Source organism: Oncorhynchus masou, chromosome 3, assembly GCF_036934945.1.
Source record: "Oncorhynchus masou masou isolate Uvic2021 chromosome 3, UVic_Omas_1.1, whole genome shotgun sequence".
NCBI lineage: Eukaryota > Metazoa > Chordata > Actinopteri > Salmoniformes > Salmonidae > Oncorhynchus > Oncorhynchus masou.
In genome coordinates, this window is record NC_088214.1 from 34765037 (window position 1) to 34825984 (window position 60948).

General features: G+C 43.3%; 3 protein-coding genes across 8 annotated transcripts in view; 2 read left to right on the forward strand and 1 right to left on the reverse strand.

The window, feature by feature from the left end:
- The window catches only part of LOC135515084 (protein phosphatase 1 regulatory subunit 7), a 15520-nt gene extending 13481 nt beyond the window's left edge, over positions 1–2039 (reverse strand). Inside the window, exons 1-2 of the mRNA XM_064938919.1 lie at positions 1950–2039; positions 1070–1165 (exon numbers count right to left, since the gene is read on the reverse strand). Of these exons, the coding sequence (XP_064794991.1) occupies positions 1070–1165; positions 1950–1989 (136 nt within the window). The 5' untranslated portion in view covers positions 1990–2039. The remainder of the gene's footprint in view (positions 1–1069; positions 1166–1949) is intronic.
- Positions 2040–23987: 21948 nt separating this feature from the next.
- Positions 23988–35403, forward strand: LOC135515093 (uncharacterized). 2 transcript variants are annotated; one of them, XM_064938931.1, is made up of 6 exons: positions 23988–24320; positions 24459–24653; positions 28502–28654; positions 28945–29037; positions 30882–30908; positions 33669–35403. In XM_064938931.1, the coding sequence occupies exons 1-6, from the start codon at positions 24263–24265 to the stop codon at positions 33743–33745; spliced, it is 603 nt and encodes a 200-aa protein (XP_064795003.1). In that variant the 5' UTR covers positions 23988–24262; the 3' UTR covers positions 33746–35403. The 2 variants fall into 2 exon arrangements, with proteins under 2 accessions (XP_064795003.1, XP_064795001.1); XM_064938929.1 differs by having other exon boundaries at positions 23989–24320; positions 28379–28654.
- A 1339-nt stretch (positions 35404–36742) lies between these two features.
- LOC135515110 (5'-3' exoribonuclease 1-like) lies at positions 36743–59252 on the forward strand. 5 transcript variants are annotated; one of them, XM_064938936.1, is made up of 41 exons: positions 36743–37161; positions 37930–38162; positions 38293–38390; positions 38544–38653; positions 38785–38895; positions 39463–39548; positions 39648–39735; positions 39926–40094; positions 40206–40273; positions 40450–40587; positions 40680–40837; positions 41035–41124; positions 41234–41390; positions 41861–41980; positions 42072–42241; positions 42339–42456; positions 43531–43623; positions 43732–43835; positions 44047–44178; positions 44347–44509; positions 44679–44792; positions 45106–45204; positions 45314–45429; positions 45537–45683; positions 45793–45882; positions 46320–46455; positions 46702–46758; positions 46908–47040; positions 50359–50428; positions 50626–50818; positions 51010–51099; positions 52243–52332; positions 52437–52544; positions 53324–53404; positions 53506–53634; positions 53805–53919; positions 56644–56813; positions 56910–57032; positions 57150–57255; positions 57424–57584; positions 57788–59252. In XM_064938936.1, exons 1-41 carry the CDS (start codon positions 37087–37089, stop codon positions 58073–58075), a joined length of 5097 nt encoding a protein of 1698 aa, XP_064795008.1. In that variant the 5' UTR covers positions 36743–37086; the 3' UTR covers positions 58076–59252. The 5 variants fall into 5 exon arrangements, with proteins under 5 accessions (XP_064795008.1, XP_064795017.1, XP_064795012.1 ...); XM_064938945.1 differs by having other exon boundaries at positions 56910–57023; XM_064938940.1 differs by having other exon boundaries at positions 53509–53634.
- The last annotated feature ends 1696 nt before the right edge of the window (positions 59253–60948 follow it).

Genomic DNA, 60948 nt, shown 5'->3' on the forward strand with positions numbered 1-60948 from the left:
GGTTAACTTAGTGTTCTTGGGCACAGGCACTATGGTGGTCTGCTTGAAACATGTTGGTATTACAAACTCAGACAAAGAGAAGTTGAACTTGTCAGTGAAGACACTTGCCAGTTGGTCAGCGCATGCTTGGAGTACACGTCCTGGTAATCCGCCTGGCCCTGCGGCCTTGTGAATGTTGATCTGTTTAAAGGTCTTACTCACATCGGCTGCGGAGAGCGTCCGGAACAGATGGGGCTCTTATGCATGTTTCAGTGTTATTTGCCTCGAAGCGAGCATAGAAGTTAATCTTGGGCAGGTCGCAGTTGTTCTCAACTGGCCTACCTAGTTAAATAAAGGTGAAATAAAAAAAATGACTTCTCATTTACAACTGTGACCTGGCTAAGATAAAGCAAAGCGACACACAACAGAGTTACACATGGAATAAACAAACGTACAGTCAATAACACAATGGGTTAGAGTCCCGCTCCTTGAAAGCGGCAGCTCTAGTCTTTAGGTCAGTGCTGATGCTGTAATCCATGGCTTCTGGTTGGGCTATGTACGTACGGCCACTGTGGGGACGATGTCGTCGATGCACTTATTGATGAAGCCAATGACTGATATGGTGTACTCCTCAATGCCATTGGAGGAATCCCAGAACATATATTCCAGTCTGTGATAGCAAAACAGTCCTGTAGCTTAGCATCTGCTTCATCTGACCACTTTTTTTATTGATCTAGTCACTGGTGCTTCCTGCTTTCAGTCAGATTCAAATCAAAATATTTGTTCAGTTTGTGCCAACTGAGCATGACTTGACACTTTACTTGTGTATAACCTTACCCAGTATACTTGCATAACATAATATTTAATTTGTAGAATGCATTTCCCACATTAAATTCACATAAGGTAGCAAACAAAAACAGCATTGATTCATCAACAAGTAGAAAAAGTCACAATACATCAATACATTACCTACTAATGCAAAAGAGACTTTATGCAAATGAAGTGATCAAACTTTAATAGCGAGGTTCTCAGTTAAGTTTTAAATTAGGACATTGAAGCTGCCTCCTTGACATATACAGGTAGGCCCCACCTGTGGCAGGAGGCTGGTTCAGGTCTACTTCCCCGTTGATGCTCTTCTTCCTGGTCTCATCATCTCCTGACTCCTCTGACTCTCCCTTCCGGTCCACTGCACACAGAACAGATGGGAAGGAACAGCCTGGGTCAGTCCAATGTAGTTTGAACATTATCACAGTTGTAGCCATGGATGAGTCATGAAAACTAAAGCACCCATGTAGCAGGCTCACATGATCGGACCCGCTTTTCTATGGATGGCTGTCTGCAAACTACAGCTAGCTGATCAGTAGAAGTAGAAACGTATTTATACTTAGCTAAACTTTGTTTTGAAGTTAGATATATATACAGTAGCTAGTATGGTTATTTCCGTATGCGTCTGTCTGACAGCTTGAATTAGATGTTGGAAGAATCCGACAATATTGAAAGCAACATTTCCACGCTAGCTGACCGGCCAGCAAAGGCCGACCAACCAGCTAGCTAGAGTAGCTTGATAGACCAATCACCATGAGATGTTCCCATTTCAACTACACTCAGTTGCTAGGCTAACTTGCTTTAAGTGGATGAGTCGGTCATTATTTGTTATATAGCTAATGTTAGCTAACTACAAAAAACATAAGAGGATGACATTTACCTAGGTACAGAAAAACCATGTTAGCTAGTACTAGTAGCTAGATAAATGCTAGCGAACGTAAACAACTTATTGAATGACATAGCTAGCTACTGACACTGGTGGCTAACAACATTAGCTCGATAGCATGTCCACGGAGGGAAGGGCAAAGTAGCACAAAATAACATCCCCTGCAGCATGGGGGGGTTAAATAATAAATAGTTAAATATATATTTAACCACCCTCATGAAAAACTATTTTTGATGCAATATTTTAAATTGTCACTCACCTTCCATCTCTTGAGGCTCTCCAACAGACAGGGTAGCCATATTTGTTTCCGACAACTCTCCCTTTTTAATTGACAATCTCCTCAGCCAATCAGGAGGCTGCATGTTTGATGCGGGCTCTGCCTTCAAAAGGGGTGCGTCACTGACCACAATATACCATTTATCCGTTTGTTAGCGATATTCAAGATCACATTTGAATCCCGAAAATATAGACAAAACATGAATGTTTAAACTGGAAAATATAAGAACTGCGACACTATCACAAAGAGCAGTTTTATTGCACTTTTTGACCACAGGATGGTGCCAATCACACATATTCCTGCACAACAGCACGCCACAATCACACCTGCACAAGAGGACATACATAGCCCTTCAACAAGGGCAGATAAATAAAATAAGAATAGAGTGTTTAAGGGAAGGTCATCCATAACCAGAAACATACTATAGGTGGATGGTGTATATTTTTAAAACAATGAGTTGATGTACTTAATCTATTTCCCGAGTAGGTGTCATGACTTTCCTTTCATTAATCGGATGAATGTTATTTATTTAATCAACTATGTTTAATTGTTACCAGATTAAAATAATCATGGAACAATTAACTCATTAGGAATTTGGGACACCACGAGAGCGATTGTTTAAAGAGTTACCCAAATTAAATCACGCCCATCAAAGAGTCAAAACAGTTAATCCGAACCTTGTATCATATCATCATTCTGAACAATCATAATCTCTTGCATCTGCAAAAAAACCACAGCCTTACATTTGATTCAGCACTACACATATTGGTTTAGTTATTTATTAACTAGCTAACTAAATGATAACACAGGATAAAGATGCACACTTAATACATTAGAAACAGGTCCCTAGCGGACTGACACAATATGGTGGCTTTTTATAAAAGACATGGAGAGGGGGAGAGAGAGAAAGGGACTGAGACATAATACTTTGGTACATTTATAAACTACTCTCACAGTAATCATATGCTTTGCACATGAACCGCCTCCCTTTTGGAGTAAGCCAAGCCTTCTTGGAAAGGGTTTGGTTGGGCCTTTCCACGGCAGGCTTGTAATGCTCTGATCCCCCCACCCCCTTCTTTGAAGATAGGCTAGCCAGCCTGTTGGTTCCCATTGAGTGATGAGAGTAGTAGAATACGGTGAAATCGAGAAGAGTTGTATAAGGATGGATGGTTTGAAGAGTAGTAGAATGGTCCCACTTCAATTCGCTTTTCTAGAAACTTTACTCAGGACAGCTAATCAGCCGAACCAGTGATATTGTCTCTACCTCGTGTTGAGATTTCAGCGTTCAAACCCCTTTGGACGTGACCTGTAGCAACACACCTCTTTGTTCAGAATGTTAACTTCTTTACCAATCCTTTTATGCACTCTGGTCGAAAGGGACTGTTCCGTCAGGCTGACACACTCTGACCTCACTCGGGGCGTGACTACTTACTGTGCAAAGTTTTTGAAAACAAATGATCTCTTATGGCTACAAAAATCACATCCCTAACAAAAACACATTCGTTTTTTCATATTTCATGCACAACGTAAATGATGGAGGCTTCGTACATGTAGTGTATCTACTTTAAGTTACAGTATTTCCTCTATAATATTTTTAATGACATCCCAAAATAACCAACAATAGTTTTCCATAGCTCGCCTCTAACCATTCCCCACATTTGCTGTGAGAAATATTGTTCCAGTATTCACTTTAGAACGTCTCTGGAGACAGAGCGCATTCCTTTGTGAATTTGGAGAGGGAGACCCGAGATCTCCTCTGTTTTAATTTACAACAGGGTGTGCGGCTGGTTTTCCATATGAAGTAAAGTACACGGAGTGAGACCGAGACACTGCTGTTCTTGTTATCTTGACACAGATCTTTACTGCCCAAACAATATTCCCCTCCACTGCGTACCAGGCTTTATAGGCACTCTTCAGACACACTGCTGGCGAATGGGACTACTTTACTCCAAACTCAGTGTAGTGCTGTCAGAACCACACAGTGGCAAAACTCTCTGAAGCATGTGTGGGATCAATCTTTAATATCTTCCCTGTGTATTACATGGATACCATAATATATTTTCCGCTTAGATCATGCTCTGTGGACACTTCTTTGTACGAGCGGCTAGCTACTTCGTGTCATGTCTTTACTATCATTAATTTGAAGACATAGTTATCAAAGATTCTCTGTAATTAGTATTACGCGATCAACTGATTAATCATGTAAATGCAATTAACTAGGAAGTCGGGGCACCAAAGAAAAATATTTAGATTCCTAAGTAATAATTTCCTAATATAACCTTTCAGATATTTTCACATCTGATCCATAGTCTTCTGATTAACTAATTATTTACCTCACGTTAGTCTCGTTCCAAACGTCGTAAATGGTTGGTTCTGCACGAACTCAGTCTTCACTATGAGTCATCCATGCATCAACTGTCTTAAATAATTTATTACTAACTAAGGAATTCACAGAAATGCATAATCAAACAGTAAATATGGTTACAAGAAATGATAGGAGAATATGCCCTAGTGGGTTAAACTGGCATCGCAGCTTGTTAGACAAAAGGGGAAATGGAGGTCGACTAAGAAGTCACTACAGAGTGATAATTATAACAATTGAAATGCTAATCCTTTGCACATGAATGCTCACTCATTCGGGAACAATTGCAATCAATATATACTGCTCAAAAAAATAAAGGGAACACTAAAAATAACATCCTAGATCTGAATGAATGAAATATTCTTATTAAATACTTTTTTCTTTACATAGTTGAACGTGCTGACAACAAAAATCACACAAAAATCATCGATGGAAATCAAATTTATCAACCCATGGAGGTCTGGATTTGGAGTCACACTCAAAATTAAAGTGGAAAACCACACTACAGGCTGATCCAACTTTGATGTAATGTCCTTAAAACAAGTCAAAATGAGGCTCAGTAGTGTGTGTGGCCTCCATGTGCCTGTATGACCTCCCTACAACGCCTGGGCATGCTCCCAATGAGGTGGCGGATGGTCTCCTGAGGGACCTCCTCCCAGACCTGGACTAAAGCATCCGCCAACTCCTGGACAGCCTGTGGTGCAACGTGGCATTGGTGGATGGGAGCGAGACATGATGTCCCAGATGTGCTCAATTGGATTCAGGTCTGGGTAACGGGCGGGCCAGTCCATTGCATCAATGCCATCCTCTTGCAGGAACTGATGACACACTCCAGCCACATGAGGTCTAGCATTGTCTTGCATTAGGAGGAACCCAGGGCCAACCGCACCAGCATGTGGTCTCACAAGGGGTCTGAGGATCTCATCTCGGTACCTCATGGCCGTCAGTCTACCTCTCCCCAAAGAAATGCCACCCAACACCATGACTGACCCACCGCCAAACCGGTCATGCTGGAGGATGTTGCAGGCAGCAGAACATTCTCCACGGCGTCTCCAGACTCGGTCACGTCTGTCACGTATTCAGTGTGAACCTGCTTTCATCTGTGAAGAGCACAGGGCGCCAGTGGCGAATTTGCCAATCTTGGTGTTCTCTGGCAAATGCCAAGCGTCCTGCACGGTGTTGGGCTGTAAGCACAACCCCCACCTGTGGACGTCGGGCCCTCATACCACCCTCATGGAGTCCGTTTCTGACCGTTTGAGCAGACACATGCACATTTGTGGCCTGCTGGAGGTCATTTTGTAGGGCTCTGGCAGTGCTTCTCCTGCTCCTCCTTGCACAAAGGCGGAGGTAGCGGTCCTGCTGCTGGGTTGTTGCCCTCCTATGGCCTCCTCCACGTCTCCTGATGTACTGGCCTGTCTTCTGGTAGCGCCTCCATGCTCTGGACACTACGCTGACAGACACAGCAAACCTTCTTGCCACAGCTCGCATTGATGTGCCATCCTGGATGAGCTGCACTACCTGAGCCACTTGTGTGGGTTGTAGACTCCGTCTCATGCTACCACTAGAGTGAAAGAACCGCCAGCATTCAAAAGTGACCAAAACATCAGCCAGGAAGCATAGGAACTGAGAAGTGGTCTGTGGTCACCACTGCAGAACCACTCCTTTATTTGGGGTGTCTTACAAATTGCCTATAATTTCCACCTGTTGTCTATTCCATTTGCACAACAGCATGTGATATTTATTGTCATTCAGTGTTGCTTCCTAAGTGGACAGTTTGATCCACAGAAGTGTGATTGACTTGGAGTTACATTGTGTTGTTTAAGTGTTCCCTTTATTTATTTGAGCAGTCCTCCTAATGGAGAAAAGCATGGTCTGCAACCTTTAGCCATCTCGTAATTGAGGTAAGCTCGGTCTGCTGATCGAAATCCCGAGTGGGGGTTTTATTTGGAAGGGCCGAAAAAGGGCTGTCCCAGGAGGCCTTACCCTAACTGGGCTCAGTGGTGGTCCTCTGATTTAGTTCAAATCAAAAGGGAATTGTATTTTTCTTTATTAAACAGTCCAAAGTCATATTACACAATTATACATACAGTATCATACTCACTCATTCATCTTATACAATAATTAGATGTAAACCTCATATCTGAGGCTATTATATAAACAGCGTTATGGTAATGTGGCCACACCATCTCCCATGAGCTTCCCCAAGTTGTGACAAACGGACCAGTTCGTAGCTGGATTCTTCACCGATATTTTATACTTTCTCCGGAACATGAAATTTGTTCGTACCTCAAGTTCTGTGAGGTGGAAGGATTTCCTTTGTCCCCTATGAAAATTTACTCTCTCTATACTGTGTGTCCATGAGGAGATCCTCAGGAATTTACGACGTCTCTCTGACCACAGCAACCTAGTTGAAGGAGGCAGGGAGAGGGGGATGGGGCTTGCTATACCCAAAGAGGCCAACGTCAATACATACCCCCCCCTGGTGGTTTGGTTCTGGTTTGTCCTGCAAGTTACAAATCAACATAAATTCATGAACACGTGATGTCCTGTTTGTATATCATCGTTGCAGTTCCCTCTGGAGGTTGAACTTGGTAGGCTTCTCTGAATGCGGAGCAGTCCACCACAAGGATGGCAGTTGATGTCCGGTTGGTGATTGATGTTGCGGTCCCTTCTAGTGATGTACCTTGGTAGGTTCCCTGGAAGCTGCAAAGTAACCCAGGGAGGGCCAGGGATGTCCTGGTTGGTGATCGCCGTTGCGTCCCCCTCTGTTGGTTTACCTTGGTAGGCTCCCTGACAGCGGGGCATGCCGCCACAAGGATGGACCGTGGGTGTCCGGATTTGGCGTCGCCGTTCCGGACCCGTCATCTGGTCATCGTCCAGACTGGAAGATCTGGGCAGTAACTTAGGCAGATGTTAACAACGCACACACACACACACACACGAAATATATATAATTACATTCATTTCCCAATGAGCAGTGCTGTGGCACTAAGTGATGGTTGTATGGGGAATTTGTTTATGGCTCCTTCTCTTCCTAAGTGTCAAAAGGAACTGAACCGAAAAGGAATGAAAGCATAAACAAAAGATATACAAAATATAGTTCTCACACAAAAATATAGTTCTCACACAAAAATAATCTAATTGGACTGTATTCTATATACGTCCAATGTTCTGGCAAAATGACTATCATGGCATTGTCTCCAATGCCATATCTGTGGTTTTCCTACTTGGTGTGCTGCTTAGGCACTATCCTAAATTGATAACGATATGATAAGTTTACAGCTGTAAGGCACTAGTTTTGGGCAGTCTACAGGGATGACCTATGGACTTCCGGGAAGAAACTGGTGAGTGCTGTAGAGTCAATGGCCTAGAAGTAAATGTTCAACTTTACTAAGGCTGGTATTTAGCTTGGACCCTTAAGTGATCCTAGCACAAATCTTAATTGGATATTCTGTTGTGCATGTGCGTTTATGCTTACACAAGCACCCATGTCAAGGAAAGAAAACCAAGTATCCTGGCAGATTACAAATAGTTCAGAATGAGTCTGACGTAGTCAGGTAATTTTCAGGTCAATGCCTGGAGGTCACTCAGAATTGGTGTCGAGGGAGTCTGTAGTAGTTTTTTACTACAAGTCACTGGTCTTCCACTATTGTAGTGGTGATAGCTATGAAATAGACTTCATACCCATGTTATCCACGGAGGAGCTAACCTCACGACGGAAGTACTCAAAGTATTAGACCAGTCGTACGTGGTGTGATCGTGGTTAATGATTCTAATAATTTTCCTCCTGAATGGAGAATTCTATTTATTTGTGACATGTCTGTTAACCATTGGAAGAGTGCACTTGAGATTCCCTTCCACGTGTTGCACTCTGAGCAACTCCTATGTCGCTATTGTCAAGGGTAATATGATTGGTTAGGTCTCTAACCTTCTTACTGATTGTAGCTAGACTGACTGTCGCTGGTATTGGTACTGGTGCTCAAAGGGACCAGTTATCCTACAGATTTATTCTGAAATATTATACTACTGGAACACATGATTGGAGCATTTTACTAGTTGTATTGTAGTTGAACCTACACATGGCAAGGAATGATTATTGTTGCCATTTGTTTTGGAGGTGGACAAGTCCACTGGACTTCCTTTACGACCAGTGTGGTACACCTCAGTACGATCTTAGATGTGTTCTAAGAATCTCCGTCGAGGGGCCTGTCTGCTCCTCACTGTTCTCATAGGGGAGTTAATTAGATTTATTTTATGCTCTGGCGGCCTCGTACGGTGTCATCCGTAGTCTCGACCCCCCCACCGGCCTCAATGAGGCTCATCATGGGTCTGGGCTACTATTCCCCCCCCCCCCCCCCACCAGTGGGTGGTGTTGGTGTCCGAGATGCAAACGAAAGGTCGGATCCTAAGTACGAGTTGTCAGCGTCCGCGTTATGAGAATGGCTGTAACCTTTCAACCAAATCTCCTGGTGTTTGTGCTTCAAAACGCTCAGTGGCTGTCGAGGCATGTCATTCACCACCACAGCCGCGTGTAACCCTCTTCAGTACCTGCGAACTGAGACGAGGATATCGGTCTGTGATATCGCAAAGCGTTTCACCAGTGGGAATCATCGGGTCAGTTGCTGGACTGACGCCATTAGTATCATTGTAAGGGGTGACAGTCCCCAACAAAGCGGAAGGTGTATCATCGGAATCAGAGTATACCCTGCGGATCAATATTTTTCTTGCCGAGACGGCCGCAGTGCTTGCGGAAGTGTCCGAAGGGCAAGAGGAGTTCATCTCAACTACCGTATTGCACGACTGCAAGGAGGGAAGTTGCTTATTCAGAGACAGCTGGCTCGAAATCATGAACAGAATAGTCAATCAGGTTGGCTGATTGAATGTGTCGAGATATCGTAATATCTCCTTGGATCAGATTCTGCCCCAAGAGGTTTTAAAAACATATTTTTCCCAAGGGGTGCTTTCGACAGATACCCCGCATGAATGACTGCGTTGCAGCTAGCGTTAGGGGAAGACCGTGTGGTCAGTGGAGAAGGCACAGTGGCCTGTGACCATACCTGGTTGGTTATCCAATACATCAATGGGAGTAACCGATCCATCAAGTTTGCTCCAAGTAGCAGGGTTACAGTTTCGAGGCTGGTAACATTCACAGGGTGAACGAGCGATACGATCTTGAAGTGTAGTTTCAGCATGACTCAATGTGAGAGACGAGGTAGACTGAGTGACCTCTCGAAGTGTAGTGTCGCGTCGATCCACTTTTAACCAACATTTAGTTGGCTTCAGAGCCCTTTTGAGATCAAATGTTTGAGAGATGAGTGATATTGTCGCACCTGAATCAATTAGCGCATGACAAGTTAAGCAGTCCTCCAGGACTGTTTCCAGGTATGGCCGTTAAGATTCGTGGTTAGTGGACATATTCCCCACAAAGTGGAGTGGTCGTTCGCAACAACGTGATATGCCATTTCTGTTCAAGGTGGAAGCAGATTGACTTGTCCGATTTTGAGTGGGCTTGACTTTAACGAAGCGTTTGACCTTTTTCTTCGCAACCTTTGTATCAGAGTCTATAGACAAAGACTGGGGGCTTGTTTCTTGATCAAGCGGGCCCTGTAGGGTCTTGAATGAGAGCTGGAGAAATTTGAACTTTAACGTCCTTGCTATGGGTGTTAATTCCTGCGGACCTGGTGTCCGGTAATTCCTCATCTAGTCCTTGTGACTTATCTTTTACCCTTTTCTCAAATTGTTCTCGCTTTAGTTCTTCCTGTAGTGGAACCTCTGGAGAACATTGGTCTACGTTTTGATCGTCCTTCAACCCTTTGTTACCCTTTGTTACCCTTGTGCTCTGACACTGTGTGGGTTGGGTGCAGGAACGTAGCAAACAGGTCGATTGTAGCGGTAGTCATGTTGATGGCGACGTACTTTACAGTTATTTCGACCGTGGAGGTTATTGGAATCATGGTTTCGTGGTAGAAACTGTTGTTGTGCGTCATCTCTCAATGCTCCAATACCTGATAATGCACCCTCTAACTGGAGTGAGTGCTCCTGGTCAAACTTCAAAACCGAGTGGTCAGGGCTCTTAGCGTTGTGAACTTTTGATGCCTCAAAAGCTGTGCTTGCAAGCTCTCTGAGTTGTAAGATAGGCAAGCCAACGTGGGCGGCAGGGCCCAAATAGGTAATGAAGGTAGGATACATGTTCGACAGGAACATTTGTTTAAAAGCTAACAGGTCTTCCATGCCCGTTTCAGTGAGTAGGCCAAAGTAAGCTGAACGAAGCATATGATAGTAAGCTTGTGGGTGTTCGTTCCGAGCTTGTTTGACGGTGTTAGCCAGTGAGCTATTGTGTTTGCGAGTCGCAGAACCACTGAATTCTAATTTCAAAACTGTGGCAAGTTTAGCGTAGTCATTTAGCACGTGTTGCTGTTGTAGACGAATGAACCTGGTCACGTGTCTATTTGATGTTCGCTTTCAAAAGGTAAACCCTGTCAGAACCCGTAGCCTTCGGGTAGCCATCCAACGCGCCCTCTATGTCGGCTAGGAACGTCTCAGTATCGTTTGGCTGACCTGGAACGGGGTCAAAGGTGGGGAAATTCTTAATGAGTTTGTCAAGGTATTCCGCGGAAAGGGTTGGCTTCATCCTGTGGAGAGATTGGGGCCGAAAGGCCAAGAGGAGAAGCGAAGCCTTGTGGTTGTTGGCCAAGAGGCGCAATATTACTCAGTGCCGAATGGCCAAGAGGAGAAGACTGAGGGACACATGAGGGAGGCAAGGTCTGAAACCCATTGTCTTTACTCCTGTGAGTACAGGACTCCGGTTGCTTGGATTGGTAGAGCGTGACCATTCTGGACTTCCTCCAGATGGTACCTAAGGGTACTGTAACTGCTTTCATATATAAAAAGTAGGCCTATGCTCTAACTGGTCGAAAATTATGGAATACGATTTAACTTTGGCAGTAGTGTGTAGGCTACTACAGTGCGATTTAAAAAAATGTAAGTGGCATTGTACAGTAAACAGGCCTCTGTTCTTGCGCTTGAGGCAAAGAAATGACCCATGGACATAAGAGCAATTTAATTTGTTTTCAAACCACACACGGTTAACCAAGGATACCTTGCTGAGAAATTGAAAAGTTGAAACAATGGTATAGGATTGATTTCAACTGGAGTCTCCAGTGATCTCACCATATAAGGGGGAAGATGGTAGCTACAACCTGGACTCAGGGGTAGACATAACATAGTAAATGTAAATAATCGGTCTCCCTCCATTTAGTTTGATATATTACATTTTGTATGGAATGTTATGAATTACAATTGGTATAATATTTTACAAATTGCAATTCGTACAATATGTTACAAATATTGCATCGTATATGTTACAAATTCCAATTTGTTGTGGCTAACGTTTGCAAAGTGGCTATGTGGCTACCCATTAGTTAGGGGTTAAGGTTAGTGTTAACAGTTAAGTTTGAAGTTAGGAGAAGTGTTAGTTAACATGCTAAGTAGTTGAAAAGTTGCAACACTGAACAAAAATATAAACGCAACATGCAACAAAATAGAGAGAGAGGGAGATGGAGAAAAAGGGAAGTAAATAGTTTGTTTGAATGTACGAGTGTGAAGAGAGAGAGAATTAGGGGGGGGCAGAGAGGGGGAAAGTACATAAGGTTTGTACTTAAGTTTGGAGTAGTAGAGAATGCCCAGGATCAAGACATCAACATGAAGCATTATATCAGGAACTTAATCTTGAGACAGCTGGACGAACCAGACAGTACAGAGTCCAACACTGACTGAGAGCCCCAGAACCCACAAGATGAGGAATCTACTGATATTAATCATCCGGTCCTTTTTGACAGGTAATACGCTTGTTATAACACTATAGCAATGTAATTACACCCAGTAAGTATTCTTTAAAATACTTCTACACTAGAGTCTGGAATACCAGTGTGGTTGGATAATATGATGATGCCACCACTGTTTTCTAATGTCATCTCAGGTTGTGTGAGCTGCCTTGAAGTGGAAGGAGGCTCAGGGGGAACTGCCATCTTCACCTGTAAATACCCAGACAAATATCAAAGCAACAATAAATATTTCTGCAAGGAGTCAACTCAAAGTTGTGAGGAGATAAATAAAAAGTGGGATGAAGAACAAGGATAGATTCTCTCTGTGTGACACTGACGGGGAACTCTTTACAATGATCATCAGGAAACTGGAAAAAAGCGATGAAGGGAACTACAAATGTGAAATGGTCACATCAGATCCATCAAGTGGCCATGTTACTAACGTGGAGCTGAAAGTAAAGGAAGGTGAAGACTTATTTTCATTTAGCAAAAAATGAATAGAACTTAAAGGGCAATTCCACTACTTTTCAACCTCATAGTCATTATCTTCAGCACCATACCAGTGTTTAGATATGGGAAAACGGAGCATTTCTATGAGCTGTGGTTAGAAAGATAACAAGAAAGGTCTTAAATGCTTCTCTGTGACATCACAGGGTAAGATTTAAACTTTTGGGAAAAAAAGGAGTGGCTGTGGATCCAACTTTCCCCAGACCTTTTTTTCCTGAATTAAAGATTGACGCTTCTGCATGTGCAGATCACGTTCTGCGCATGTTTATGCTCTACTTATCTATATTATATTCTCTACTCATAAAGAACAGGTTACTCTGGTGAATGGTGTTAGAATAAAGTAGGATCAAAAGCTGAATCCATGTCTGCAAGATTACATAATGATAGCATTCTACAAAATAGATTTGCATATATTAGTTACTGTAAGACAAAAACACCACAGCATTTTTCTCCTACATTTGGCCAAAACTCAAACGCGCGCACCACTACGCAAAACACACAGGTAGGCTATGCTACAGTTTGTTAACACCATCTGCTCTACAATTTGTGCACTGTACATCCTTCAAAACAACACTGTAGAGTACTTCAAACACTGCATAACTCAAGATCTAAACGTGTGCAAAGTAGAGGTAAAAAGGCTAACGCACAGAACTTGAGCCTCACATTCGCAGAAGCTTCGAGACCTTTAGTCCAGGAAAAAAGGTCACAGAGAAGTTGGATCTGCAGCCCCAGACCTTTCAAGACCTGCAAGAGTTTCTAGCCAGAGGGAGGGTATTTCCTTTCTCCCCACGTCACTGTTAATCTCACAGAAAATCCCTGTTTATAAAATGCTACCCCTTTGATGATGTCACCGGAATGATGTCAAACAAACATGGTTGATTATTTGTGTCTGATAACAGACGGTCGAGAGTCTTCACTGACTTTCACCAACGTGACTGTTGAGGATACAGATGTATACAGGTGTGGTGGGAAAGCTAATGTCTACACCACCCTGATCACTGAAGTAGAACTCACAGTTAATGGTGAGTGTAAGCATCGTTATTCATATCTACTCCCAAGAACAGTTTTTCCCAAAATTATTTTATTTTTAGACAAAAGAGAAATAGTAATACCATCCAGTTTATGTAGCAAGGCCTTCTAGTATCTTGTTCACAGAGAATGCAAGGATTCAAGGAAAGACCAATTGGGAAAGAGCACTTCCTTTTGTCACTTCCTGTGTTATGTTTCTAAGTGGTGAGCTAGCTGTGAGATCTGGGCATGCTTGGGCATGCTTAGTCATGAGATAGTGGCCTGTGAAGGATTTGGTGATTTTGACAGTCCACTTTACAATTAGCATGTAGTCTTTGCTCTATGATGCCAACGACTTACTATCAAAGCACACACTTCCAGCTACTTAGCCTACTGGTCATTTCAATTAATGAACTGTCTTACAATAGTACACTTAGAAAAAAGGGTTGCAAAAGGGTTCTTCGGCTGTCCCCATAGGATAACCCATTTTTGGCTCCAGGCAGAACCCTCTATGGAAACGGTTCTACATGGAACCCAGAAGGGTTCTACCTGGAACCAAAAAGGGTTCTTCAAAGGGTTCTCCTATGGGGACAACCGAAGAACCTTTATTGGTTCTAGATAGCACCTACACACTTCTGTATGTGCTCACTGCTCAATGATTGTCTATATTGTAATTGTTTTTAATAAACCTGCCCAGGGACTGCGGTTGAAATTTAGCCGGCTGGCTAAAACCAGCACTTTTACTGAAACGTTGATTAATGTGCACTGTCCCTGTAAAAATAAAATAAACTCAAATAAACACTGTCAAGTTTGTGCACACTACAAATATGAAAAAGAAATCAAGTACTATTTGCATATGAGGATGTTATGTATTGCACCTATAATATTCCTCTATTGTATGTGGGCCCACTGTTATGTTACCCAGGCAAACAGCAAGTTTGAAGCGGTATTTTTTTAGAGAGGGGTAAAGATAAAGATGTTGTTCGGGCGCCAGGCAGGTATTAACCATGCCAAAAGGAAAAGAGTAGAATAGAGAGAGTACCACTACCAGACTCACACACATCAGCAGAAGAGACTGCCCAGAGTGTAGCCTGTTTACCAGATAGCCAGTGTAGAGAAAAGAGAATACACACCCTATAAAACCCACATCACAGCACAGGGGTAACCCCACCAAGAATACCTCATTTTATAATAATAAATGGAGCAATTGAACAGCAACTTCATACAAGAAAGAACCCTGTCATCAACAGAGGATTTGCAATAATATGTATTATCTTCCAGGGGAGGAGAGCAGAGGGTATGAATGTGGGGGGTGTTCATAGACACAAAGGCCTTAAAAATGTCCACAATCTTCTCGGCCAACATGTCATCAGTACACCCCACCTCAATACAGTACAAATAACAATACACAACTTACAAGCAACCTCACTTTTAACTTAAATGTCCACCCAAATACTTCTGGCAGGGTAATAATAGTCCAGCTCTAATGAACTTCAATGGGAAGTTCATTTGAAAAATAGAAAGTCTGGTTTCAGGGTAAAGCACTGGAACAATAACGGGAAGAGAAAGAGAGCAAGAGAACACGAGAGATCTTAGCTGTGGTCTTCAGGCGTGCCGGTGTACTGTCTGGCCGTTCGATGGTTTGTTGGTTTGTATGTCAAAGATTCGCAACAATGTTGCTACTAATCCATGCGATCCATAACCGATGCGATCCCAAACAATAACAACCACGACCTAGAACTTTCACACCGATGATTGAGTTAAATACTTTATAAACTACACACGCTGAAAATAAACCAAACTTTTGCAGCATAGCACACACAATCAAATTGTCGCGCCAACCAAGAGCTCCTCCCCAAAGAACTGTCTTTATTTCTTCCTTCCTGACGGCTGATGCGCTCTTAAAGTGGCAGCGCACGGTGAAAGCTCCGTGCAGGATTTCGCCACAAGTTTAGCTAAAAAAAAAGAAAACAGACAAAAAAACATCTAATTTAATTGGGAATTTGACTGTATATGTGAATATGTCTATATATAGTGTATACAAAGGATTTGTGTTTTTTTGGTGTAGTCTCTTGACAATATATGACTCTCTTATCTTATTTTAAAATAAATGTACTATTATCTTAGGTTGTTCTTGTCTACAACTGTTCTGTACTCTGTCATTTATTTTTCTATGTTTTGTATGAACACCAGGAAGAGCAGGGCAATGGGGATCCTTATAAACGAAATATTTGTGAGGCTATAATTGTGGCAAGTAGTGAAAACATTTCCCTTTTTGTGTCTGTAACCATTAGCACCACCCAAGACCACCACGGTGACAACCATGTCTCCTGCATCTTCATCCAGGTCACCACCATCACCACTAAATGGTAAATCAAACCCTGATATGAAAATTGGGTTATTTTCGTTTGTCTTTTTTTTAGGGGGTAGATCAGATTTAATATTGCAGATAGATTGTGGTGTCTATCAATGTAATTGCCTGCATAATTTCCAATCCCCCATATATATTTATTTTGGGCATTCGGAAAGTATTCAGACCCCTTGACTTTTCCCACATTTTGTTACATTACAGCCTTACTCTAAAATGGATTAAATTGTTTTTTCATTTCTCAATCTTCACCCCATGATGACAAAACAAAAACAGGTTTTTAATATTTTTGCAAATGTATTAAAAATAAATATCACATTTACATACACTACCGTTCAAAAGGTTTAGAACACCTACTCATTCAGTGTCTTTATTTTGACTATTTTCTACACTGTAGAATAATAGTGAAGAAATCAAAACTGTGAAATAGCACATATGGAATCATGCAGTAACCAAAACAGTGTAAAACAAATCAAAATATATTTTATATTTGAGATTCTTCAAATAGCCACCCTTTTCCTTGATGACAGCTTTGCACACTCTTGGGATTCTCTCGACCAGCTTCATGAGGTCGTCACCTGGAATGCATTTAAATTAACAGGTGTGCCTTCTTAAAAGTTAGTTAATGCATTTGAGCCAATCAGTTGTGTTGTGACAAGGTAGGGGTATACAGAAGATAGCCCTATTTGGTAACAGATCAAGTCCATATTATGGCAAGAACAGCTTAAATAAGCAAAGATAAACAACAGTCTATCATTACTTTAAGACATGAAGATCAATCAATATGGAAAAGTGTTTAGTGCAGTCGCAAAAACCATAAAGCACTATGATGTAACTGGCTCTCATGAAGACCAACACAGGAATGGAAGACCAGAGTTACCTCTGCTGCAGAGGATAAGTTCATTACCAGCCTCAGAAATTGCAGCTCAAATAAATGCTTCAATGAGTTCAAGTAACAGACACATCTCAACATCAACTGTTTAGAGGAGACTGTGTGAAACAGGCCTTCAAGGTCAAATTGCTGCAAAGAAACCACTACTAAAAGATACCAATAATAAGAAGAGACTTGCTTGGGCCAAGACACACGAGCAATGGACATTAGACCGGTGGTAATATGTCCTTTGATCTGGAGTGTCACACACAAATCTGTTTCACCTGTCTTTGTGCTTGTCTCCACCACTCACCAGGTGTCTCCCATCTCCCCTCATTATCCCCTGTGTATTTACAGTTGAATTTAGAAGTTTACATACACCCTAGCCAAATACATTTAAACTCAGTTTTTCACAAATCCTGACATTTAATCCTAGTAAAAATGTCCTGTCTAGGTCAGTTGGGATCATCACTTTATTTTAAGAATGTGAAATGTCAGAATAATAGTAGAGAGAATTAGTTATTTCAGCTTTTATTTCTTTCATCACATTCCCAGTGGGTCAGAATTTTACATGCACTCAATTAGTATTTGGTAGCATTGCCTTTAAAATTGTTTAACTTGGGTCAAACATTTCGGGTAGTCTTCCACAGGCTTCCCACAATAAGTTGGATGAATTTCGGCCCATTCCTCCGGACAGAGCTGATGTAACTGGGTCAGGTTTATTGACCTCCTTGCTCGCACACACCTTTTCAGTTATGCCTACAAATTTTCTATGAGATTGAGGTCAGGGCTTTGTGATGGCCACTCCAATACCTTGACTTTCTTTTCCTTAAGCCATTTTGCCACAGCTTTGGAAGCATGCTTGGGGTCAATGTACATTTGGAAGACCCATTTGCGACCAAGCTTTAACTTCCTGACTGATGTCTTGAGATGTTGCTTCAATATATCCACATAATTTTCCTGCCTCATGATGCCATCTATTTTGTGAAGTGCACCAGTCCCTCCTGCAGCAAAGCACCCCCACAACATGATGCTGCCAGCCCCGTGCTTCACGGTTGGGATGGTGTTCTTTGGCTTGCAAGCATCCCCCTTTTTCCTCCAAACATAACTATGGTCATTATGGCCAAACAGTTCTATTTTTGTTGCATCAGACCAGAGAACATTTCTCCAAAAAGTTCAGTCTTTTTCCCCATGTGCAGTTATAAACCTTTTTTCAGGTTAACCTTTTTAGGTTATGTCGATATAGGACTTGTTTTACTGTGAATATAGATACTTTTGTACCTGTTTCCTCCAGCATCTTCACAAGGTCTGGGGTCTGTTCTGGGGTGGATTTGCACTTTTCACACCAAAGTTTGTTAATCTCTAGGAGACAGAAAGCATGTTCTTCCTGAGATAAGGGTATTTTTTATGTTTAATACATTTGCAATCCTGTTTTTGCTTTGCTATTATGGGGTATTTTGTGTAGTTGGTTGAGGGGGTAAACCTATTTAATCAATTTTAGAATAAGGCTGTAACATAGCAAAATGTAGAAAAGGTTGACGCCAGGACAGCGGACAGCGGAGTCAATCACCACCTTCCGGAGACACCTGAAACCCCACCTCTTCAAGGAATACCTAGGATAGGATAAGTAATCCTTCTCACCCCCCCCCTCCCCCTTAATGATTTAGATGCACTATTGTAAAGTGGCTGTTCCACTGGATGTCAGAAGGTGAATTCACCAATTTGTAAGTCGCTCTGGATAAGAGCGTCTGCTAAATGACTTAAATGTAATGTAAATGTCAAGGGGTCTGAATACTTTCCGAATGCACTGTATAACTGTTTGGTTTGGTTCTGTCCTCTATAGTGCTGTCCGGTTATAACATGATGTTGTGTCCCATCCCTGTACTCTAGATAGTCACCACCACACACACAGCCACAGCTGTTTCCTTTGAAGATGTTTATATGATTTTTCAGTGGTGTAAAGTACTTAAGTAAAAATGCTTTAAAGTACTACTTAAGTAGTTTTTTTGGGTATCTGTACTTTACTTTACGATTTATATTTTTGACAACTTTGACTTTTTCTTCACTACATTCCTAAAGAAAATAATGTACTTTTTACTCCATACATTTTCCCTGACAACCACAAGTACTCGGATACCCTTCCATTCCAGACATTACACACAAACACACACAAAGAGCAGACCACATCCAATCAGCTCCTCTGGTCTGCTTCAAGTCCTTCCAGTGTAACTCTCCATATGAGTGATGTGTGCTTTGTGTACCACTGGAGCTGCCTCCTCAACACACAGGATGAGCACAGATGCAGGGAATAATGGAAAGGTCAGTGTGTGTGTGTGTGTGTGTGAGTGAGTGTATGTGTGTTTACGTAAGTGTGTGTCAAACAATTCGTTCCTCCCCTTCACAACGTCCTCCTCTTTTTTCCTCTTCCTCTCCCTACTCCTCTTTCTCTCCCACTCCCTCTGTCGTCGTCCCCCCTCTCCTCTCCCTCCTCCTCTTCATCCTAGTCTCTCCTCCTCCCCCTCCTCTCCAGGGTGGTCATGGTATTGTTGACTCTGAAGATATAAAGGAGCGCTGCCTTCAGCCAGACTCAGGTCAGGCGACCACCATCTACGCCTCTGACTCTCTTCACTACGCCAGTGTCAACTTCCAGAAGAACCCCGTCTGTCCCACCGAAGCCACCGCCGCCTTCGCTAAAGAGGACACTTCTTTTGCTGACTACGCCACTGTGAACTTTGGTCAAAGCCCCGCCTAATCTATAGTCAATCATCCAAACAGTGCTTCGGAGGCTGTACTTCACAGTCAACAAAACTTGAGACACATGAGTCACTGGCGACCATTCACAAAGGATATAGGCCTACACACACTGGCAACGAATCACAAGGGGCGTGTTTTAAACTCTGTGCCACTCGATGTCTTTCAAATAAGAGGACATTTTGTAAATAATGACAAAATAATGACAAAATGTCCTCTTATTTGAAAGACATTGAGTGATAGAAAAGGACACTATCCCCTCAAGGGTTACAATGTGCGTTTACACTTCTCTAAGTAGCTTTTCCACACTGGAGAAAAGACAGAGTCATTCTGTGCATCAGAGGGGTAAAGACTAGGGCACTATGCAGTCATGTAGGGAAGTCCTACAGCTGCATCATCTGCTTCATGTCCTTACAGTCAGATGTGTTGCTGACTTCTCTTCCATATGTCTTTTCACCCCTTTATGTTTGGGACACTTAATTAGCATTTTAAGTCAGTAAACTCAGTAACTGTCTCATCTGGCTCCGGAGTTGCGCAGTGGTCTAAGACACTGGATCTCATTGCAAGAGTCGTCACTGCAGTACCAGGTTTGAATCCAGGCTGCATCACATCCGGCTGTGACGGGGAGTCCCATAAGGCAGCGCGCAATTGGCCTAGCGCCATCCGTGTTTGGCCGGGGTAGGCCGTTATTGTAAATAAGAATTTGTTCTAAACTAATTTGCCTAGTTAAATAAAGGTTCAATTTAAAACATATATACACTGCTCAAAAAAATTAAGGGAACACTAAAATAACACATCCTCGATCTGAATGAATGAAATATTCTTATTAAATACTTTTTTTCTTTACATAGTTGAATGTGCTGACAACAAAATCACAACAAAATGATCAATGGAAATCAAATTTATCAACCCATGGAGGTCTGGATTTGGAGTCACACTCAAAAGTAAAGTGGAAAACCACACTACAGGCTGATCCAACTTTGATGTAATGTCCTTAAAACAAGTCAAAATGAGGCTCAGTAGTGTGTGTGGCCTCCATGTGCCTGTATGACCACCCTACAACGCCTGGGCATGCTCCCAATGAGGTGGCGGATGGTCTCCTGAGGGACCTCTTCCCAGACCTGGACTAAAGCATCCGCCAACTCCTGGACAGCCTGTGGTGCAACGTGGCATTGGTGGATGGGAGCGAGACATGATGTCCCAGATGTGCTCAATTGGATTCAGGTCTGGGAACGGGCGGGCCAGTCCATTGCATCAATGCCATCCTCTTGCAGGAACTGATGACACACTCCAGCCACATGAGGTCTAGCATTGTCTTGCATTAGGAGGAACCCAGGGCCAACCGCACCAGCATGGGGTCTCACAAGGGGTCTGAGGATCTCATCTCGGTACCTCAAGGCCGTCAGTCTACCTCTCCCCAAAGAAATGCCACCCAACACCATGACTGACCCACGACCCCAAACTGGTCATGCTGGAGGATGTTGCAGGCAGCAGAACATTCTCCACGGCGTCTCCAGACTCGGTCACGTCTGTCACGTATTCAGTGTGAACCTGCTTTCATCTGTGAAGAGCACAGGGCGCCAGTGGCGAATTTGCCAATCTTGGTGTTCTCTGGCAAATGCCAAGCGTCCTGCACGGTGTTGGGCTGTAAGCACAACCCCCACCTGTGGACGTCGGGCCCTCATACCACCCTCATGGAGTCCGTTTCTGACCGTTTGAGCAGACACATGCACATTTGTGGCCTGCTGGAGGTCATTTTGCAGGGGTCTGGCAGTGCTCGTCCTGCTCCTCCTTGCACAAAGGCGGAGGTAGCGGTCCTGCTGCTGGGTTGTTGCCCTCCTATGGCCTCCTCCACGTCTCCTGATGTACTGGCCTGTCTCCTGGTAGCGCCTCCATGCTCTGGACACTACGCTGACAGACACAGCAAACCTTCTTGCCACAGCTCGCATTGATGTGCCATCCTGGATGAGCTGCACTACCTGAGCCACTTGTGTGGGTTGTAGACTCCGTCTCATGCTACCACTAGAGTGAAAGAACCGCCAGCATTCAAAAGTGACCAAAACATCAGCCAGGAAGCATAGGAACTGAGAAGTGGTCTGTGGTCACCACTGCAGAACCACTCCTTTATTTGGGGTGTCTTACAAATTGCCTATAATTTCCACCTGTTGTCTATTCCATTTGCACAACAGCATGTGATATTTATTGTCATTCAGTGTTGCTTCCTAAGTGGACGGTTTGATCCACAGAAGTGTGATTGACTTGGAGTTACATTGTGTTGTTTAAGTGTTCCCTTTATTTATTTGAGCAGTGTATATATAAAATAAAAAATAATGTGTGTCCTCCTTTTTCATTCTTGTTGACCCAATGTGCTCGAGTTCTGTTTGTACCCATAGAGTCATGCTGTTTGGAAACATCCACCTCTGGAACAGACAAAGGTACATCATGTACAGTATATGGACTTAGCATTCATACTCCTGTCCTGACAAATGCCTATCTGGTAACAATATCTGACTAATATCTGGAACAACCACAAGAACATCCACACACACAAACTGTAGATACTGTGGTGGTTTCATAGTGACTGTGACGTCCTCTATCTTCCTTGTTGTGTTCATCTGAGTCAGACACAGATAGACTGAACTCTACACATCTCCTCTCTTCTCTAATGTTGTTTGCACTCATAGAGTCTCTTCTCTAATGTTGTTAGTACTCATAGAGTCTCTTCTCTAATGTTGTTTGCACTCATAGAGTCTCTGCTCTAGTGTTGCTGTACTCATAGTCTCTTCTCTAATGTTGTTTGCACTCATAGAGTCTCTGCTCTAGTGTTGCTGTACTCATAGAGTCTCTGCTCTAGTGTTGCTGTACTCATAGAGTCTCTGCTCTAGTGTTGCTGTACTCATAGAGTCTCTGCTCTAGTGTTGCTGTACTCATAGAGTCTCTGCTCTAGTGTTGCTGTACTCATAGAGTCTCTGCTCTAGTGTTGCTGTACTCATAGAGTCTCTGCTCTAGTGTTGCTGTACTCATAGAGTCCGGATGTTTGAAAACATCCACCTCTGTAACAGAGAAAGATACATATATGGACATAGCATTCATAGTCCTTTGCTGTCGTATGTCTAATATCTGGTAACAATGACAAGAACATCCGGAAACAAACTATTCTGTACTGTTAGTAGCCTAAGAGGAGCTATAGTTACTTAATAAATATGCACATTTCTCATCATTGAAATTAGAGACATTTGTTAGAAAATGTTCCACTATTCCACTTTTAGACACCAACTGGATGTCAAAATCTACTTTCTATAACCTACAGTATCTAGAATATCTCAAAACTAACTGAAAACAAGAGGAAAACAATTCAGGGTAATTTATAACTGTAAACTGATCGTCCCTATGCCCTCACTCCTATGAGGTATCCGTCCTTTTAATCTGATGAGATTGTGTAATGTAACACCTACACTGCCCTACAAAGCAAAAGAGCAGTAACTGCTCACAAAGTGAAACTGAGAAAAATGACTTCAAAGTTCTTTTATTGTCCAGACAAATGAAATGTAGGCAGATCATGGGAGATATGTTTATCTGTTGTTTTACTATGAGGTAATTTTTTATTCATATTGGCCCTGACCTCTGACATGACCTTTGTCCCTAGACGGCAGTTACTGCCTTCTTGCTTGGTACACCCACTGGAATACGTTTCCATGACGATTGTTTTTGACACAAACTGGTGTTAATATGTTTATTTGTATGCGACTGTCAGTGTCATATAGTTTGACACTTGTATCAGCGAAGAACAATAACTAATACCAAGGTCAACCGTAGACACTGCAGCACAAAGCTCAGGGGTGGCAGGTAGCCTAGTGGTTAGAGCGTTGGTCTAGTAACTGAAAGGTTGCAAGTTCAAACCCCTGAGCTGAGAAGGTACAAGTTTGTCATTCTGTCCCTGAACAGGCAGTTAACACACTGTTCCTAGGCTGTTATTGAAAATAAGAATTTCTTCTTACTGACTTGCCTAGTTAAATAAAGGTAAAATAAAAAGCAGTAACTATGTGATGGCAGTTACTGCCTTTTCCTTTGGTTTCACCTTAACTTTTTGCAGTTACTGCAAACATGACCCCCCCCATTTTCTCCATACCACAACACAATGGAGGCGGGATATTTGTCCAAATGATAAAGCATTTATTTAATGTATGAAAAAAAGTAAATAATTTTTGGGGGGACCAAATGCTGTTCCTGCTCTTTTACTTGGCAAGGCAGTATACAGGTTGTTGCAGTTGCACGCCTTGAAGCTCCTCCCCTAACGGAACCAGCTACCACCAGCCAATCACATCAAAAACACTACAGAAAATCTTAGTAGGCTAGCTACGCATTTAAAAGACAACATAAGGACGGACTACTTATAGCCACAAATCCAGAGGCTACGCACTTAGCTATGGACGTTTGATTGATAAGCGCTCTACCCTTCATCATTGTACCTGTTTGATATTGGAAAGGAGAACACGAGCGAGTCCTTTCTATTGATATATAATCTATTATAATTGGTTTACGTCTTGGAGGTTATTTTAGACTACAGTATATCATTTCCAAAGCCAGTCCTCGCATAGGGCAAAGATGCTACTTTCACTTATATTCATTCTGTTTTTCAATTTAAGTTGGGGTCTTCCAATTGGTATGTTTTTCCATTGCTTACTTTTTTCATTCCCATGTACAATTTGTTCATTTTACGCACAACATTCTACACCATTGTGTTATGAATCTTAGGCTACTAATAACAAACAATTAGATTTGTTGATGTGTTTTGTTGCAGACACGGTCATTCTGTTCCAGCGGTCGGGAGTGGTCGGCGAGATGGAGACCGTCGAGCAGGTCTTGGTCAACGGAGCACCTCTCTCCAGCGGTGGGAAATACGTCAGTGGCATTCTCAGTGCTGTATTGATGGGCAACTACGAGTCTTTTCAGCAGGCGTTCGAGATCGAAGAAAATGTCACCAACACCATGACAAGTAGGCCTAATGCATGCCTGAACCTACTGCAACACACTAATAAGTACACAAACACACAGTTGCCACCGTAAAATGTGTTCTATATTGGATATTCGGTGGATATTCTTGATTAAAAAAAAAATATCAACAAATATCAACAAACAAAAGAGGAATAGTCACATGCAAACAAGCATACATACAAACTATTTACATTGCCAGGAATCCTAAACAAACAAATCATATTCATTAATAATACCACAAGTTTTAATTGCCTTTTTTTGTTTTTCATTTTAGTTCAAGTTAATTTATAAAGTGAAACAAGTTAGGTTTTGAATTAGACCATTTGCATTTGTGAATATGAAATGTACCTAGTATTATTAGCAGTTATATTCAATATACTACATCTTTATCTATGTCAGAATTTCTGAAATAAGTCATTATATCAAAAACATTAAATAGTACAACCGGTCCCTTTTTTTTCTTAACAAAATTCTGTATGTCAATTCCAAAAAGTTGACTATAAATACAGGCAAAAAACAAATGCAAAATGGTCTCCTTCTCCATTCCACAGAAATCGCATTTATAGTCAATATTCAGCTTGAATCTTTCCAAAACATGTTTCACAGGATAAATACTATGTAACATTATAAATGAAACATCCTTTACTTTGTTACAATATTTGTTAGCAATTTTCCGTGCTTTCCCCCATTTGTATATCACCATAGATATCTGACCAAAATAATCTTGCTGAGGGAATTGTAGTATCACAAACAATATTCCTAATCTGTTAATTACTACATTTATCTTTGATGTTAATATTGCCAATGAATATATTTTCATGTAAATCTATGTTACTTACATCAACCTGAGAGGAATTTAAAAGAGATACAACCCCCAATTTTACAGAGCTAGTACAACCACTATATAAAGTTTGGACTGCTTTAAAAAAAAGTCACCAAACCCCCCAAAACGTATTGCTTTGAACATAAACTCATGTTCTACAGTGTCAAAAGCTTGATAAAAATCAACAAACATAAGAAAACAATCGTCAATGATGAGTTCATTATAGTCAATCATATCTAAGATCAACCTGATGTTATTACTTATGTGTCGACCATGCATAAAACCACATTGTTCTTCATCAATTATATGATGCAAGCCTTGTTTCAACCTCTTAGCAAATACAAGGGCAAATAATTTCTCATTATTCAACAGGCTAATGGGTCTCCCGTTGTCTATATAAAGACTATCCTTATTAGTTTTGGGAATCAAAGTAATTCCACCTTGCTTTAACGAAGCCGGTAACTCCCCTTTTTCTGTTGATTCTTGAAACAGCAAGAATGAAAGGAATCAATTTATCATTGAATGCTTTAAACTATTTTTTTTTTTTTATAAAAAGCTGATTGAACCATCATTTCCAGGGGACCTATTGTCCTTAAGACTGTATTTTGTATTAAAAGCCTTATCTCAATTTCAGATGACTCATCACAAAAATCCCTGAAGTCATTATCTATCATCTTAGCAATGTTTGGTATATTGTCTAAGAAAAGATCCATATTGGAAGTTGCTGGTGCTGATGTATACAGATTCTGATAAAACTGGGCAACATAAGTGATTTCTTTTGGATTTTCATTGGGAGTATTATTAATCATTCATTTACATATGGAAGTCTTTTCGCCTGCCCTTTTTTCTAAATTAAAGAAATATTTTGTAACTTTCTCTCCCTATTCCATCCATTTTTGTCTTTATCTTATAAACGCTCCCCAGGCCTTCTCCCCGTAGATACAGTCTAACTGCATTTGCAATGATGATATCTCCAGTACTTCATGATTAGGTAGTTAAGTTTTTTTAGTATAATCCATTATTCCCTTCATGATATCATTCATTCTCTCTTGGCAGGAGCAATTTCTTTCCCCATTGAAATAGCCAAATGCCTTAAATCAAATTTCATTAGCTCCCGGTAACTTCCAAATGTATTCATAACACAGGCACAATTCTAGTATTTATCAATAATTCCTGCTACTTCCTTCTTAAATACTTAATTCTCTAGTAAAGTCTTGTTCATTTCCCAGTAACTTTTACTGTTTTGTTGTTGACAAACCATGCATATTTATCTTTATTGAGATCCCTTTGTGGTCTGTTAAAATCGATGGTTCAATCGAGACTATCAACCTTTACAGCCATATCTTCAAATATCAGCCAGAAATCAATACAGGATTGTATAGATAAATCTTTGGTACTTCATGTAAACATAATCTTATTTGGGTTTCTTATGTCTCCAAATATCTGGAACACCTAACCTTAGACATTATATATTCCTTATCTCACAAACAGAATTGCTATCCTTCGGAGGCCATCTATCTAGATTATCATGTAATACTGTATTAAAATCTCCACCCCAATGGAAATGTAGTAAGTAAATAAAATAAATAAATACAAAATAAAATAGTTACTTGACTTGTTATTGGAAGCATAAGTATTTACAACAATGAATTGAATGTGGTTGACATCTACCAATAGTATAATCCATCTCCCTGTATTATCTGCCTTATGACTCAATATATGACCCTTAAAGTTGCCTTTTAAAATATACGCAGGTTGTTCTTCATTAAATAGTAATTTTCCTTTGCACTTTTCCATGTTATATCCCTCGTTGTCCTGGAGATGAATCTCATGAACACTGGTCGTGGTGGCTGGTTGTTTTCCCCATCTCTCAGCCTACCGAGGCGGTGCACTACATCCAGAGAACCTGCAACAACATTTCGCTCCTCCTCTGGGACTATTGCCCCTGCAAATGTCCTTCACTCTTGCTTTTGATGTTATCGTCAGATTTTTCTGCTATTCCATAAATTCGAAGATTCCATCTCCGACAATACCGGTCATTCTCGGGAGTTTCTTCTCCTGCTTTGCAACCTGAATTTTCAATGTTGCGTTCTGCTGCTTCCGAGTTTTTACTTCCTCAGCATTGAAATCAATCGCTTTCTTCAGGTTAACGATACTGATACTGTTCTTTTTCACCGAATCCATGATGTCATCTGCGCTCTCTTTGATTTCTAGCTGTGTGGACGATGTTGTCCTGTAGCTTGCTCATTGATGGTTCACTTCTCAGCTTCTTTGGACGTTGCTCCTTGGTTGGGGTATTCGGGTATGAATCACATTCGCCACCTATTTTTACACTGCAAGCATATGAGTGAGTTTCAACAATGCCTCTTTTCTCCCTGGCAGTTTCAACATCCATTATCTCAGCAACAGTTTGGTCATGTCCTGATTCCACGCTACTAGCTATGAAGACGTTTGCAGGCTAACTAAACTACACACGCTGAAACTTGAAAGGAAGAAATATCTCAATTAAAAATAAATACATCAACAGTGGATTTTTGCCCGTCCTCCCCTGACTCAGAATATATAATTGTTATAGTCACGTAAGAGCGATTTGAAATCCTAAATCTATTAAGTGTGGATTGTTCTCCATCCACCCCTGATTTAAGAAAATACCATCTTCATAGTCATGGCTTGCTTGGTTCAATAGCTATTGACGAGGTTACTAAATATTCACTGAATATCCAGTATAAAACCAAATTGACCTCTGTACAGGTGCCTTGCTCAAGGGCACAATAGCAGTTACTTGAGAAAGGGCAGGACAAATCTACCTCCTTGACTGACAAGGAATACAATCAGATATATATTCTGTATAAAGGGTACATTCATCCTTAACCATTCCTTTCCCTTTTTCCTTCAATGACCAGAAAATCCTACTTACCAGTACCTGCGTGTGCGTGAATGCAAACTGAATGGATTTCGAGTGGTGCATTCGACCGACCAGCTACTTGTCAACGGGAATGACTTCTTGACTTTGGACCAATCCACAGACACCTGGACAGCTGAGGTACCACAGGCCCTCTCACTCAAACAGCTTTGGGACTGGGACACTGAGTTCACGAGGAGGGAGAAGATGCAACTCCATGAGAGCTGTACCGAACTGATGAAGGAGCTCAGACATTCCGAGCCCACCACCAATAGAGGTAAGTGTACGGGAGGAGGCCTACTTGGTGCCACTGCTTTAGTGTACACTGAAAGAGCATTGTCTAGATTAGAAGGCAAGTGTGTATGCATGCGTGCATCTGTTTTATGTACAGCGTGTGTGTATGTCAAGCTTGTGTCGGGTTTAATAAAAGGTGTAACAACACTGTCAGACTACACGCCACAAGATCCACAGAATGTTCCCATTCTTTGGTCACTTGTTTTAACTAGTTATGAAGTACAGTAGGTCATGCAGGTGAATCCAGTGAATTCCTGTTGTATGTTTCAACAGGGACGTCCCTGCTGACTGTCCTGGCTCCACTGTTTGCATGCCTGGCCTTTGTTGTCGTGGTTATTGCAAGCGTCCTCATCTCTAAACAACAAGGTGAGTGACATTATAAAGCATATTTTATATGCACCAGTACTGTATGTCGAATACATTTTCCCCCTCTTGGATATTAAACTTCATCCTATTCTAAACTCAGCAAAAAAAAGAAACGTCCCTTTTTCAGGACCCTGTCTTTTAAAGATAATTAGTAAACATCCAAATAACTTCACAGATCTTCATTGTAAACGGTTTAAACACTGTTGCCCATGCTTGTTCAATGAACCGTAAACAATTAATGAACATGCACCTGTGGAATGGTCGTTAAGACACTAACAGCTTACAGACGGTAGGCAAGTAAGGTCACAGTTATGAAAACTTAGGACACTATAGAGGCCTTTCTAGTTACTCTGAAAAACACCAAAAGAAAGATGCCCAGGGCCCCTGCTCATCTGCGTGAACGTGCTTTAGGCATGCTGCAAGGAGGCATGAGGACTTCAGATGTGACCAGGGCAATAAATTGCAATGTCTGTACTGTGAGACGCTTAAGACAGCGCTACAGGGAGACAAAACGGACAGCTGATCGTCTTCGCAGTGGCAGACCATGTGTAACAACACCTGCACAGGATCGGTACATCCGAACATCACACCTGCGGGACAGGTACAGGATGGCAACAATAACTGCCCGAGTTACACCAGGAATGCACAATCCCTCCATCAGTGTTCAGACTGTCTGCAATAGGCTGAGAGAGGCTGGACTGGGGGCTTGTAGGCCTGTTGTAAGGCAGATCTTCACCAGACATAACCGGCAACAATGTTGCCTATGGGCACAAACCTACCGTAGCTGGACCAGACAGGACTAGCAAAAAGTGCTCTTCACTGACGAGTCACAGTTTTGTCTCACCAGGGGTGATGGTCGGATTCGCGTTTATCGTCGAAGGAATGAGCGTTACACTGAGGCCTGTACTCTGGAGCGGGATCGATTTGGTGGAGGGTCCGTCTTGGTCTGGGGCGGTGTGTCACAGCGCAAGCGGACTGAGCTTGTTGTCATTGCAGGCAATCTCAACGCTGTGCGTTACAGGGAAGACATCCTCTCTCATGTGGTACCCTTCCTGCAGGCTCATCCTGACATGACCCTCCAGCATGACAATGCCACCAGCCATACTGCTCGTTCTGTGCATGATTTCCTGCAAGACAGGAATGTCAGTGTTCTGCCATGGCCAGCAAAGAGCCCGGATCTCAATCCCATTGAGCACGTCTGGGACCTGTTGGATTGACAGGTGAGGGCTAGGGCCATTCCCCCCAGAAATGTTAGGGACCGTGCAGGTGCCTTGGTGGAAGAGTGGGGTAACATCTCACAGCAAGAACTGGCAAATCTGGTGCAGTCCATGAGGAGGAGATGCACGGCAGTACTTAATGCAGCTGGTGGCCACACCAGATACTGACTGTTACTTTTGATTTGGACCCTCCCGCTTTGTTCAGGGACATGTTATTCCATTTATGTTAGTCACATGTCTGTGGAACTTGTTCAGTTTATGTCTCAGTAAATATTTGTATGACCATATGTTAAGTTTGCTGAAAATAAACGCAGTTGACAGTGAGGGGGCGTTTCTTTTTTTGCTGAGTTTAAATCATACTGGTTGTTCTCTTGCTGCCCAGTCTGGGATATTTACTGAATGGCTTTCATGATCTCTATTTAAATGACACATTTAGATCAGTGTCAGCTATGTAGAACGTTTACTGCATGCAATGACATCTTTAGAAGCTCTATATACAATTATATATTTTCCTTTTGTGTCTTGATTCCTAACGTTATTGTGTAATTCTGAACGTTATATTCCCAATGACCATATGTAGCTAGTCTACAACAGAGCCAATAGAATGTTTTGTTTCTCTTTCTTCAGATCCCAATGTTTCCAGACACCCTGGAGGTAAAATATTTTCACTTCCATCTCATTGTCCACCATAGGTTTCTTGGTTAACAGGAGTATAGAACATTCAATATTAACAGATGGTTCAGTATGTTGACTGGGAACTGCTGTCTCCTAAACCACACCTTGTAAACAGGACTGGGCACATAGTCCTTATCTTCTGATGCTACTGGCTTTCTGTGTGCTTCTCTCAGTGGTGTGTTTGTTTGTCTTTCACAGGTTGTTCCCTTTTTGTCAAATTTGTGACTCCTAGGGCCGAGGGTAGTATTCAGGATCACAGGGTTTGGTGTCAATGCTTATGTTGACAGTGATTTATATAGATTCCATGCTTCCTGGACATTTCTACATTTAGAAAGCTGCTGTTCAAACATGTTGAACAACATTGTGAACAGTTGTTTTGGTAAATACTGATTGTGTCCCAGTTGTAGGTCTGTCATTTGTGCCTTTAACACGAGTGATGTATATTTGCATGTACTCTATGTACATTGCACAACAGACTTAGTCTGATTGACACCAAACTCTAAGGCCTCCTGACTTCCAAGATGGCGTAGCAGTCAGACGTCTTTGTCTTGTCTCGTCCCATGTGTATATATATTTTTCTTCACGTTCTTTTTAATATTTTTCCTAAACCTCAACTTCAAAATACTCTCCTGCAACCCGCCTCACCCAATGTGGCGTGGATCTATTTTTTTTTTCCTGAAGTATTTCTATTTCTATAGCCCCAAACTAGAATACCTCAACTGAAGCTATCAGTCAGCTAACCACTGCTAGCGGTCATCAGCTAACCTTTAGCTCGGAAAGCTCTCGCCAGTTCGTACAACGCGTTTCAAACCAGAGCATACCGGACCTATTTTTCTCTCCAGATCCCTGAATTCCTACCACAAACTCTGAACCTTTTCATCTGGATCATCACAGCTAGCGAACCGCAACCCGGTTTTACAACTCCTGGCTAATGTTTCCGTCCTGGAGCTAGCACCAACTAGCCTGGGGCTAACCCATGCTAGACCTATCTCCCGGCTCACTCCTGGGCTACAATATCCGGACTCCTTCTACTACCGGTACGGGCACGGAACCCCGCCGATCCTCAATGATTGGAATACCGACATAATCTGCCCGAGGATTCCAACTGGCTCTTCAGGCGCGATGTCCGCTGAAGGACCATTCTGCTAGGCCTGCTAGCTACCTAGAGCTACTTGGAACCCCCGGTCTGCTCACTGCTTTCCTTCTAACCTGGTCTGCTAACTGATAGCTTGTTTAGCCCCGGCCTACTAACTGTTAGCGTGTTAGCATCGCCTGCTAACTGTGAGTCGCCGTGTCCCCAGTCAGCCCAACCACTCACTGGACCCATATGTTCACTTGGCTACGCATGCCTCTCTCTAATATCAATATGCCTCGTCCATTACTGTCCTGGTTAGTGATTACTGTCTTATTTCACTGTAGAGCCTCTAGCCCTGCTCAATATGCCTTAACCAACCATGTTGTTCCACCTCCTACATATGTGATGACATCACCTGGTTTAAACGTCTCTAGAGACCATATCTCTCTCATCATTACTCAATGACTAGGTTTGAGTAATGCATCCGTAATGGGTCTGCGGTCAAACGTCCATCCCTCATCATCACTGTCAAACACTCCCTAAAACACTTCAGCAAGCAGGTCATTCTAATGAACCTGGCCTGGATATCCTGAAATGACATTGACCTCATCTTGTCAGTAGATGATGCCTGGCTATTCTTTAAAAGTGCCTTCCTCACCATCTTAAATAAGCATGCCCCATTCAAAAAATGTAGAACTGGGAATAGATATAGTCCTTGGTTCACTCCAGGTGGGTTGTCTATGTTAGTTTATCTATATTTTTCTATTTCTGTGTTTGGCCTGATATGGTTCCCAATCAGAGGCAGCTGTCAATCGTTGTCCCTGGTTGAGAACCATATTTAGGTAGCCTATTTTCAATTATGTTTTGTGGGTGATTATTTTCAGTCTGTGTGTCTGCACCAGATAGAACTGTTTCGGTTTTCACTTCATTGTTTTCTATTTTGAAGTGTTCAGTTTCATTAAAAAAGATTAACACTTTCCACGCTCCGCTTTGGTCCTCTCCTTCTTTCACCGACGACAACCTGTTTAAATAAAGGTGAAATAATACAATTAAAATAAAAACTTGAGAGGCTGTTTGATGTTTTCGGGACAATGCGGCGATAATGAAGTGGGCTGTGCTTTCACCTGGTTGGCCTGCCTCTGTCTTTCTCACTCAAATACTCACATGTACAGCCCCCGGCCGCCACAAATCCAAACAACGAGGTCTTAAAAAAAATGTTTGAGAGAGCCAATCAAAGCTCGATCAATTGCTGGGTGAAAATTGCACCAGCAAATGGACTCCTGTCCAGACCAGTAGGTCATAGTGCTCCCTCGATGTGTACCACATGAGTGGCGTCAGCCAGGCTACAACAGACTTGCAATTGATGCCTAAAGTAGTGACATAGGAATGGCCAACTAGTCCGCTTTTGAAGAACCGTAATGCAGAATATGAAAAAATGAAGGACTCTTGAACCCCACACTGCTGTAGCGCTGTGTGGTTAACTCCTCTGCATGTCTCCTACCACATGTCTGGTGTTTGTTCTTGTCTTACTGTTGTCTCTCTCTCAAGTGTTTACGGTGTTTGGCGTAGTGTCTCCTGAGGTAAACATCAGGAGTTAGCTGTGTGTATGTTTTCAGGTGTGTTTTACATCTTCCTAAATTGTGTTTTCTTTTTCCTCCCTGCAGGTGTACTTGGCTCCATTGTCCACTACTCTCAGAATGTCACAGAAACACAATCAGGAAAAGACTACCAGGCCCTCTAAAACTCAACCCACCTCCGCTCATCCACCTCTGATGACTGCTCTGTGAAGGGAGTAGTACACAGTGTTGTACGAGATCTTCAGTTTCTTGGCAATTTCTCACATTGAATAGCCTTCCTTTCTCAGAACAAGAATAAAGTGATGAGTTTCAGAAGAAAGGTCTTTGTTTCTGGCCATTTTGAGCCTGTAATCGAACCCAAAAATGCTGATGCTCCAGATACTCAACTAGTCTAAAGAAGTCCAGTTCTATTGCGTCTTTAATAAGCACAACAGTTTTCAGCGGTGCTAACATAATTTCAAAGGGGTTTTCTAAGGATAAATTAGCCTTTTAAAATTATGAACTTTGATTAGCTAACACAACGTGACATTGGAACACAGGAGTGATGGTTGCTGATAATGGTCCTCTGCGCCTATGTAGATATTTCCAGCTCCAATAGTCATTTACAAAATTAACAATGTCTACACTGCATTTCTGATCAATTTGATGTTATTTTAAGGGACAAAAGAAAAAGCAGATATATCAAAAACAAGGATATTTCTTAAGTGGCCCCAAACCTTTGTACCCTTTGTCTGTCCAACTCTCTGGTCCCCCTTTCTCCCTGGGCCTTCTTCCAACAGGCCCCATTCCTATAGACCCAGGAGGATTGTAGCCTACCAAATATGTATATTATGACAGGAACTGTGACATTCCTATTTGTATAACTTACTGTTGTGTGTGATTTGAACTCTTGAAGTAGTTCCTAGTTAACCACAAGAAAATAATATGAAGACAGTTTTATGCACTTTATAATTGTGTATTTCCTCACGTATCTACCGGTGCCTATGCCTTTCACGCTTTGCTTTTCAAAACAGACAGAGTAACACGCATGAACACGCACAGACACACACACTGTGTTCACGCTCGACAGCTCAAAACTACTGTAACTGGGCCTCCCGGGTGGCGCAGTGGTTAAGGGCGCTATACTGCAGCGCCAGCTGTGCCACCAGAGACGCACCCAGGCCGGGAGGGTTTGGTCCGGGAGGGTTTGGCCGGTAGGGAAATCCTTGTCTCATAGCGCGTCTCCTCTAGCCAGGTGCACGGTGTTTCCTCCGACACATTCCGGGTTGGATCGCGCTGTGTTAAGAAGCAGTGCGGCTTGTTTGGGTTCTGTATCAACCTTCATTGAGCCCGTACGGGAGTTGACGCGATGAGACGAGATCGTCGCTACTAAACAATTGGATACCACGAATTTGGGGAGAAAAACGGGTAAAATTAAAAAAACACAACTACTGTAACTAGATTTGTGTAGAGCTGTCGGTTGCATTTAGTCAACCTTTTCCTTGTTAAAAAAAAACGATGTGAAAAGTTTTCAATTTGGTCCATCTGTTTTGAATAAATGTTATTTTGATCCAGTTACACATTCTGGGTGCAATACGATGTGAAAAGTTTTCAATTTGGTCCATCTGTTTTGAATAAATGTTATTTTGATCCAGTTACACATTCTGGGTGCAATACGGTTAAAAAAATGTGTACAGTGAGGAAATGTGTTCACTTTGTGCACTTTTGTGTATATAAAGCTACTGTATTATGATTTGAGGGGACATAATTGTACATTGAACCGGATATGTATGAATGATTTGTATCACTTGTTTATCACTTTATTAAAGCTATTTAAATGCAACTTTTGTGTTGGAGTATCGTTAAATGGAAAATTGACCTGGATGCCAAATAGATGGATAGTACACACCGATCAACTCAAAAGAACAAGAATTGCGACAAGCTCAGGAGTCTAGGTATTGGGGTAAGCATACTTGAAATGCTGAGGTATCATTATTACTTGGCTAGAGGCATTCTACATAGCATCCCATTAATACCTTTTCTGAAATAAAATGGATTTTAAAACATTTTTTTTAACAGTGGAAGAGATTGCCAGGGCCTTAATGTTTGCATTGTTCCTCAGTCATGTCAGCAAGCTTTGTAGGTTTGCTTGCTTTGTGAAAATTGTGCAACTTCAATGGTTGAGATGGAGAAGGGTGAACTAGATGGTAACTTTACAAGTGAAGTTGTTGTAAAAAATTGTTGTGTCTAATTGTTGTCAGTTTTGTCTAATTGTTGGGTTAGTGGTAAAAACAGTAGTTGTCTGGAAAATAATACATCCGCTTGCTTCTGACATGAATAACAGCAGCTAGAAAGAGACGTGCGATGGGTTACTAAAACGGCTTTAGTTACACATTGGCACGCATGATTCCGAATCCGAAACGGAGAAGTAGAGGAAGATTTCATACCTTAGAAAATGTTAGTTGGAAGTGATGATGACACAATGGGGAGCCTTAGAATAGTGAGAAATAACATGTTAGCGTATTTGGGCAAAAAAAAAAAAGTTTAATAACTTAAAAAGTATAACATATATCAAAACGTTGTATACTCGAGCGAGACCATTCTGCACGTTTTGACCTTTGAACGGTGTTTCTAGCTTAAACGGTGTAGGATGAGTATGGAAGAAGAAGTTTGTCGAATATCTAAGCTGGGGCTCTTGCTGCGCAAGCCCCTCAATAATATTCAGAGAGAGCACTATCAAATTCTGTATATAACCCTGGATTGCTAATGTTATGTATTGGTCAATGACAGGCTTTGAAGCGACCACTCAGCCATAATCGCACTCCCGAGAAGGAGTGTTCAGAAGGAATGAATGGAATTCTACAGTATTTCATTTAAATGTTTATGGGACAAAATTATATGCATTTAAGTATGTTTTTGATGTAGTGGGGAAAGTAACATGAGTACTTTCAAAGGTGTATGTAATAGAATAAACGTAGACATTAACAAATGTAGACAAAAATAAATGCATTTCTCAAGCTCCCACAACATTACATTGGTGGGCGAGTGCCAAGATGAAGACGCGAAGACTTCAAAACAGCACCCCCTGTTAGACATCTAGTGTATATTTAAATGATTGGAGATGGGCTCTTTCCTTGTGCTGACGTGGAACCAATAAATACTAACTGCCAGTCTCGACGGAATTTTTTAAATGATTGCACAGGAATGAAAGCGTCAAACGAAAAGAGAAACAAAGGCCATATTTATTAGAATTTTTAAAACATTTTTATAAAGCGTGTTTTATTAATAGTTGTTAAAATACTAGCTAATCAGTCACAGAGTAGGCCTGTGTTACTATTTTCTGTTTGAGAGCTGGCATTTTGGTTATTTCGTCATTGAATCCACCCGGACTGTTTTACTGGCTGTACAGTTCCACTCTACCGAACGGAACCCCCAGTAGCAGAAGCAACTTCTCATGTTACTTTACGCATCTCTTATACCCTTGCATTTGTATTAATTTAACCCCAATTAAGAGTTTGTGGTCAAGATGGGAGTGCCGAAATTCTACCGATGGATTTCTGAAAGATACCCTTGCCTGAGTGAAGTTGTCAAGGAACATCAGGTATGATATCCGTAGCCTACTTTTTTGCTACCTAGTAAGCGAATATTACTGTTGCAGGTAACCAGTCAAGCTATCAAGCTAAATATAGCAGGCCCATAACAGTTTCACCTTCACGTATCGATGTTTCCACTCTGCTCTTACGCGCTACTCATAGCTATGATTTATTATTAATAAACCAACGTGTTGTAGTTACAATTACACCTGCAGTTAGCTAACTGACGGTACATTTAATATTTACCAACTCATTTAGCTACGTGTTTGACTCAATTTACCTTCTAGGTAGCTAATTAGTTAGCTAGTTTGCGTGCTACCACTACTTGCTATCAGCTCCAGTTAGATGTCATAACGAATAGCCTAGTGAATAAGGCAGGCTTTTATTAGTTTAGCTGAGGAACGCCCAATTCTGTTCTCTTTATCGAGGCGGAGTTGATTTTATGCTTTGTTTGGTTTGTCAAGTAAATAGAACGTTATTCTGAATAACAGATATTGTAGTCGTCGAACAGATGTAACAGTTTTACTACCGAGATCAGCAGTGCCAGATTAGCCCACATTTGTTGGCAGGTGTGCAAGATGCATTAGTGGAATATTGACCAAGAGTCCATATCTGTTTCCAATCAATCCCACTAGATCTTTTAAATTTTTTAATCCTCAACTCATAAATACACTCCTTCAGTTATTAAAGTATTGATGCTATTGCCTTCTTATATGGAAAGTAGACAGAGCAGTCGGCCCATCTGTCTGACACACCCCTTTACCTCTCTCTTAAAGATCCCAGAGTTTGACAACCTCTACCTGGATATGAATGGCATCATCCACCAGTGCTCCCACCCCAACGATGAGGACGTCCACTTCCGTATCTCGGAGGAGAAGATCTTTGCGGACATCTTCCACTACCTGGAGGTGCTGTTCAGGATCATCAAGCCCAGGAAGGTGTTCTTCATGGCCGTGGACGGAGTGGCTCCCCGGGCCAAGATGAACCAGCAGAGAGGCAGGAGATTCCGGTAAAGATCATGATGATAACAACTGCCTTTGTACTTTATGTGCTGTGTCTATGACCGAGTGGCATAGCGATGGATCACGCAATGTCATAACTCAATCAACCGATCAGTCACTTACATGTTTCTTGTGAAGGTCGGCCAAAGAAGCAGAGGACAAGATAAAGAAAGCCCTTGAGAAAGGAGAGGTCCTACCCTCCGAGGCCCGCTTTGACTCCAACTGCATCACACCTGGTATGTAGCCTCCTACACCATCCATCACTTCTCCACCAATCTGCCCGCTCATACCTCTCATCCAATTCCTAGGGGTTCAGGTTGTCCTTCCTGTTTTAGTCTGTTCTTCAGTTTTGTGCCTACTGAATACGATCCAGCATGTCTCTCCTGTAGGGACGGACTTCATGGCCAGGCTACAGGAGCAGCTCAAGTATTTTGTCAACAGCAAACTATCCACAGATAATGCCTGGAAAGGAGTTAACGTCTACCTTTCCGGACATGAGGTGAGGACTGGCACACGGCGTGTGTGTCAGTGTGCACATTTTGTTTGATTAGATGTCATATTTGAATGAGTGACATTGACTGGACATGCGTTGTAACTGTCTGTGACTGTGACCCTCTGTTTCCCTCCCAGACTCCAGGAGAAGGAGAACACAAGATCATGGAGTTTATCCGCAGGGAAAACTCAGAGCCAGGCCACGACCCAAACACACGCCACTGTCTCTATGGCCTGGACGCTGACCTGGTGGGTGGCCTGTGGGTTTGGGAGATACGGCATCAGTGTGTGTGTGTGTGACATCAGGCAGACGCGTATATGGTGGCAGACGCGTATATGGTGGCAGACGCGTATATGGTGGCAGACGCGTATATGGTGGCAGACGCGTATATGGTGGCAGACGCGTATATGGTGGCAGACGCGTATATGGTGGCAGACGTGAATGTCTATGTATGTCTGTAATCCAGGGGTGTCCAACATATGGCTAGCAAATCAGATCTGGCTAGCAAATCAGATCTGGCCCGCAAGCGTGGTCCAATCCGGCCTGCAGATGGGTTGAGTTTATTTTTTTAAATACAAATATGTTTATTATATTTTGGGGAGGGGGATGAACTTAATATACTTTAAGTGACTAAAACCAGATCGAAATTGTATAGAAATGAAGACCAAATTGAAGTCAGAATGAGGCCACTGGGGCAAAATGAGTTTGACGCCCTTTGCTGTAATCAGTCAATTACCGTGACAGAATTCTACTGTTGTTTCATTCATATTAATGAAGGTGTGTTGTATTAACTACAGTCTCTTTCTCTACTACAGATGATGTTAGGTCTGACCAGCCACGAGCCACACTTCTCCCTACTCAGAGAAGAGGTCCGCTTTGGAGGGAAGAAAAACCAGAAGAGGTGTGTCTGGTGTGCAAGAGAGCGCGTGTGTGTGTGTGTGTGTGTGTGTGTGTGTGTGTGTGGGAGACAGAGTTATATGTATGTATTCCCCTCCTGCAGAATAACAGCTCCAGAGGAGACAACCTTCCATCTACTGCACCTGTCACTATTTAGGGAGTACATAGACTACGAGTTCTCTGAAGTTAAGGTAAGACAAACACATACTCCCACAGAATAAAATTCTGCTTCAGTGTGACAAATACAGTTGATGCATATCTACTTGCTTACTGATAAGTGACTAACACACAGTATCAATTATCTATGAATAGTTTGAATAACAATGTCATATGATTGGTTGGTCCTCACAGTAAGATGTCTGATGATTGGTTGTTTAACAGAACAAGATCTCGTTTGAGTACGACCTGGAGCGAATCATCGACGACTGGATCCTAATGGGCTTCCTGGTGGGGAATGACTTCATCCCTCACCTTCCTCATCTTCACATCAACCAAGACGCCCTGCCTCTCCTTTACCGCACCTACATCAGTGTGCTGCCAACGCTGGGAGGTGAGAACACTCACACACCGTACTCGGACAACACACAATCCACACATAGAACGTTTTATTTGCGTACCGTCTGGGGAAATTGATTCGCTTCTTTATATTTGACCCATGCAGGGTACTTGAATGAGAATGGCCACCTGAACCTGGGCAACTTTGAGAAGTACCTGGAGAAACTGTCTGAGGTGGGAGAGACCAGTAAACATCCACAAATCAGTGGAATTATTTCATTACAATGCATTTCTGATTGTGATGCATGTCTTGCTCTCTTTCTCTCTCTTGATACCTGTTTTGCAATCTCTCTCTCTCTCTTCGTCCCTTCCTCTTTATCCCATTTTCCCACTCTCTTCCTCTGCCCCAGTTTGACAGGGAGCACTTCAATGAGGTGTTTGTGGATCTCAAGTGGTTTGAGAGTAAGGTGGGCAACAAGTACCTGAATGAGGCTGCGGGACTGGCAGCAGAGGAGGCTCACAGCAAGGACGACAGGAGGAAAGACCCGGTGAGACATGCGCCTGCAATGCACATGCAGAGATCCTTCAAATACAGATGCGTGTCTTGAAATCCATATTCAATGTCTGTGTGTGTGTGCAGGACTCTCTGCGTCTAACTACTCTGGATGGCGGGAAGGACCGAGTCCCTGGTCGAGGTTTTGAGGAGGATGGTGAAGAAGAGGACATGTTTGAGGCAGAGTTCAGACAGTACAAACGCACCTACTACATGACCAAGATGGGAGTGGAGGTGGTCTCAGAGTTAGTATACCTCACCAGTGTCTCCCCCAAAATACTCAAAATATTTTCCCACAACCTCGAACGATCCTGAAAGGCTCTTAGAAAAGTTTGTTTCCCCAAACGGAACTGAACTTGTATGATTTTTCTAGTTTATAACTTAAGACAATGGCATTGTAGAGCACGACGCTCGTTTAAACTTTTGTTTGTATTGTTTTCAGTGAGTTTCTAGCAAATCAGGCGTTGTGCTATGTGGAGGGAATCCAGTGGATCCTGCATTACTATTACCATGGAGTCCAGTCCTGGAGCTGGTGAGTCTCTGTCTGTCTCTCTGTCTGTCCCTATGTATGTCCCTCTGTTTGTCTCCATGTCCCTCTGTCTTTCTGTGCATGCGTGTACTAAAACCTCCCTCTGTCCTAGGTATTACCCACACCACTATGCCCCATTCCTGTCAGATGTGAGGAACATAGCCCATCTGAAGTTGACCTTTGACATGGGAAAGCCTTTCATGCCCTTCCAGCAACTACTGGGAGTCCTGCCCGCTGCCAGCAAAGACCTGCTTCCCCAGAGCTACAGGGTAACGCACACATACAGACCTGCTTCCCCAGAGCTACAGGGTAACGCACACATACAGACCTGCTTCCACCAAATCAACAGGGTAACGCACACATACAGACCTGCTTCCCCCAAATCAACAGGGTAACGCACACATACAGACCTGCTTCCCCAGAGCTACAGGGTAACGCACGCATACAGACCTGCTTCCCCAGAGCTACAGGGTAACGCACGCATACAGACCTGCTTCCCCAGAGCTGCAGGGTAACGCACGCATACAGACCTGCTTCCCCAGAGCTGCAGGGTAACGCACGCATACAGACCTGCTTCCCCAGAGCGGCAGGGTAACGCACACATACAGACCTGCTTCCCCAGAGCTACAGGGTAAAGCACACATGCAGACCTGCTTCGCGGCATTGTGGCGACCTATGACATGTACACTTTCTTATAACACACCCGCATTCCGATACCTCCGTTTTGTTCTGTCCACAGCACCTGATGACATCAGAGAATTCTAGCATCATTGAGTATTACCCTCTGGACTTCAAGACGGACCTCAACGGGAAACAGCAGGAGTGGGAGGCTGTGGTGCTCATCCCCTTCATTGACGAGGTGCACACAGACATCATTCGGTGACCTACTTCATCTCCGTGTGTCTTTTTTAAATTCTGACTTATTTATTTGCGTGTTTTTTGCTTTCCAGAGATGTTTGCTCGCTGCGATGGAGCCTTATAACGATCACATGACCAAGGCTGAGAAAGCCCGTAACCGCCACACCGAGTGTGCTGTGTACAGCTACCACGCTGAGCTAGACTACCCTTACACCTCCACCCTGCCTGAACTGTTCCCCAGCATCATGCACTGCCATGTCAGGTGAGACACACGCTGAACGTACACACACACACACACACACACTGAACACACTACTTCCACGAGGCTAAGATACTGTAATGTGATTGGTGGTTTCCAGGGTGACATCGGTTCCCATGGACGCGTGGCACGTGTCGTTGAGCCACGTGGGGCGCAGCAACAACAGCAGCCAGCTCTACTTCCTCGGCTTCCCCACCCTGCAGCACATCAGACACAAGGTACAATAGACGGGCCGACAGACAATGAGACGGAGTGTGAATCGGGAACACGTGATCTGAGAGCAACACAAAACGTATAATAAAATGGAACACTATAATATCATGTGCTGTCTCTGTTCAGGAAACACGCTGACAGCGTTCTGCCACTAATCACACCCCACAGTCAGTCTTCACACAAGGCACAGGTGGCCAACAGTCCCAAGATGATTTGTCAATAAAGATGCTGCAAGCTCAAGATCTAGTTACGTAAACAGTCACTCATTAATCCAAGCCCTCGAAGTGTGGCCGGAGAGGTATACAAGCTAGATCTGTTTTGAGGATTTCTAAAGCTAGCCAGCTTCAGTTAGCTTCACGTTCCATTATGTCACACGCAGCTAGTCGAACGATGAACTCTTTATTGAGACGAGGCTAGAACGTCAATCCGTTGGCGAGTCGGTGTCACATTTTCATTTTGCCCGAAAATCACAATGAAAGAGAAATTACCCTGCAAATTAAGCAGGCTATGTTGGGAAATGGGGTATTGTTTATGGTCTTCACTGTATTTATCCATGTACAGGCCTTTTATACCCCCCTCCAAAACACTTATCGCGTGGAGTTTCAAATGAATCCCATTCGTTACTAAATGTGTAGAACGATATGGTCCGGAGAATGACGGAACGATGACGTACTCTTTGCAAGAGGGAGCCTAATTTGATTGGTCCTCGCCTCGCGGCCCAAACACTTCATTCAGAATAAATAGCCTGCCACAGAGCAGGTTAGCTCTGAAGGGTTTGTTGCCATAGAAATGTACCTGCCTAAAAAGGTGAGCCCAGGTCATGTCAACGGCTAAAAAGGTGAGCCCAGGTCATGTCAACAGCTGTCTCGATTTGAACCACGAGAGTCGACCAACGTTTAGCTCGCACTTCAATCTCACGCCGTAGTACAAACCCCTCTGAACTGAGGTTTCATTGAAACCAGGAGATTATTCTTTTTTAAAACATGGCTGGATTTACACCCCCAGTATTGGCTGTCTTGGCATCGGAATACTTCTGTGTATGTTTCATATGTAGATTTGCTTCCCCCCCGTCTTTATAGTTCTATAAGAAGAAGCACGGAGTGGTGGTGTTCCAGCAGAGCAGCCGAGGAGAGAACATGATGCTGGAGATCACACGTAGCAAAGAGGAACCCGTGAGTGTAGATGCGTGCACACGGTCTTGTTTCTATGAAGAGCCAACGACTGTGTTGGGTCTGTGTCTGGAGCAGAAACGGTAGATGTTGTTTCTCTCTCTCTCTCAGGTGTGTGGTGATGTGGCGGCCCTGGTCCTGGGTTGCTCCCTGTTTGTCAACTGGCCCCACCTTGAGGAGGCCAGGGTGACAGCGGTGTCTGACGGGGAGAGCAAGTAAGAGTCACGCTGAGTTCTACTCGTGCCTAAAATAGATGGCAGTATTACACCCGGACCATCACTCAAAACCCTTTATGCCTCTGGCTCTGCCGTTCATTCACTTCTCTTTCGACCGTTACTTTGAAGAACACCGAGTCGTTGACATTCATCGGTCTACCTCAAACACTCCTTTCCCTTACTACTTCAACATCACACCCCTCCCGCTCAGGTTCTTCCTGGAGGAGCCGGCGGGAGTGCAGAAGCTGTATGACCGGGACTCACCCCCCCCCACCAAGGTCACCTACCTCAGTGACAAGGAGCGGAAGGACTGGGTGAAGGATGTCCAGGGCATCACTGAGCAGTAAGGATCCGTTTTGTTAAAAACCTACGTTTTGTTATCAAAGGGTAAGCTTTATTTAACCAAGATGTCCCATTGTGGTCAGAGCTGATAAGACCACTTGGCCGAGGGGGACTTTGGCAGACCTCTCTCCTCCTTACCTAAATACATCTCAATCTCGTCTCCTCTCAGTTTCAGTAAGCGTAAGGGCATCGTGGTGAATGAGACGGCGGTGGTGTTGTATGCCCAGCTGCTGACAGGCAGGAAGTATGTACCTGGGCAGAGCGGACAGGTGCACCTGGAGAAACAGTGGTCCAAGCAGATAATGCCCTTCGCCTACCAGACCATTGTCAAGGTAGGCACACGCATACAGAGATGTACATAGGAAGACACACATACTACACACGCATACCTCACATTCCTCTCTCTCTTCTCTCCTCCATTCCTCGCTCTCTTCTCTCCTCCTTCGCTCGCTCTCTTCTCTCCTGCGCTCTCTCCTCCATTGCTCTCTCTGTCTCTCTCAGGATATCAAGGCCTTTGACTCGTCGTCGACTCGCTTCCAGACCCTGGAGGAGCTGTTTCCCCCGACGACCACAGTGTTCATGGTGGGGAACCCCTACTACGGAGCCATGGGAGAGGTCTGTACCGCTTCCGGTCTCTACTTCCTGTTTGAGCCTTACACACTTCCTTATTGACTTGGAATCATCAGTAATGGGGACTCTTGAAGAGTACTGGTACACGTTAGGGGTTTAGGCTTGCTGCGTTTTGTGACCTTGAATTTGAGTATCTAGTCTTGCAAATAAATATTTGTCAAAACGTAAAATGTATGCACTTTTAGATGTGATATAGAGAAATAATATTTAATGTGATTTATTGGACATTTTGGGGGGCTTAATCTGTTGCATTGCACATCTTTGCCTTTTCAATAACATGATTTGCTCTTGGACACAGGTGCAGGAGTCTAGTGACGTCATCAAAGAGGGACGAGTGTGGGTAGTGTTCACGGTGCCCTGTGAACCACCGATGGAAGCCTTAATACAGAACCAGCATGTAAGTCAATCTCAAAACGACACATCTCTCACACTCCTCCTCACCCTGCCCCACCACATGACCAAACGTGTGCGCCGTTGCTAAGCTTACTCCCTCCCTTCCCTGGTAGAAATACTGTGTGAAGTACAGTCCCGGCTACGTTCTGGCATCTCGCCTCGGCATCACCAGCTACCTCGTCTCCAGATTCTCCGGCAGCATCTTCGTCGGCAGAGGATCCAAGAAGAAGTGAGTGAACACCTCTCAAATGGACGTCTATTTCCCATTTAGTGTACTACTTTTGACCAGAGCCGTGTAGGTTGAATAAACCATGTGACGCGCTCTCCGTCCCTCAGTCCCCATGGGGAGCAGAAGGCTAATGTGGGTCTGAACCTGAAGTTCAATAAGAAGAATGAGGAGGTGCCAGGTTACACCAAGAGAACTGAGAAGGAGTGGCTCTACTCTGACGCTGTGGAGGAGCTGATGTCTGAGTACCTGGATAGGTGTGTGTGTGTCCTTGTGTGTTTTTCTCTGCATTTATGAAACTGTGTTGTCTGTATGTGTGAAACTGCGAATGTGTGCATGTGTAACCTGCATTGTCTCCTCCTGTAGGTTCTCCGAGGTGTTTAACCTGGTGTCCAGGAACAGTCACGATGATGTCTTCTACGAGGACGACATCTGGCCTGCGGAGTACGAGAACGGGTAACATTCATGCACTCACATTTAAGATTTGCACTCGACAATCATAATTTACACTCATACACTCATAACAGTTAAACCTGTATGCTTGTAACACTTACTCAAGTTCAGTTATCTCGAAGGCCCAGTGCAGTCACAATGACTAATTTTTTTCCTGTCTGACCACTCCGACTGTCCTACCAAAATACTTGCTTGAGAAATGTTTTTCTTTTTGACCGTAAAAAAAAAAAAGGAAATCTATTACCATAAGGTACTGAAATGTTACCTAGAAATGGTTTCATATTGAGATGAAAACGGCTGCATTGGCCTTTAAACGCTCATGTAAAACACTTGGAGGACATTTTAATATATGTAACAAGGCAGAGGTAGATCATAACAGTTGTAGGAATACTGAAGATGGTGGTGATAGTAGTTGTGATGGGGATGGTTTTACGGTGCAGCGCGGAGAAGGTGAAGGAGATCACTTCCTGGTTGAAGACTCACCCAGTCGCCGACATCGCCCGCACGTCATGTGACCTGCAGATCCTGGACAAGGCCATCGTGGAGCGGATCGAGGAGGAGGTGGTGAAGGCTAAGGTAACTCGTGGCGTCAATCATTTAGCTGTTCTGTCCGTTAATCATCTCTCTGTCGATCATTTATTTACTCCTCGCTTTCTTTTCTATCAGGAAATCCCCTCTAACCTCGTTTTTATGTCAATCAATAATATAGATGGATGCATATGCAGACTACAACTCAACAAGCCCTTCCTTTGCTGTCAGTGACTAATCTACTTTCCTTTTTTAGTGTTCATGTAGTGACTCTTACCTCTGTCTGTTTCTCAGGTGAAGAAGACCAGCGAGAAAGTACGTGTTACTGTGAAGCCACGTTTGCTCTTCAGGGTGAGTTCGTCACTTTCTGGTTTTTGTTGTTGCGTGTATTTTTCTAGAGAGTGAGTGAAAATGACATTGGCTCCAAACAGCGCAAGGGTTCAGAGTTCCAACAATTCCAACTCCACACCTCTCTAACCTGTGTGTGTCCCTCCCTCCAGCCCTTAGAGCAGCAGCACGGTGTGGTCCCTGACCCGGATGCAGAGTACCACCTGTTTGACCGAGTGGTCAACGTCAGAGAGAGCTTCTCTGTCCCCCTCGGCCTCAGGGGAACCGTCATCGGTATCAAGGCAGGTGAGTGGTCGCACGGGCACCCAAACGCACACTCACTCACTCTTTCTCTCGTATATAGTGCGTTCGGGAAAGTATTCAGACCCCTAGACCTTTTCCACATTTTGTTACGTTACAGCCTTATTCTAAAATGAATTAAATTATCTGCCCCCCCTGATTATTCTACACACAATACCCCATGATGACATAGCGAAAACATTTTTTTTTTAGAAATGTTTGCTAATTTATTACAAATTTAAAAAAGCTACCTTATTAAAAGTATGAGGTTACTTAGAAATGTCCTTGTTTTTGAATGAAAACCATTGAGCAAGAGGACAAGTACATTAGTGTCCAGTTTGAGATACAGATGCCTCACCAAGTTCTTAACTGGCAGCTTCATTAAATAGTACCCGCAAAGCACCAGTCTCAACGGCAACAGTGAAGAAGCGACCCCGGGATGCTGGCCTTCTAGGCAGAGTTGCAAAGAAAAAGCAATATCTCAGACTGGCCAATAAAAAGAAAAGATTAAGATGGGCAAAAGAACAGACACTGGACAGAGGAACACTGCTTAGAAGGCCAGCATCCCGGAGTCACCTCTTCACTGTTGACGTTGAGACTGGTGTTTTGCGGGTACTATTTAATGAAGCTGCCAGTTGAGGACTTGAGGCGTCTGTTTCTCAAACTAGACACTCTCCTTAATGCAACCGCTGTGTCAGATTTCAAAAAAACTTTACGGAAAAAGCAAACCATGCAATAATCTGAGACGGTGCTCAGAAAATAAATAAAATTATCCGCCATGTTGGAGTCAACAGAAACCAGAAATCACATTATAAATATTCCCTTACGCTTTGATGATCTTCATCAGAATGCACTCCCAGGAATCCTAGTTCCACAATAAATGCTTGATTTGTTCGATAATGTCCATTATTTATGTCCAAGTAGCTACTTATGTTAGGGCGTTAGGTACACATATCCAAACGCTTGTGCAGGTCCAGCATGACTTCGGACAAAAACTTCAAAAAGTTATTTTACAGGTCGAAGAAACATTTCAAACTAAGTACAGAATCATTCATTAGGATGTTTTTAACATATCCCTTCAATAAAGTTCCAACCGGAGTATTCCTTTGTGTCTTGATGAGTAACGGAACGCAAGTGGATACCATGAGGAATGCGCGTGATCAGAAAATGGTTGACTGCCAGACACCTGACTGATTCTGCTATCATTCACTCCCACAACATCATAGAAGTCTCATTATAATTTCTATTAATGGTTGACATCTAGTGGAACCCCTAGGCACTGCAACATCATTATCTCAAGGGGATTTCTTTGGGGACTCTGGTGAATACAGACAAAGCTCAGATTTCTGACTTCCTGTTTTGATTTCAACTCAGGATTTTGCCTGCCAATATGAGTTATGTTATACTCACAGACATCATTCAAACAGTTTTAGAAACTTTAGTGTTTTCTATCCAATACTAATAATAAAATGCCTATATTAGAAACTGAGACTGATGAGCAGGCCATTTACTTTAGGCACCTTATTCATCCAAGCTACTCAATACTGCCCCCCAGCCATAAAAAGCTAACACACACACACACACAGAGGAGACCTTACAGCTTATCATAGCATCACTTATTAACCCTTTAAAGGGTTTAAGGCTGTGGTTTAACCCTCTTCATTCCACCCCTTTGAGGCCATCTGGCCTCAACAAAAGCAAAGCAACTCAAGCATAGTAATTATAATAATCACCCATAAACGGTGCATTAGATTACAAGCAAATCCTTAGGAGATTGAGGATAGAAATACGGGTCTGAGGGATGAGGAACATAAAGCATAGACATGCCTGGCATAGCCTTGTGAAGTACCCATTTGCCAGCTGCACAGAATGCACAAATGCAAATCAGCAGAACAAGCACAGGGGCCAATAATTGGACTAAAATGAAAAACAACTTAAATCCAAACTGGCCTAGTTTATCTTTCAACCACCCAAACGGGAACCAGGATTCTTCTCCTGTGTAGGTGTCAGCCAACTGTGTTAATTATTTCAGGGAGAAGCCTAACACATTCCGTGGGGGTAATAGAATTTAGGGCCCTTCAATAACCCCCTCTTTATTTGGGATGTAGTCTAATGCCAGGCTACGCCTGGGTTGTAACAGCTTTAAGATTCTGAACAACCGAGGTGTTGGCCTGTAGATCCAATGCTGGTGGTGAGCTCCAGTGTCTATTAAAAATGGTACCTCTTGATCGTTGACCTTCCGAGTAATGATTGGTTATTTGGTACCATCCAGAAATATGTACTGGTGACACTGGAAAAGGGGGTCAGGTCATCCCTATTGTTGATTATTCTGCAGTGGGAAGCACGCCTGGTTTGTCACAGGAGACTGTTGGGGCCATCCATGTTAAAACAGGTTTTAACACACACGGATGTCTCCTGAAGAGGAGACCTTACAGTTTATCCTAACAATTTATTAACCCTTTAAAAGGTACAAGGCCTTGGTTTAAGCCTCTTCAGCCTGTTTGGAGTTTACCAAAAGGCACCTAATGGACTCCCAGGCCATGAGAAACCAGATTCACTGGTCTGATGAAACCAAGATTGATCTCTTTGGCCTGAAAGCCAAGCGTCACTTCTGGAGGAAACCTGGCACCATCCCTATGGTGAAGCATGGTGACGGCAGTAGCATGCTGTGAGGATGTTTTTCATTGGCTGGGAGACTGGTCAGGATCGAGGGAAAGATGAACGGAGCAAAGTACAGAGAGATGCATGATGAAAACCTGCTCCAGATCACTCAGGACCTTAGACTGGGTTGAAGTTTCACCTTCCAACAGGACAACGACCCTAACAGCCAAGACAGCACAGGAGTGGCTTCGGGATAAGTCTCTAAATGTCCTTGAGTGGTCCACCCAGAGCCCGAACTTGAACCCGATTTGAACGTTTTTGGAGAGACCTGAAAATAGCTGTGCAGTGACACTCCCCATCCAACCTAACAGAGCTTGAGAGGATCTGTAGAGAAGAATGGGAGAAACTCTCCAAATACAGGTGTGCCAAGCTTGTAGCATCATACTTAAGGATGTAATTGCTGCCAAAGGCGCTGCAACAAAGTACTGAGTAAAGGGTTTGAATACTTATGTAAATGTTATTTCAGTTTTATTAGATTTGCAAAAAATTCTGAACCTGTTTTAGCTTTGTCATTATGGGGTATTATGTGTAAGGCTGTAACAAAATGTGGAAAAAGTCCAAGGGGTCTCAATACTTTCCGAATGCACTGTGTAACACACATGCGGTCAGCCTCTCGTCTTTGAACAGTCTCTAAACTGATGTTTAACCTCTCTCCCGTGGCAGCTGATCGGGAGGCCGAGGTGTTGTATGAGGTTGTTTTCGATGAAGAGTTTGCTGGGGGACTTACGATCAGGTACAGCCTCTTGTCTGTGTTTTCATTTAGGCCTATGTCAAGTGTTTCAAGCCTCAATCAATCGCATGTTTCCTATTACATCGTTTATTTATTATTTACGTTAAGCACCAGAGTTTTTGTGACGGGCTATTGTGTGGTTGTGACCCTGTATCTGGGAGACTGTCGCCCGCCTGACTCTGGTGTGTTTCCTACTCTAGGTGTGCGGCGGGCCGTGGCTACAGGCTGCCTCCCTGTGCCTTAATCAACCTGAGCCACGGGGGCCGTGTAGAGCAGGGCTTCCATAAACTGACCGCCGTCGTCAAGCCCCAGCCCGCCTCCTCCCACCAGCACAACAAAGGACAGCTGGTCGGGCTGAACCACTCACCGCGATCACCCTTCATATCCACACAGGTTGGGACTGGAGTAGAGCATGTCCTCATAAAACAACTGGCCTCACCTCTCTCTGAGTAACCAGCATAGATCAAGATGAATAGCCTCTAACTTTTTACCTCTGTTCCTCACATTTGCCTACCTTTTCTCTCTGTCCCTTCCTCTGTCTTCATGTCAACCTTTCCCTCTCTCTTTCCCTCTGTGTCTCTCAGCAGCAGAACGGCAGACAGAACATTCTCAGGGCAGACACTCAGGGCAACAACAACTCTGCACACAAAGCCAACCAGAAACTGAAACCTAAGGTAAGCTCTTTCTGTGTGTGGCTCTCTTTCTGTGTGTGGCTCTCTTTCTGTGTGTGGCTCTCTTTCTGTGTGTGGCTCTCTTTCTGTGTGTGGCTCTCTTTCTGTGTGTGGCTCTCTTTCTGTGTGTGGCTCTCTTTCTGTGTGTGGCTCTCTTTCTGTGTGTGGCTCTCTTTCTGTGTGTGGCTCTCTTTCTGTGTGTGGCTCTCTTTCTGTGTGTGGCTCTCTTTCTGTGTGTGGCTCTCTTTCTGTGTGTGGCTCTCTTTCTGTGTGTGGCTCTCTTTCTGTGTGTGGCTCTCTTTCTGTGTGTGGCTCTCTTTCTGTGTGTGGCTCTCTTTCTGTGTGTGGCTCTCTTTCTGTGTGTGGCTCTCTTTCTGTGTGTGGCTCTCTTTCTGTGTGTGGCTCTCTTTCTGTGTGTGGCTCTCTCTCTCTGTGTGTGGCTCTCTCTCTCTGTGTGTGGCTCTCTCTCTCTGTGTGTGGCTCTCTCTCTCTGTGTGTGGCTCTCTCTCTGTGTGTGTTTGTGGGATTTACTGTATACAATATCTTATTTGTGTGGTGGTGTGTAACCTCTCTCTCGCACTCTGAATTTAATTTGCTTTATTGGCTTGACGTAACAATGTACGTATTGCCAACGGTTACTTTGGATATTTACAATACTACAGTACTATTAATAATCAATATTGACACAACAACAAAAGTAATCAAGGGTAAAATAACATTGAACAATACCAGAGGACACTGGTTGGTCTGTCAGATACTCATCTTATGGTAGGCAGCAATTTTTTATTTAACCTTTATTTAACTAGGCCAGTCAGTTAAGAACAAATTCTTATTTACAATGACGGCCTAGGAACAGTGGGTTAACTGCCTTGTTCAGGGGCAGAAAGACAGATTTTTATCTTGTCAGCTCGGGGATTCGATCTTGCAACCTTTCGGTTACTAGTCCAACGCTCTAACCACTAGGCTACCTGCCTCTCCAATGTAGTGCGCTGCCAACCCACAGCTCTCTGCATCCTCCCCCAACAGGACAGGTAGCCTGTTCTCATCAGAAGTCTTTGAAACCTTTTAAGGGTTTCCAATTTGGGGAAAAGACACTAATTGTTTTATATTTTTTACATTTTGTCTCTGTCTGTGTGACGACTGCAGGGTAAAGATGAGGAGTTCAGTAACGTGTGGCAGTCTCTGCAGAGCTCTGGAATGCCCCAGAAACCACCAGCTCACTGGCAACAAGACAATGTGAGTCCATTCATAATGTTGGACCAGTGTCACCATACTCGTATTGCGATCAACCTTGTTCCTGGCTTTGTCACCTGACCATCTCTGTGTGTGTCCGTCCCCAGCCGGGTAAGTCTGCCTGGGGTACAGGGTCTCCCGGACAAGAAGGGCAGGTCCAAGGGCAACAAGGCAGGAACCAACCCCAGAGTCAACAACCGCAACCTCCCAAACCTGTGAGTCCCCACTTTATCTAACCCTAACATTTTAAACTTGAAAAACCCCTCTGTCCCATCATCCCTAACCATTGAACTTTACACCCCTAAACATTGAGTCACAGCTCTTTTGATGCTGACTTTAGGGTCTGACCTCAGATCAGTATTTGTCTGGACAGCAGGTTAGAAAGACTACAATATTTTATCTCTAACCTGCCATGCAAAGGTACCCTTATCTCTTTAACTAGGCCACTCAGTATCTGCATCCAGTCTTTCTTGAGAAGAATGCAGTTTTGCAGACTGTATTACCAAAGTGCTTGCAGGATAGTGGCTTGTGTAAACCTAGTGGTCCAAGTCAAGTCTTCAGTAAAAGGTTTTTAGCGCAGCAGTCATTACATAAACTACCTTACACGTCTGTTCTTTCAAGCATGTGACACCTCTGAGGCTGTTACCCTGTCAGGCCACCATCAGGAGACTACAGATCCCAGCAGCTCAGGAAGTGGAGAACTATAACTCCAATCATCACCCACAGCTGTAGACCAATAGCAGGCAAGAGGCATCATCCTCAGCCGACAGCATAGCCAGGAATCAGGACTACAAATGCATTGAAACGAGTCAATAAAATGCGTTCTGCAAAAGCAGCTTTCAGTGTAGGGTTGGTTATCACCAGTGGAAGGCTGTGAGTGTAATTCAACTCAGTGAAGATGTATAATGTATTCTTCTTTTTGTTGTAAGATCTCAATGTGCAAGTATGACTTCTGTGTGGGAGAGTGAGGTGAGTTAAACTTCATGTTTTATAGGGTCCTGCAGGAAGTATCAGACTTCTCAAGAGAAACGAAGATGTAAATTCTCTGTTTCCCGCTCAGAACGCTACAAAGAAGGTACACACACACACACACACACACACACACACACACACACACACACACACACACACACACACACACATACATATATATATTTCTTACCCACTTGTCTCCAGCAGACAGAGTTCGAGGAGTTGATCGCCAACCTGAAGATCTCCAAGGCCAACGAGTCAGCTCCACCCCCTCCAGCCAAAGAGCCCACGAGCCAAACAGAGGAGCCGCTTTCTCCGCAGTCGTTTGCTATGGTGGGTACTAGTACTCACTTGTTGGTGTTACGCTATAGTAGCCCACTTCAAACTCTTTTCAATTAGAATGATCTGCTCCTTCCCTTGTGGTTGGTTGTAGGAGTCCTGTTGTGATTTGGTTAGATATGGTCAGTTGGCTAATTGTGATTGGTTGGTTTTCCTGTGCGTAGAAGGGAACTCTGGCCCTGAAGGAGATGCTGAACATTGGCGCCGCCCCGGACTCCACTAGTCCCGCCTCCTTCAACACACAACAGCAGAACAAGAGACGACCCACCAAGAAACTGGGTGAGTTCAACTATGTGCACCGCTAAATGTTTAGTAGAGCCTGACGTATGTTTTTTTTTGGGGGGGGGGCGACACTTACGGATACCGATGTACACTACATGACCAAATGTATTTCCTGCTCGTTAAACGTCTCCTTCCAAAATCAGGGACATTAATATGGAGTTGGTCCCGCTTTGCTTCGATAACAGCCTCCACTCTTCTGGGAAGGCTTCCAACCAGATGTTGTAACATTGCTGCGGGAACTGGCTTCCATTCAGCCACAAGAGCATTAGTGAGGTCGGGCACTGATGTTGGACGATTAAGTCTGGCTGGCATTCAGTGTTCCAATTCATCTCAAATGTGTTTGATGGGGTTGAGGTCGGGTGCAGGTTTGTCAAGTTCTTCCACACCAATCTCGACAAACCATTTCTATATGGATCTTGCTTTGTGCACTGGGGCATTGTCATGCTGAAACAGGAAAGGGCCTTCCACAAAGTTGGAAGCACAGAATCGTCTAGAATGTCGTATTCTGTAGTGTTAAGGGGAGTGTATTAGGAAGCAGTGCGGCTTGGTCGTGTTTTGGAGGACGCATGGCTCTCGACCATCACCTCTCCCGAGTTCATACGGGAGTTGCAGTGATGGGACAAGGCTGTAATTACCAATTGGATATCACGAAATTTGGCTTGACATTTTGAGTGGTAGAATGTGGCTTTAGCAACGGGAAGAGAGGAGGGAGTGAAAGGATGAGAGATCCTCTGAAAGTTTAGTTTTCTTCCATGTCCGCAGCCCTGTTCTGTAAGCTCGCAATGCGTCACTGAGCAGGAGGGGAGAGCCGAGTCGGAAGGAAAGGGGACAGTACAAGTCATAGGATGCAGAAAGGGAGGAAAGGTCGAAGAGACAGAAGGGAGAAGGATTTAGCAAAAGGGAGAGAGATGATAGGATAGGAGAGGAGAGGGTAGTGGGAGAGCGAGCGAAGATTGCGACAGCACGTGACCATCTGCGTAGGGGCTGTGTGGTTAGTGTTTGAAGGAAAAGGAAACAAAGTTGTGATCACAGACCTGGAGAGGGTTGCAGTGAGATTAGTAGGCAAGCAGCCTCTAGTTAAGATGAGGTCAAGTGTATTGCCTGCCTTGTGAGTTGGAGGGAATTGGGTGAGGACAAGAGGCAAGGAGGGGAAAGAGAGGGTCGAAGGCAGACGATTCCTGGTTGATGTGTCGACAACTATTTGTAAATTATGAGCAGTAAGCAGTTCCCTCAGCACTTAGAGTAGATGGCCTTAGATAGCAAAAATACAGTACTAGACCACAGCAGATAAAGACAAAAAAAATATTCTGTTCACACACAGGAGTCCTCTAGATATAGAATGACGCTCCAGCCGACGCTTGGCGTTGTGATCTTAGGCTTGTGTGTGGCTGCTCGGCCATGGAAACCCATTTCATGAAGCCCCCGACGAACAGTTCTTCTTCTGACGTTGCTTCCGGAGGCAGTTTGGAACTCGGTGGTGATGTGGCAACTGAGGACCTTTTTTTTGGGGGGGGGGTTTGTTGTTGTGTATGCTCACATGCTACACACTTCAGCACTTGGCGGTCCCGTTCTGTGAGCTTGTGTTGCCTTCCACCACTGTTGTGCTACTCCTAGTCGTTTCTTCTTCACAATAACAGCACTTACAGCTGACCGGGGCAGCTCAAGCAGGGCTTGTTGGAAAGGTGGCATCCTATGATGAGACCATGTTGAAAGTCACTGAGCTCATCAGTAAGGCCATTCTATTGCCAATGTTTGTCTATGGAGATTGCATGGCAGTGTGCTTTATTTTATACACCTGTCGTGAACGGGTGTGGCTGAAATAGCCGAATCCACTCATTTGAAGGGGTGTCCACATTATATACAAAATACAGTGCTTTCGGAAAGTATTCAACCCCTTGACTTTTTCCACATTTTGATACGTTACAGCCTTATTCTAAAATGGATTAAATTGTTTTTACCCCTCATCAATCTACACACAGGACCCCATAATGACAAAGCAAATTATGCTTTTAGAAGTTTTTGCAAATGTATTCAAATTAAAAAACATTTAATCACATTTACTTAAGTATTCAAACCCTTTACTTAGTACTTTGTTGAAGCACCTTTGGCAGCGATTACAGCCTCGAGCTGTCTTGGGTATGGTGCTACAAGCTTGGCACACCTGTATTTGGGATTTTCTCCCATTCTTCTCTGCAGATTGTCTCAAGCTCTGTTAGGTTGGATGGGGAGCGTCGCTGCACAGCTATTTTCAGGTCTCCAGAGATGTTCGATCGGGTTCAAGTCCAGGCTCTGGCTGGGCCACTCAAGGACATTCAGAGATCTGTCCTGAAGCCATTCCATGGTTGTCTCGGCTGTGTGCTTAGGGTTGTTGTCCTGTTGGAAGGTGAACCTTCGCCCCAGTCTGTGGTCCTGAGCGCTCTGAAGCAGGATTTCATGACATTAATGAAATCAGGAGAATGTCTGCAAGTGTTCAGATCAGCATGACATTTCCTTTTTTCCTTTTTTCATTTTTTTCACCTATTCATTAAGTATTGGCTATCCAATATCGGCTGATAATGTCGGTGAACCGATATATCGGTCAGGCTCTGTTTTATCTGCAGGTGGAGCTATTGTGGCACTTAGTGGAGATACTGTACAACAGATATTAAACCAGTTGTTCTTCATTCCCTTTCTCCTCCTTACACCCTTAAACCTCCCCTTTTCTCCCTTCTTCCCCATCAGCGGCGACGATGGGCGACTCTGTGTTACCCGCGTCCCCAGCAGCAGCAGTCCCTCCCCTGCCGTCCCCCCAGCCCTCCTCCATGGTTCCCAGTGTGGCCTCAGAGCTGACCAGGATCTGTATGGGCCTGGGTATGGCCCCGCCTGACTTCACCTTCATGCGCAGCAGACAGGTGAGAGGTGCACACACACACACACATACACACACACACAATCTTGCATACAAGACACACACGCAGGTATTCAGGCACAATCCCACTCTATCCCAGGGTCTGCTGGTGTATCAGGTGAAGCTCTCCAGTGGTCTGGTGGTCCAAGGTCCCCAGTGTCAGTCTGAAAACGAAGCCAAAGAGAAAGCAGCTCTTTTCGCCCTGCAGCGCCTTGTGAGTGTGGTGTGTGTCCTTCCTGTATCTCTGTGTGTTTCCTCTTTTTTCTTTTATTATGTCTATATTTGACCAGTGTCTCCATATTTGTAGGTTTTCTAACCCCTCTCTCGCTGTCTCCTTCAGAATTCAGTGGGTTCTGGGTTCCCCCTGCCACCGCCTCTGTTCTCTGGGGTCGGACAGATAAGGGGACTGCCCATGGGACCCATCCCTAACATATTCGGTCAATCGGGTGAGCCCTGGCGTCATGTGGGGGGCGTCTATATTGATACTGTATGACCTCTGGGGGCAGTAATGCCCTTTCACCTTGATAGGTTTTAGACACTAATTCATTCTGGATGTGAACCAAACGCTTTCACTGTTTCACTCTTTCTCTCTCTCTCTCGCTCCCTCCCTCCAGGTGGTCTGTTGATGCCTCCTCAGGGGTATGGTCCCCTACACTGGGGCATGCCCCTCCCGCCTCACCAGGGCCAGCCCTTCTATGGGGGCACCTTCCCTGGCGCCCGGCCCCAGGCACCCTCCATCCCCATCGGCTCACACAACCAGTTTGTCCCCCTGCAGGTAGGAGCTCCAGGACCTGTTTCTATAGTTCACATTAAATCACCACAACAAAAGAATTATGCGTGCATTTATATGGCCAAAAGATCTATATTAATAGTATTTTGGGATATCACCACAGAGAAATGACCATGATTAACTCTTATGTTTGTGTGCTCCCTTGGTAACACACTAACAATCTTTGACTAACCTACGTTTATTTTCAGGTCACTAAGAAGCGCGTGTCCTCGGTCAAGAAGCCCCAGGAGTTCTGCAACGCGGCTCACAAGGCGAGGAACCAAGCCCCGGGCAGCGAATTCCCATCTCACTCCCAACCCTCCCTATCCCCGACCCGTTCCACACCCCCAAAGACCACCCAGGCAGCGGGGACCCCATCCACGCCCCAAACGCCACGCCAGAACCCCTCGGGCCAAGGCCAAACCCCCGGCTCCGCCTCCAAGAGGAAACATAGGAAACTGGCGGTGAATTTCGAGGCAGCCAAAGTCCAAGAATAATCCCCTCCCCTTCCTCTTAGGTGTTGATTTTTAGGATGGTGTTATAATCGGTTGGGTCTCAATAGCACCCTATTCCCTGTGGTGCACTACTTTTAACCAGAGCCCTATGTAGTTGTCCTACATAGGAATAGGGTGTCATAAGTGTGCCATTTGAGATGTAGACATTGTTCTAGATAATGGGAGGCAATAAGGTCTGATAAATCAGAATGCCGTTGTTTTTATGTTGCGTTTGCATCATGTTTGTGAGATGGATTTCTATTCTCACTAATCTCGCCAGACCTTGTGGTACATGGTGTCCATCTAGTTGGTCGGTTTATGATTGGAGCCAGTAATCAAGGGCTTAATCCCTTTTAATCTTTCCCTTTGTTTGTTTCAAGTCTCTATTTTACCAAATGTATTTTATTCTGATCAAAGTATTTTGTCACAATTCTGTGTTTTAATGTCAATCGTTTGTAATTGCTAATACTAAATCAACCTACAAAATAGTAATGTGAAATGAACTTCACACGTGTTAACCAGCAATTAGGTCTCAAATACAGTATACTGACGGACAGCATACAAACACATCACTATGACAAAATTCTGGAATTTCTACTCCGCAGTATAACATAACAACACATTTCTTCCAGTAGAAAATCATTTTGAAATTGAATTCAAATCATCTCCTTTGGGACATCACCAGGACCTCTGTTAGCTAGTTGATCCAAGCCTTAATAGAGGGATGTTTGTTTGTTTTAAAAAAAAATATTTTTATTCACCATATTTCAATCTATGGATTTTATGCCTTGGTACCCTTTTAAATATGACACATTGTTTTTTTTGTTGCTGACAGTACCATGGCTGAATCATTATTCATTAACTTTTAACCCACATGTACAGTCGAGTTTTACAAGCATATTTTTGGGTCTCGCTTTGTTTTTGAATTTGTACCTTTTGCCTCTTTCAACACGTGGTCTGAGCTACTGGATTCTGGCTCTGTGGGTATTTTAAACGTCTGAACCAAAGCACACCTGTTGTATGTCCTATTGTTTTTTTTCTAAATTAATTTGAGAGTTTTAACAAGAAAAACCTCTACCCCCCCAAAAAAAACCATAACTAAGGAAATGTAGCTTGCTCTTTTGATGCAGGAAAGGTGCTGTACGTATCCAATGAATAAAGACATCTTTTGTTACCGTGACATCGATACAATTTATGTATTTGTCAGCTTATTTGATTATTTTGTCATGGGATTTGGAATTTGTGTGAGTGGTAGAGATGTATAACTCATGCTTTCCATTAGGCATGATGTCTGAGTATAAAGTGAACATGGCAAAACGGCTACAAATTGTATTGGTCACATATGTGTTTTAGCAGATGTTATTGCGGGTTTAGCGAAATTCTTGTTTTGAGCTCCGACTGCAGTAATATCTAATAATTTCACAACATACCCAATACACACATCTAAGTAAAGGAATGGAATTAAGAATATATACAGTGGGGCAAAAAAAGTATTTAGTCAGCCACCAATTGTGCAAGTTCTCCCACTTAACATGAGAGGCCTGTAATTTTCATCATAGGTACACTTCAACTATGACAGGCAAAATGAGGGGGAAAAATCCAGAAAATCACATTGTAGGATTTTTTTAATGTGATCATTTTGACCCCACGGGGTGAGATCTTGCGTGGAGCCCCAGATTGAGGGAGATTATCAGTGGTTTTGTATGTCTTCCATTTCCTAATAATTGCTCCCACAGTTGATTTCTTCAAACCAAGCTGCTTACCTATTGCAGATTCAGTCTTCCCAGCCTGGTGCAGGTCTACAATTTTTGTTTCTGGTGTCCTTTGACAGCTCTTTGGTCTTGGCCATAATGCAGTTTGGAGTGTGACTGTTTGAGGTTGTGGACAGGTGTCTTTTATACTGATAACAAGTTCAAACAGGTGCCATTAATACAGGTAATGAGTGGAGGACAGAGGAGCCTCTTAAAGAAGAAGTTACAGGTCTGTGAGAGCCAGAAATCTTGCTTGTTTATAGGTGACGAAATACTTATTTTCCACCATAATTTGCAAATAAATTCATTATAAATCCTACAATGTGATTTTCTGGATTTTTTTTCCTTCATTTTGTCTGTCATAGTTGAAGTGTACCTATGATGAAAATTACAGGCCTCTCATCTTTTTAAGTGGGAGAACTTGCACAATTGGTGGCTGACTAAATACTTTTTTGCCCCACTGTAAATCTATGGACGAGCAATATCAGAGTGGCCGAGGACTAAGATGCTTTAGAAAATTATTGGCATCCTTGATGAAGAAAGACAAATAATTCAAAACACTGAGCTATATTGTTTATATATAAAAAAAGGGAAATTATATTATTGTAAAACAATTACACAGAAAAATAGATTTTCTTTAACAAGTAATATTTGTTTTTTTCTCAAAGATGTGTCAAAATTATTGCCACCCCCCACCTAAAGATTCTTCTAAATAAAACCTGCCTAAATATTTAACTTTTTTATGTTATCTCAACTGTATTTTGGCCATAGAGCTCATTACTTGGAAATAACACGTTTTTGCATATGGATGTTGCCATTGAGGGCTTCCACCATTTTAAAGAAGTAATCTGGGTGGGTATTCCTATGGATTGGGAGCAATCAGTCAGTGATCAGCACATTGTCTTCTTCAAATTGGTTTGCCAAGTTTGTAAATGGATTTAAGCTATATGACCATTTACTGGCTACAATAAATGAAAGACACACAACATTTGGTTCAAGACTCCAGCAATGCATGTGGTGGTAAATCACCAATATTAGCTTGAAACTTTTTTTCAAACATCAAACAAAGAAGGAAATGGACTACTTTAAAATGGAGGCTCAATGGCACACACAGCCCATGTTGTC

Bases quoted from the DNA above. Each gene is read 5' to 3' on its own strand.
- LOC135515093 (XM_064938929.1), top strand. From the start codon at position 24,263: ATGCTACTTTCACTTATATTCATTCTGTTTTTCAATTTAAGTTGGGGT. The intron at 24,654-28,378 runs GTAGGCCTAATG...TTCAATGACCAG, and splicing joins TGTCACCAACACCATGACAA to AAAATCCTACTTACCAGTAC. The intron at 30,909-33,668 runs GTAAAATATTTT...TCCTCCCTGCAG, and splicing joins TGTTTCCAGACACCCTGGAG to GTGTACTTGGCTCCATTGTC.
- LOC135515110 (XM_064938936.1), top strand. From the start codon at position 37,087: ATGGGAGTGCCGAAATTCTACCGATGGATTTCTGAAAGATACCCTTGC. The intron at 52,333-52,436 runs GTGAGTCCATTC...GTCCGTCCCCAG, and splicing joins CTCACTGGCAACAAGACAAT to CCGGGTAAGTCTGCCTGGGG. The intron at 56,814-56,909 runs GTGAGAGGTGCA...ACTCTATCCCAG, and splicing joins CCTTCATGCGCAGCAGACAG to GGTCTGCTGGTGTATCAGGT.